The sequence below is a fragment of the Dromiciops gliroides genome, chromosome X (assembly GCF_019393635.1).
Source record: "Dromiciops gliroides isolate mDroGli1 chromosome X, mDroGli1.pri, whole genome shotgun sequence".
NCBI lineage: Eukaryota > Metazoa > Chordata > Mammalia > Microbiotheria > Microbiotheriidae > Dromiciops > Dromiciops gliroides.
The window spans coordinates 5,555,891-5,626,940 of NC_057867.1; the positions used below are offsets into that span (position 1 = coordinate 5,555,891).

General features: G+C 47.2%; 1 protein-coding gene across 4 annotated transcripts; it reads right to left on the reverse strand.

The window, feature by feature from the left end:
• Window positions 1-2,033: 2,033 nt before the first annotated feature.
• Window positions 2,034-47,807, reverse strand: DCX (doublecortin). Of its 4 annotated transcripts, none has more exons than XM_043974929.1 (7): window positions 47,732-47,807; window positions 45,877-46,261; window positions 35,271-35,611; window positions 18,597-18,699; window positions 17,475-17,597; window positions 8,359-8,453; window positions 2,034-4,600 (listed from the first exon to the last, which is right to left on the reverse strand). In XM_043974929.1, the coding sequence occupies exons 2-7, from the start codon at window positions 46,238-46,240 to the stop codon at window positions 4,544-4,546; spliced, it is 1,083 nt and encodes a 360-aa protein (XP_043830864.1). In that variant the 5' UTR covers window positions 46,241-46,261; window positions 47,732-47,807; the 3' UTR covers window positions 2,034-4,543. The 4 variants fall into 4 exon arrangements, with proteins under 4 accessions (XP_043830864.1, XP_043830863.1, XP_043830862.1 ...); XM_043974928.1 differs by having other exon boundaries at window positions 8,356-8,453; XM_043974927.1 differs by having other exon boundaries at window positions 17,460-17,597.
• Between the last annotated feature and the right edge of the window lie 23,243 nt (window positions 47,808-71,050).

Consider the following 71,050-nt stretch of genomic DNA (forward strand, 5'->3'; position numbering starts at 1 on the left):
GAAGGTAAGCATGTAGATGGAGGAGTGAATGACTGGGCACTGAAGACTCTAAAAGGGAGCAAGGTGCTCATTGTCAAAGCTTTGGTGACTTTGCCCAGATTTGATGGCCCTCCCAACTCCCTTGGCCCAAAGGTAGCACAGGATTGGCCGTAGAGATTGAGGCTGCCTAGACCCCTAAACCTCATTAGGTCAGATGGCTCCTCACAGCTATAGGCAGATGGACAGGGCATGGATTTAACTCCTTTCCCAGTGCCTTCTGGGAGCAGTCACTAAGGAGGCCAAGTGGGGTCTGAGAGAAGCAGCCAAGATTAGCCACCAAAGGAAGGGCTCCAGCTACTAATGGCCCCAACCAGTCTTGCAAAGAAAGATTTCAAAGCTCCCTAAAAGGTGTAGGGGCATCTCTTGGCTGTGGCTCTTCTGCCTTCTTCCTTTCCTGTTCTAAGAGCAAGGGTGCATTTGGATGGGAGATAACAGCTAGTCTGTCCAGGCCCCAGACTTGGGGCTATGAGAGTTGAGCACATACTTCTCCCAGAAGAGGGCCAGGCCTCATGCTCCTTTGGCCTCTTGTCCCCAAGGGCCACTTGGGGCTCCTTGGGCCCTCCCTTGCCTTCCTGATGGGCCCACTCTATCCCTCTACTTCCCCTGAATGGTTGTACTGTACTTCCTCAGCAGGGTTGGACCTTGCTCCCTCTGCTTGATGGCATTGGGGTTCCAAGATGCAACATCTCTCAGAAAGCCAGGGGAGGGAAAGCTAAGTGTATAGGAGAGGGCCCTGCTGGGATCCAGGACACCTCACTTCTGGCCCCAACCCTGCCACCCTTGTGGACAAAGGCCTTTTCATTCTCTATACCATGAGGGCATTGGATGAGATCATTTCACAAACCCCTAACAGCACTAATGTTCTCTAGCCCAAGGTCCCTTCTAGGCTAGCGCTGACATGTCATATATTATATTCTTTCATGTTACGCCATGGTATAGCCCAAGGTCCCTCTCAAGTTGGAGTTTCTACGTGCGTGCCCAAAGGTCATTCCAGCTGTAACATTCTGTGTCTACAGGGGCCCCAAAGGTCCCACAGAGCCACACGATAGCCTCTGCTTTGCTTTGCTAATGATGGCCTCAGAGAAGGCCCTTTCCCATCACCTTTCCATTCCCAGGCCCCCTATTTAACCTCACCTAGGAAATCATTCCTCTCCTCTCCATCTGCCCCTCTCCCCGTGCATTTCCTTTTTCTTTGACCCTATGTCTATTTCTGCAGGAAGTCAGAATGAGCAATGGCCATTATGTCATATACATGGGGAAGTGGGACAAGAGAGAGGCTAAGAGGAATGGAGGCAGCAGATGCTTTCTGAAGCCCTGGGTGTCTGCTGACTGTGAAGAAAATAGCACGAGGGACCTTAGAGATAAAGCAGATGAGGCCAGGACGGGCCCAGCCGACACAGAGGGCCCTCAAAGGGTTTTCAAACAGATACTCAGAAGTACAGTGTGGGGGGGTCACAGTGACAAGTTGTTTATAGCCTCAAACCTAAAAGAGAAATTCAAAAGAGGGGACAGTTGCACATGAGCACATTTATCCCCAAATCACGTGCAACTTCCCCTGCCTGGGCCCCAGTTTCCTTGACTGTAAATGAAGGAATTGGACTAGCTGACCTTTTATGTTCCTTCCAGATATTAAAAAATCCCATGTATTGCTGCATTCTATTAGCTAATATCTCATCTAGTATTTTTGCATCTCTATTAGAGGAATTGGCCTTCAGTTTTCAATTTCATTGTTATCTTTGGCAGATTTTAAGATGAAGGCCGTCTTGGCATCATAAAGGGTAGTATACCATCTTAATCTATAATTAGGAAGCATCTGAACAAAATGGGGATTATTTGTACTTGGGAAGCTGGAAAGAATTCAGCAGGCACACCGTCGGGGCTGAGGGAGCCTTGGAAACTCCTTGGGCAGCTGGGTCTAGCAGGGGCACAAGCTTAGGAGAAACAGGGGAGAGAAGGAATTCCTTAGGGACTGACTGATGATACTGGCCCAGGAACACCAGAAGAGAGTGGAGATCACAAAGGATGTGGGCCTGTCTCTGCCCCACAGAGGGCCTAAGGAGGCCTGGTCTTCCCTGATGGTAACAGCACAAGCGAAGCTTCTGTCTGCCTGGACACTGGATCATTGGCTCCATGGAGCTAGTTAAGGCAAGATGAGCCTGGGCCTGTGGTTTGAGAACTTTGGGCTCCATACTAGTAAAAAGAAATACCAGGATTCTGGTGGGAGCCCACCAGAGACTGAGAAGGAGATGACCAGCGGGCAGAAGCCCTGCATGTGAGGCCAGGGGGGTCTGGGGATGGGGCTACTGCTTTAGACCCTTGAGGGGTGACCCACCAAATGGAGAACAGGAGTATGAAAGTCTTCTTCCAAAGAAATTACAATGAGCTCCTAGGAGGAATGCAAGGGGAGTGGCCAGGGAATCCTTCAACTTCCCAGAAGAAAAGAGAGAAGGAGGAAGAAGGGAAGAGACCCTTGACCTTTATGCTACCAGAAGGTTCAACAGGAGAGTGGAGGGCGTGTCCATCATGCATTGTCTTGGCTCCAGCAGCAGGGCCAGTCTTGAGCTTGACTTGGGTAATTTTGAGTCAGGGGTTGGGGGTTCAAATCTTGACTCTGCTGCCTACTCCCTGGGTGATGTTGGACAAATTATTTCCTCCCTTTGGGCCTCAGGTCCCTCATCTTCAAATGAGAGGGTTGGATGAAATGAGTTCTAAGGTCTCCTTCAGCTCAGATGTGCTAAGATCCTAAGATCCAAGTCACACTTCTGCCATAGTGTCCCCTACCACAGCACCGTGTGTCCCATCTTGTGTCCACGTCAGTAGTCAGCAGCCCAGACTGAGGTGGCCTGCAGAGGACACTTGATGGTGACACAGTTACACACACACACACACACAGACACACACACACAGACACACACACACAACTGGCTTGCTCCAGGTATGGTGGAGGAATGACCCAGAGTCATTCAGTAGCCAAGCCAAGCCATGCCATGCCATGCCATTCAAACCTTCCCTATCCCTTCTAACACACAGGGAAATGGTGGTGGAGTCAGGTGTGACTTCAGATCTCAGTTGAGAAGGCCTCATGACTTCTCAGGGGAGCTCCAGCCTCAAAGCCCAAAGGCTGGGCCAAATCAGGCATCCAAGGTGAAGAGGAGCAATGTCTTCTCTGTTTGGGTGGCAATGGGAAGGACTGAGGATGCAGTGGGAATGGTAGGCCCCGCTGGCATTGGGTGTTCCAGCTCAATGGTTACAAAGCTCATTTGAAGGCTGATCCCACTGTGTGGGCCTTGGCTGTTCTTGGCATCTCCAGAAGGCAGTTTGGCAGTGACAGCATCATCGCTAAACTCTCATCCTTTTGTGGTTCGGAAGGTTGTTGTTGGTGGTGGGTTTTTTTTCATTTTCTGCACATTTTTTTTTAGACAAAAGAAAAAGGCCCAGCTTATAAAAAAAGGAGCAGGAAGAGTTTACTCCTGAAACACAGACATGAGGTTTTTGTTTTTGCTTGTTTACAAAAAGGAGATTGAGTTCTTGCTATAAAATGCGACTGAAAGATGTCAGCCCTGAAAACAAATTCTCACAGTGTTTTCAGTGTTGGTGGTTCGCAAAGGCATTCAACAGAAGACATGGAGATAGCCCGATACCATCACTGACAAGAGGATGAACATGGCCCTCAGGAATGGATGCTTCAAGTCCCTTGGCTCCAGCTGATCAGGTTGGCTCATGGATTCCTGCTTGGCTCAGTGGAGGAGGTGAAGGAGTTGACCCCACTCTCCAAAGCCTACCAGATATGGCTCTTGCTTTGGTGGGCTAGGCTAGGAATCCTTCTGGTGTGGTCACCTTCACTCAGTACGGTGCTCTCACCCTGCTAGGTGATGGCACTAGTACAAGTCACTGGCTTCCCTGCTCACCCTGCCTCCTTGGCATCCCAAATTGGTGTCAGATGTCAGGTTGGGGCTCTGTCAGAGGGGCAAGCTGAGAGATGACCAGCATCAGCTCCTACCCCTGGCAGCCTTCTTCAGACAAGGAGATCAGGGGCACTTTTTGCCCAGTTGAGGATTCACCAAGGATTTTTTGCTCCAGATTCCCTTTCCCCCCACCCCCTGCCCCCAGCCACATTTTCGGTGTGACTTGTATGAGCTACCCTCCTTGGAAGGCAATCTATAGCACTAGAATAAGACTAGCATGAACCCCGTGGGGGTTCAGGAATTTCACAGAAGGTCCATGGAACGGCACATATCACATCCCCATCAAATTACTCAACAAATGGTATCCATCTAACCTCCTTACTTGATAACTGTGGATTTGTGGCCCAGAGGAGGAATCACAGAAAACAAAAACCCATGTTAACTCTGCGTCCTTTTTCTTTTTTTTCTTTCTTTCTTTCTCTCTCTTTTTTTGAAACTTGAAAGCAATAATCGCCCTATTGGACACTCTAGCAGAAGTACCATACTGTATAGGAGGAAAGTGGAAAGTTGGCCTCTGGATGCGGGGCATCGTCTTCTCTTCACATCGAATCTCCCAGGGAGTCGGAGTCGTCCAAGGACAGAGGCAGGTACAGGTCCTGGAAGAAGAAAAGGAGCCAGTGTTAACTTGCCTTCACACCAGACATGTGAACCTAGGACAGGCCTAGGTCCCAGTGCTGGCTCTGCCACTTAACTCACCATGGGACCTTGGAGCCCATTCCCTTCTCGGCCGTAAAATGGGAAACTGGATTAGATGATGGCTAAGGCTTCTTCTAGCTCTGACACTGTGGGATTGTGGGATCCTATGGCCCTCCCTAGCCATCCTTGGTCTTCAGAGTTCCTTTCTGGAAAGTAAGGGGGCACTCCAGTTCCTCCCAGCACTAACACTCTATGATCACATTATACCAGAATCATAGAATCTCAGAGCTGCAGGAGACCTCAGAGGCACACCTAGAGCAAACTCTATGCATGCAGGAAGACGATGAGCCGGTGTCCAGCCTCTACTTGAAGAGTCCTTAGGGTGCACATGGGGGAGGAGGAGTCCATTGCTTCCCTAGGCAGCCCATCCCACCTTGGTTAGAAAGTACGTCCTGACATCAAAGCTTGGATTTTCTTCTGTGTAACTCATCTCCACTGGGAGATGAGGTCTTCTCTCTGGAGCCAAGTAGAGTAAGCGTGGATCCTCTTCCACATGTCAACCTTTGTATACTGGAAGAAAGCTATTATGTACAACTCAAAACTTCTACCCAAGTAAAACTTCCTCGGCCACATCTTCACGTCCTTTGCCATCTTGGTTGCTCTCCTCTGCAAGCATCCCAGACAAATAGAATATGTACAGGGAGGGGGATGCCCCCCCCAATTAGCAGTACTACCCCCTTTTTGGTATTAGCTTTCTCACACCCTTCTCCATGCTATGAGATAAGGACCTTCCTTATTGGTCTCTGTCCTAGACAGGTAGCTATAGAGGAGAACCAGGGAGAAAATGAGAACTTCAAGGCTGTTGATGCAAGATGGGTTGGGTCACTTTGGGACAACAGAAAGAGATCTAAAGTCCCTTACCCCTCCAGGGCCTCAGTTTCTTCCTCTGGGAAATAAAGGGATCGAATGAGATGGTTACTAAGGGCCCTTATCATTCTAATAACATGTAGAATATTGATGAATGGATAAATACTTGTTGACTGATAAGTGGCTATTTTCCTTCCTTGGTTCATCTAAGTAAAAAACAATGGGGGGGTAATTCTGTCAAGTTCCTGGGGGGGGGGAACGTTTGACACTTTTAGAAGAGCTTTCTGATGAAGGCAGAGTGTCCAGTAAGTGTGCCAGCATCACGTGCCCTTGAGTCTTGGCATTTTCCTCGGCCGTGTGTAGAACTACCCCTCCAATCTGTGTCCCATATTCTGGGGGATATGTAGAGACAACTCTAAGAATCACAGACCTTTTTAGTTTCTGTCAATGTCTCATTCCTCCTTAAGTGCCATTGTTTAAGGTGCTAATGGGTCTAGAGTAGGCTTTTGCAGCAAGCAAAGTGGCTCATGGAAGCCCATCCATCCCTTTCCTGTTTACTCATACAGGGATGGCTAGATAGGGTTCAACCACCCATCTTTGCCAGTCTGGACAGCTTCTGAGCAAAGCCAAGTTGGCCACTGAGCACAAGCAAGTACTCCATTCTCCAGGGCTGGCATGTCTGGAAGCTGAGCAGGCCCGTGGCTTTAGAGTGGCTGTGTGGGAGTATAAAGAAGGACACAATGACCCGTCAGCCTGCTTTCTGGAGTCCCCTGAACATCAGCTTTCTGTACAAAGGCATTCGGGCTTATGCTGCAGAGTGGCACCATATTGCTAGCCATGTAGTTTGAGGGATTCCTTTGTAGAATCCCGTTAGAGGGGGGATTCACATGGAAGCCCCCCAATTATGTTTCTTGACTGACCCAAAGGTTACATTTGAAAAGCTCAATCCAAGGCCCTGGCCAATGAATCTATGTGACAGAAATCGAAGGGGATCCTGATGGCCTCAAGCATATCTATACAGGGTAGCTAGGTGGTGCAGTGGATAGAGCACCAGCCCTGGAGTCAGGAGGACCTGAGTTCAAATCCGACCTCAGACACTTAACACTTACCAGCTGTGTGACCCTAGGCAAGTCACTTAACCCCAATTGCCTCACTAAAAAAAACCCAAAACAAACATATCTGTACTGAGCTCTTGCCAGCAATGTCCTCAGTCACTAGAAAGGCCCGCTCTGCAGTGTCTGTGGATCTGTTTAGGCTGCGGCCTGAGGATGCAGCACAGATGGATCCTAGTCTAGTCATGGTTTGGGAAGCTGAAGTTTGGGGACTTTCCACTTATCCTCCAACTCAGCGTTTTTGCCTGTCCATATCTTTCTGGATCCTTCCTCTGGGGCCACCATACTGGCTGTTTTCTAAGCCCATGTCATCTGAAAATTTTACATGTGCCATCTATGTCTTCATCTATCTCCCTGATAAAGGGACAGCTGCTACGGAATGTGCTACCACACACATCATACTGCCCAGGTCCCTGAGGTCACCTGTATGTGTCTTCAGGATGACAACAGGTCCCCAGATCGGATTTCTGGAAGCTGAATTGGGATTGGACTTGTTGCTGGATGAAGCAGGAAGCCTGGTCCAGTATGAGGAAGCCAGGGCAAACATCACCTCCACTTTCCTGCCCTGGACCAGGAAGACCTACGCTAAGGAGCTGATTGCTAGTTGGGTCCCCAAGGTGACCAGCAGAAGTCGTGGGGATGCCAGGACTTTGTCTTCTTTTTAAAAAATCGATTTCTTTACAACCGATTGGCGTCTTTTGTTTGGAGACTACTGACACTTCCCAACAAACACCCCAATAAAGCTCCCTAAAAAGGTAGATTTCTTCCAAAGCATTAAGCCAAAGCATCTGAGTACAACTGTGGTTGACAAGGCACTATCACTGTCTATTTGGGGAGTTTACCAGTTGTTCCCAGCAAGGAAGGATTTGCGCCAGCAGACATCACCCCTTGCTTCATTGTTATACTCATTCTACATATTGTTCTTTGGCCTTCACCTTCTTCACCCTACATCACTCCATACAAGGCTTCCCCTATTTCTCTGAATCTTTCATGGTGTTGCAAGATTCCATTCCATTTATCTGCCACAATTTGGTAAGCCATTGGCAAACTATGTGAGACACAGACTTTGTTCCCAGATTTCTGTGATCATAGACTGTGCTACTAAAAATCTCTGTGTACATGGGGGTCTTTGATTGCTTTCAATAACCTCTTTGGGATACGGTCCCCAGAGTGGGATCTCTAGGTCAAAGTTACAATGAACAGTTTTTTTCTTACATAATCATTCCTGATCATTTTCCAGAGTGGTTGGCACAATGCTCCGGTTTTTCTTCCCACAGCCCCTCTGACAACGAGTTTTCCCATTTTTTTCCTTTGCAACTTTGATGGCCACACGGTGAGACCTCAGGAATACTTCTGCTTGCCAACCTCTGTTTATTCACGCTTCTGAACACTTTTTTCCCTGATGGTTGTTGACGATTCCTGCTTCTTCACCTTCATTTTCTGCTTGCCTGAGACCACCCACCCCCGGCCAGAGCAGGCCTCTGGGCCAGGGGCCAACAGCTCCCTTCCTTTGGCTCATAATTGGAAAGCAACTGGTGGCCAGAGGCCCAAAGAACCAATCAGAGCAAGTGGGTGGCTGTGGTACCTGCTGGAATTCCTGGGCCTGGCCCAAAGGCTGTGGAGACAGATGAGGAGATTGTGCGGTATTGGTGTCGTTGAGATGGAATGGGAACAGCATTCCCACCTGGCCAGGTAAATAAAGCACAAGGGGGTTTAGTAAGGTATAAGAGACATAATACCTTGTGCTTCCGGAGGCTCCCAGGGCTGGTGGGGGTCGAAATGGGCGACTGCTTGGACTTGGGGGTGGACAGCTGGCTGCTAGACGTCCCGTTGGCTATCCCAAGAGAACAGAAAAGGCGGTCCAAAGTCAGTAGCGTTGCAAGTACCAGGGATTCTCTGTGCTTGCCACTGCCTCATCCCTCTCCCAAGGATACCCAGAAGTCAATCATACATAAGCCCTCCCTTCCCCAACAGGCAAGACTGGGCCTCTGCCCCACTGTCATTGTCTATGTGTCAGTTAACCAAGCCCCTTTCATTTCCCACCCAGATCATGGAAAGCAAATGTGAAGTGATGGGGAAAGGACTCCTGTGCTCATGAAAAGGGGAGAGCAGGAAGCAGCCTCTTGTTCTCCCTTTCTTAGGAGAAGGATGGGGCTGCCAGGGGAAGGGAGTATTCCCACTGGGAGGCCCCAGAGATGTTACCGACTGGCTGGGGCCTGGAACAATGGGGCCTCTCATTTGGGAGGTAGCGCAGTCTTTGGGGGAAATGATGGTCACAGCTTCCATGACTGCAGGAAGGGCTCTGTGGTCCAACAGTGTGGAGGCCTCCCTTCTCGTTTGAGCCTAGCTTCTGCCTTGCTGCGTGGCCTGGGGACTGGACACTGACCCTCTCTAAGCCTCCCTCCCTGGTTGTCAGCAGAAACTGGGATAATGAATGAAAAGGACCTTGTAACTGTGAAGGACTTTGCAAGTAAATGTAAGGGATCATTAATAATAACACGAAGCCAACATCAAAGAGTAAATTCTCAAATTATGAAATGATAAGCTTGCGAAAGACAGGGGCCTAGTAGAGGAGAGAGGATGAGATCAAAATTATGTAGGAACAGGCCAGAGGCCATCAGCCCCATTTTCCTGTCTTGTGCTGACCCTCGTCTCCCCCTGCTATACATCCTTCTTTCTGTCAACAGTCTTACCATCCTCCCAGCCTCTTGGCTTCCCAGCCTTGGCACCTCCCTTACCTGACACATTCAATTAGTTGTCATATCCTGCTAATTTCTCCATCCACATCTCTCAAATAGGGCCCCTTCTCTTCACTCCTAGAGCTGCCACCTTCATCAGGCCTTCTTCATTGTTTCTCAGCTCCATTATTGAACCAGTCTCCCAGTTGACCTTCCATCCTCAAGTCTCTCTACTCCAATCTATTATCTACATAGTCACCAAAGTGATTCTCCTAAAGCTCATGCCTGATCATGTCACTGTCCTACTCAGTAAACCCCAGTGGCTCCCTATTGCTGCCTTTAGAATCATATATAGTTTGGCATTTAAGGCTTTTTATAATCTGGCTCTATCCTACATTTCCATTCTACTTACATGATGCTTCCTCCTCCTCCTCCTCCTCCTCCTCCTCCCCTAATTGGCCTCTTGGCTGTTCCTCACACATGACCCTCTGTTTCCCCTTCCCATGCCTTTGCACTGTCTGTCCTCCATGCCTGGCATGCCATTCTTCCTCATCTCAGCTTCCTGGCTCTGCTGGCTTCTTTCAGGGCTCACTTTCTGAGCCAGGAGCCATCCTGCTTGCTCTCCTAGGAGCCACAGATTTCAAACCTAAAGGAACTTAGAGGGCATCTGGCCCAATCTGCTCATTTTACAGATGAGGAAATTGAGATCCAGAAAGGGGAAAGGGGAAAGGATTTGTTCTTGTGGCAAAGCTAGGATTCTAACCTAGGTCTTGGTTTTAAATTCAGCCCTCTTTTTGATTTTCCACTGGGATTTCTTTGTTTGGTTGGGGTTTTTTTGCGGGGCAATGATGGTTAAGTGACTTGCCCAGGGTCACACAGCTAGTAAGTGTCAAGTGTCTGAGGCCGTATTTGAACTCAGGTCCTCCTGAATTCAGAGCCGGTGCTTTATCCACTGCGCCACCTAGCTGCCCCTGGGCTTTCTTCACAACCTGGCCTTGAAGCTCTCAGAGGCACTGTAGGTTGCCACAGAGGATCTGAGTTTGAATTCTATTGCTGTCACTTATGATTTGTGACTTAGAAGAAGTTACTTAATCTCTCTGGGCTTCAGTTTCCTCCTTTGGAAAAGTCAGGCTTGGATTCGATTGCATCAAAGGTTCCTTCAAATTCTTAATCTATGGTCCTGTGAGCTTGAAGCAACTGCTTAGGAAAGCCTGCTAATGGCAGGGGAGACAATAGGGAAGAAAAGATGAGAGAAGAGGAGAGGAGAGAAGAAAGAAATGAAGAAGAGAGAAGAGTAGAGAAAGGAAGAGAGAAGAGGGGAAAAGAGAAGAAGAGAATAGGAGGGAAGAGAAGAGAAAGAGAGAGAAGAAAGAAGAGAAGAGAAGAGGAGGAGAGAAGATGAAAGAAGAAAAGAGAAGAAAGGAGAGGAGAGGAGAAGAGAAGAAAGATGAGAGAAAGGAAGAGAGAAGAGGGGAAAAGAGAAGAAGAGAAGAGAAGAGAAGAGAAGAGAAGAGGAGGGAAGAGAAGAGAAAGAGAGAGAAGAAAGAAGAGAAGAGGAGGAGAGAAGATGAGAGAAGAAAAGAGAAGAAAGGAGAGGAGAGGAGAGGAGAAGAAAGATGAGAGAAGAGAAGAGAGAAGAGGAAAGAAGAGAAGAAGAGAGGAGAGAAGGAAAGAGAAGAAAGAGGAGAGGAGAAGAGAAGAGGAGAGAAGAGGAAAGAAGAGAAGAAGAGAGAAGAGGAGAGGAGAGAAGGGAATGAGCAAAGAGCAGAAAGTCCAGGCCTCTTAGCTGCCTATGCCATCGGTGCCCTTGGCCTTTCCTGGGACACGGAATGTTTGCTCTGAATTGCATTGGCACATGGTGGCTGGGGGTGACCATTCTCCCACATGGCTGACTCCAGCTCCCATCTCCATGTTGCAGCAATGGCTCACAGAATGGAATCCCCTCCAGGGCTGCCAGCTGTTGGTGCAGATAGGTCCCCCTTCCTTGCTAGTCCCCACTTTGCAGGGCTGTGCCCCCTTCAGTACAGGGGTGTTCTCCACCTCCTCTGGCTGGGAGTGTTGGGCACTAGGCAAAGTCAGCCCTCTTTGCTAACCACCACACTTGACTTTCCAGTAATTTTGGCTTATCACTCTGGGCTGTCTGGCCTTTATCTGGAATCTCCTTCCCTAGTGGGGGCAGCTCTCATTCAGGGCCTGGTCACTTTCCAGCAAGCCCTCCTTTATTTGGAAATGACCCAGAACTGGATTTATGCCTGCAGATATGGACACTCTGATCCTCGGATTCCCTAGTAGGGGAAGGAGGCAAGAAGAAATAGCTTGTCCTCCAAAGTCAAGGATCCTCAGATCAGAAATTTAAAGCTGGAAGGGACATTAGAGGTCATGAAGTCCAGCCTTCTTAGAGGGGAAGTAACCTGTCCAAGGTCCTGAAGTTAATAAGGGTCAGAACCAGGATTTGGACCAATCCAGCAAGAATGTGTCATACCCCCTGTGCCACACTGATCCCCGGGGTGGATGGGATGGTTCCAGAATCTCTTTAAGCCTAGGTGAGAGGACTATTCCAAACAAAGATCCCTGGATGCCAGAGTAACCTGTCTGTCTTTCTTGGTGGCCTCACAGACTGGGAGTTGGTCCAGAGGAGACATCTTTAGGGTCATTGCATGTATCCCAGATGGGGAACTGTCTCTAGCTTTGAGGAGCCTCTTGAAGAGGCTGTGAGGCCACCAAATCTTGTAGCTATATGCATAGGCAGGCTCTCCAGTATACCCTCTTTCCTAATGCCATTGAGGATGGGCACTGACTCTGTTATCTGTGTTCCCTAAAGTGCCAACCTTTCAGCTTTATGGGGGAGGAGCTGTGTGCTTGTGATTGAGGGACAATTTAATGACTTTTTCCTTAGGAGTAATATATTAGGGACAGCTAGGTGGCGCAGTGGATAGAGCACCGGCCCTGGATTCAGGAGGACCTGAGTTCAAATCCGACCTCAGACACTTAACACTTACTAGCTGTGTGACTCTGGGCAAGTCACTTAACCCCAATTGCCTCACAGAAAAAAAGAAAAGAAAAGAAAGGAGTAATATATTACTTGGGGCTACTTGGAAACCCCCAGCGGGGTGTCAGCCTTCCTCTTACAATCACCTCCAAGCTTCCCAATCAAAAGTAGTGTGGAGAAGCAGGATTGCCCCATAGAAGCCCTGGTGTATGAGGGGAAAGACAAATGAGTGACTAAGACAGTTAAAGTTACTACTAAATCAGACCTTAGACAGGGTGGGGTGATGCCAAGGCTTCATGGAGGGAGGCGCAGAATCATGGGATGGGACAGAACTCAAAGCTGGAAGAGACTAATGGCAAGGTGAGGTGTAAGGCTCTGCCAATGCAAAAACCCTGGCAGCTTCTTTGTGCCCAGTACTGTGTGTGCTGTCTGAGGAACCACCTGGCTGAACACAGCCAGCACCTGGGAGTAAGGGGCCAGGAAACCAGTGCTCCTCTGTAGGAAATAAAAGCCAGTGGTTCCCAGAATGGAGCCCAAGACTCTAGGGCACCAGAAGGACTATCACCTCTCACTGTCTTGAGACCACTCCTCATTTAATGCATCCTAAACTCCTAATTGTCATTTTGGCCACCACCACATGCTGTTGACTCACATTAAACATGTGGGCTACTAAGATTCCCAGATCTTTCTTCAGCTGAAGCTCTGTCTAGCTATATCTTCCCCAACCAGCATTTTTTAGCTTTTTGTTTTTCCCTTTTAGATTTCACTTTCTTAGATTGAGCCCATCAAGATTTTTGTTGCTTTTATAGTTTTTGCAAATTTGGTAACTATGCCATCTATGTCTTTATCTGAGTCAGTGATAAAATTCAGCACAGGGTCAAGCACAGATCTGTGGGATACCACACTGGAGACCTCCTTACAAGCTCATATTGAGCTATCGTCTGAGCTTGGCAGCTTGGACAGTTCCATGCCATCTAACTGCTACTCTTCTCTACAAGAATTCCCCAAGGGATTTGGCCAAATGCCTTGCTAAAATCTAGGGAAACTATATTGACAGCATTCCTCTGATTTACCTGTTGGGTGACCATGGCAGAAAGGGAAAGGAGATGAGCCTAGCATGATCTGCTCTTCCTGAAGCCAGGAGAGCTCTTGGGGATCCCTGCTCCCTTTTCTGGGAGTCCACAAAGCAGCCCTTTAAAAGACAATCTAGGACTTTGCCAGGAGCCAAAGCCAAGTTCACTGGCCTGGAGCACATAGATGCTGCTTGCTTCTCAATAATGGAAGTCAACTCATTGGTCTTTCACTAGACCTGTCCCAGCCCTCCACAGTCTTCTAACATTTCAATTCAATTCAATTTGAGTCAATTTAACAAGTGCTTATTACATGCCTGTGATGTGCCAGGCACTGTGCCAGGTGTTTGGGATGCAAAGACAAAGACTCGCCTTGCTCACTGCCAGCTTTTTGTTAGAACCCTGGGGTGTAATCTGGAAATGTGAACTCCTTAAGGGCATCTAGATGAGACAGCATGGCCTAGTGGAGAGAGCCCTGGACTTGAGGCAGGAAGACATGGTTGTTCCACTACTGCACTGGATGTGTACTAGCTGTGTGACCCTGGGCAAATCCTGTGCTATTTCTGTTTTTTGTTTTTTGTTTTTTGCAGGGCAATGAGGGTTAAGTGACTTGCCCAGGGTCACACAGCTAGTAAGTGTCAAGTGTCTGAGGCCGGATTTGAACTCAGGTACTCCTGAATCCAGGGCCAGTCTTTACCACTGCGCCATCTAACTGCCCCCATCCTGTGCTATTTCTATGCCGCAGTTTCCTCCTCTGTAAAATGAAGGAGCTCGGGGGTCGAGTATAGAGTTCAAGGGCTCAGATAGGGGTTTAGTTTGCACAGAATGGAGATGCTGTGAGGGGGAGTCAGGTGGAATAAGTCTGGGACTGTGCTTTAGGAACGTGTATTTTCACAACCTTGCAAATGATGGATTGAAGAAGCAAGAGCCTAGAAGCTAGGAGACAATTTGGGACACTGCTGAGAGGTGATGAGTGAAATCCTTCCCAGTCACTGTTGAGTATAAGAGCACCTGCCATGGGAGTAGGGTCCACTACTCTGGTGGTGGCCAGGTGAAAGAAAAGGGAGCAGATGTAAGAATCAATAAGACTTTAAAAAAAAGAATCAATAAGACTGGGCAACTGATTGGCTATGTGTGTGGGGGTAGGGTAAGGGAGGTGTGGGAAGAGAGAGGGGGATGGGCAGCTGCAACACCTACTGGGAAGAATCAACAACTCAGAGAATTGCGTGGTTGGGCACACTACCTCAGCAGGAAAGTGAGGGAGGGGAGATGGGAGAGTAAGAGACCAAGTAGACTGGCGGGGAGAAAGATGCCATTCGGGTCTTCCCCACTCGAGAAGGGCTGTATAGTCACTCTGGACATCAGTCCTTCTCAAGCCCTGGCTCAGGCTGAGGGGGTGGGGTCTGAGCTGGTGGCACTGGGGTGGTGATGGGCAGATCGGCAGGCACTGTCTGCCTTTCTGAGTCTGCTTTGCTAATTGCCTCTGCTGCCTAGAAATGCTTTTGTCTCTTTCTCTCTCCAACCCTTCCATTAGGGAAGAGGGAGATGGTGGGCTGGAAGCGATCCCTTCCAGAGTTGATCATAGGCTTCTGGGGCCACACTCAACCATAGGTTGTCAGATTATGCCATTGTTGAAGGTAGTATTTTAATTGGAGATGGGTTCTCTGGAATGGGCTGAGGGTAGCTATTAATCCTTTGACTAAGGGAGGGAAATAAAGGACCTGCTACAAACACATTTTTGAGATTAGCCCAGCTCTGTTTTTCTTTCTTTCTTTCTTTCTTTCTTTCTTTCTTTCTTTCTTTCTTTCTTTCTTTCTTTCTTTCTTTCTTTCTTTCTTTCTTTCTTTCTTTCTTTCTTTCTTTCTTTCTCTCTCTCTCTTTCTTCCTTTCTTTCTTTCTTCCTTCCTTCCTTCCTTTCTTTCTTGGTGAGGCAATTGGGGTTAAGTGACTTGCACAGGGTCACACAGCTAGTAAGTGTCAAGTGTCTGAGGCCGGATTTGAACTCAGTTCTCCTGAATCCAGGGCCGCTGCTCTATCCACTGTGCCACCTAGCTGCCCCACAGGTTAACCCAGATCTGTTTTTAAGAGGATGAATTTCCCTGAGGAAAATGATTGGTGTCTCTCAGAGGATGGAGGAGGGACAGGATTTTGTGACTCGTTTTTCTGTCCTGTGCATTCTGGGTCAGGAAGCAACCTACCCACTCTGGTGATTTGGACCTACACTGAAACGTTTCTGGAAAGAGATGCATGGGAGGAACACTCCCCAACGTAAAGAGATTATTTTAGGAGACTCCCTTCCAAGCATAACATTCAAAAGGGCATTGACAATCATTTGGCCAAGATGACAAGATGAACCTATTTCTCTGGCCAGTCTGGAGAGAGAGGCCCTCAACAGGCTACTGACTGAGCGAAACCCACTCTGCATTCCGGCTCCTGATGCTGGGCTCTCTTCCCATTCCAGCTATAGCTCTCAGATTTCTCTTTTTACACCCACTTTCCTTGAGGGCTCAGCTCTTTTTGTAGCCAAATCTTCATCTCCAGCCCTGACCTCTCTTTTGGGTACCGGCCCTATATCTCTAACTGCTGTTTAAACATTTCCTCTATGGACAAAGTAAAACCACCCCCTTCTACTACTACTGTCTTACCATGCCCCTATCTCCTTTCCAGAAATCTAGGCTATATACCTTGGACTCATCTTGAATTCCTCCTTTTTCTCACTTCTCACCCACGTGGTTATTTATTACTTTATTCAATTTCTGCTTTCAAAACCCTTTTGTCTTTCTTTTCATTCCCACTGCCACCACTCTGGTCCAGGCATCATCACCCCTTGGTCTCATCCAGAACCCAGATAAGGGCAGCTAGGCTGGTGAAGGGCCTTGGGTCCATGCCATAGGAGGATGGGTTGAAGAAACTGGGGCTGCTTAGCCCAAATGAGGGGAGACCTGCTGGTGCTGGGGGAGAGGTAGGTGGGTAGGGCTATTTTATGTAGGGGCAATTAGCTTTATGCCGCTTGGTCCCAGAGGACAGAAGTAGGAACAATTCAATTCAACAACACTGACTAGAAGTTGCAGAGACAGATTTTTGTCTCAAAATCTCCTAACAATAGGGGCAGCTAGGTGGCGCAGTGGATAAAGCACTGGCGCTGGATTCAGGAGGACCTGAGTTCAAATCCGGCCTCAGACACTTGACACTTACTAGCTGTGTGACCCTGGGCAAGTCACTTAATCCTCATTGCCCTGCAAAAATATGCCCTAACAAGTAGAGGTGCCAAAAATAGAGGGAGTGCCTTCCCTTTTGCTTGAGGTCTTTGATCCCAGGCTGCATGACCTCTTCTTGGGGTGACTGTAGATAAGTTGATTTTCATTCAGGTTTGGGATGCACCAAGTGACTGCTTCCAACCCTTCCAGTTTGGAGAATCTATGCTTGGTACAGTGTGAAAGTTGCCTAGCGAACATCTAGCCCAACCCCCTAATTTTACAAATGAGGAAACCGAGGCCTAGAGAAGTTGACTGACTTGTCCAAGGTCACAGAGCCAGCCCATTGCAGAACTTGGCTCTTATTTCACACTGGTTCTATTGCTGGTCTTCACAAATTTTATCCAAGTGTGTGAGATTCAGTGATGATGTGCAAGGCATAGCTGAGAAAATGGCCCAATACCTTCCCATTGCCATATATAAACCTGTATACATGAAACTCTCAACAGAATTTGCATGCATGGGTTAGTTTTTGGTCTGCACAGTCAGGCAAAGCATTAGTTAAGTACATCTACTCCTTCATTCAACAAACACTGAATGCCTACTGAATACCCAGTCCTTTGGGGACTGTGGTGATGTTGGTGGTAGTTCTGATGGCAAGGAAAGGGCTGGATTTCCTGAGTGGGTGCATCAGAGGGCCCACTCTAGGGGAGTGGCTTGGAGCCATGTCTTCCTGTCTTGGGAACATTTAATATTGGGAATATTTACTGAATTTTGTCACAGGATTGTGTGGTTCGGTTGGTACCACAGAGACACATCTAGCATCCAGTGGCAATGCACCCTCAGGCATGCAAAAGGTAGCCCTCTGTGGGCAGAGTCAGCATGCACAGCAAAGGAAAAGTTACTTACCATCTTGGTCGTTACCTGAGTCAGCCGGAGACTTGCTTCTGCGCACAGGGCCGGGACTTTTTGCTGAGCTCTTTTGAGTCTTGGGAGATGACTTGGTGCCAGTGTTGGCAGGCGGGGCCCCCTTCATGACTCGACACTCTGGGGGGAAAGCACCCAAGTTACTGGCATCTATTGTGAAAGAGTCCAGGGTTAGGATGCCCCCCTGTTCCTCTGAGCCAAACACTGACTCCATCGCAGCCCCTTGCCCAGGCCTAGATGTGCTCAGGGACTTGGCCAACATCACAACTAGAAGGTGATTTCCAACTCTGTAGATGGGAGAGAGACCCTAGGGATGCTCCAAATTGGCACAATTGAATGGTTTGTTAACAGAATAACCCACAGGATTTGGAATGGTAAAGGCCCACAGGGACGCAGACCTGGGCTTAGTGGAGAGGGATGACTACAAGCAAAGCAGACTCCACAAGAAGCCCGGGCTAACAGACGATGGAGCCCCAGCAGAGCAACTTGCTGGGGATGCTGGGTGGGGCCTGAGAGCAGCACCAGCTGAGCTTGACCGCTGTGGTTCGGGTTCAAGCTTTCTGTCTTCCTTATGCTTCCCAAGAAGGCTTATTCAGATTCTTAGGGCTTAGGTTTCAGTTCCTGCTCTGTCACTTACCAACTGTGGGACCTTGGCCAAGTAATTTGCCCATTCCACTTCTAAATCTGTGCTCCTCAGATCCCTTCTAGGCTCATATCTAGGTTTGCTCTCCTTCCTTCCGGTTCCCTGTGAAGCCCTAAACCCCCCTTCTTGGCTGAAGTTAGGAAAGAGGAGACTGGTCCATAACTATCCTGGGAGAACTGGGCGTGGGCTAATCCTGGTGGTTAGTTATGGAGTGAGGGGAATGGCCGGGAAGGAAGGTTGCAGGTCCCAACACCTCAGGTTTGCACTGCTGATGGGAGTGAGTGGGTAGGGTGGGGAGAAGGGTAAGATGGATTTAGCCAGCAGTTTCATACCCATCCTCTCCCACAGTCCAGCATCCTTCCAAAGCCACTTTATGTCGCTCTGTCACCCAAGTGAGCCCACAGAAATCTCAAGTGCTAAAAGGGGAAACAAAGGCATGACAAGGACTCCAAGCCATAGGGGCCATCCGTGCTCACCATTCTCATCCAGGGAGAAGTCGTCCTGGGCATAGCGGAACTTTTCAGGACCACAGGCAATAAATACATCATCATCACCAAAGAAATCATGGAGGCAGGTCACCTGAAGAGAAATCAAGCCACATCTGTTGGTGGGACACCCGCTGGGGGCAGCTGGAAGGACCCCAATCTTCCCTGACCCCTTCACAGACAACTGTCAGGTCAGAAGGGACCTCAGAGGCCACTGAGTCCAACCACTCTGCCGAGCGGTCACCCAGACTGTGTCTGAGGACTTCCAGGGAGGGAGGGCCCTGCTTCCCAAGTCATTTCATCTGACTCTTGGGGTCAGGAAGCTTTTCCCCACAGTCACAGCCTAAATCTGTCTCTCTGTGCCCTCCTTCCACCATTCCTGACTCTGGCCCCTGGGGCCTCTTCCACAAGGCACCAAGCACGGCCCTTTCCCAAGCCTTCCCTTTTCTAGGTTAAGAATACCTGATTTCTCCATCTTCTCTTAGGGCAAGGACTTGAGGCCTCTCACAGTGTTGGTTGCCTTCCATATTATCAACCAACCAACCAACCAACCAACCAACAAGCACTTATTAAGCACCCCCCAAGTGCCTGGCACTGTGCTAGTTCTAGGGAAGTGAAGCCAAAGAATGAAAGAGTCCCTGCCCCCAAGGAGCCACTTTCTTTGGGCAGAAACATAGGAGTGAATATGAAATATATAAGAAGAAAATACAAAGAAATGTGAGCGAGGGAAGGATTAGCAGCTAACTTTGCTGTTCTATGTGTCGGACCCGGGCAAATTACTTGTCTCCGCTGAGCCTCAGTTTTCCTATTGGTCCAATGGAGATGTTAGTTCTCATAGCCCTACTAGCAGGGGTCTAAGAGGTCACTGAGTACACTGCCCTTCATTGATAGAGGGGGAAACTGAGTTCCAGAGGGGGCAGGGGTAGGTGTCAGAGCAGGGATTTGGACCCAGTTCTACCAATTCCATACTCAGAATGCTTCCCATCGTGCCATTGTGTCTCTACCCTGATTCTGGAGGTTGCATATAGGAAAGTAGGCTGCTCACTTCACTGACTTCCAGTACAGGAGTGCAGGTGGGAGAAGATCACACGAATACAGCTTCCTAGTATTCCCAAACTAACATAGTCAAGTTGTCCAGTTGATCTTTCCTCTACCACCTCTCCCCCTGAAGAGGCTCCCTCTTCCTAGGAATCCTTGACCCTTGCATAGCTAGTACTTTATGTTTTAGTTCAGCTAGTACTAAATATTTTAGTTTAGAAAACATTTCCCAGTCTATGAAGTCTATTCACATTCATTCCCTCCTAATTTTTCCTCCTCCTAACAGGCCCATGAGAGAGGTAGGGCAGGACAGGAACCACCAGCCTTATATTATCAAGGAGCAAGCTGAAGCCAAGAGAGTGGAAAGGAGGTGCCTAAGTAAGCAGAGGGACCAAGACTCAAAGGGTCTCTTGACTCCCCATCCAATGCCCTTTATTCTCTATCCTAACTTTAAGAACACCAGTCATCAGGGGCAGCTAGATGGCGCAGTGGATAAAGCACCAGCCCTGGAGTCAGGAGTACCTGAATTCAAATCCGACCTCAGACACTTAACACTTACTAGCTGTGTGACCCTGGGCAAGTCACTTAACTCCAATTGCCTCACTAAAAACAAACAAACAAACAAACAAAAAGAACACCAGTTATCACCACAATGACATGTCTAATCTAATTTGGGGTCGGCTGTGCTCTGGGGCTAGTGAAAAAATCTAGAGCACAAGCTGGACATGAGTCAACAGTGCAATATGGCAGCTAGAAAAAAGGCAATGGAGTCTTCCATTGCATTAAGAAAATCAAAGTGGCCAGGGCAGCGTTCATGTTGCTGCCAGCTTCCCGAGTCAGAGCACATCTGGACATGATGTTGTAGTCAGTTCTGGGGCCAACTTTGAGGAAGGACCCAGAGGAAAGTTATCAAGATGATGGCAAACAATCCCATCAAAGCACTGTTGAAGGACTTGTGAATGGTGATCCCAAGAGAAGAGAAGATTTGAGGAAGGGGCATGGTTCCTAGCTATAGGTCATTCACTGAAGGGCTAGCATATGGGAGAGGGGAGAGCCTTGTTCTGCTTGGGTCCCAAGGGCAGAGCTAGTAGCAGTAACGCGTGTATTTGTGTGTGTATGTGTGTTCAAGAACACCACCACTGTCTTCCCATACATGAAGGATTGTCCTGGGGTAGGGGGCGTAGACTGGTCTTTCTCCCCTCCCCTCCCCTCTTGGGTGCAAGGGGCAAGGGGCAAGGGGCAAGGGGCAAGGGGCAAGGGGAAGGGCAATGGGTTTTCCAGAAGTAGATTTGAGCTCGAGATGAGGGAGATTTCCTAACAATCAGAATTGAGCTGAATAGAATCGGCTGCCTCGGGAGAGAGTGAGTTGCCCATCACTGGCTGTCCTTGAGGAAGCTGGTCATCCCCCACTCCCATCTGGGATGTTATAGAGGGGATCCCTGTTGGGGTACACATTGGCCTACATGTGACCTCTCTGTACCCTGTTGGGGCAGGGGCACACTTTTGAACTCAGAGTCCTCTTCCTGCTCCATGATCAGGTAATATCACATGATCTAGCTTGGGCCAGAGGGAGTTTGTTTTCTGGTCTCTTTTGGCTGTCACATCTGCCACCCTAACTTACAGTTCTAGCACAAATGGGAGATAATATTTCTTTGGCCACATGTCAGCTAAATTATAAAGGGACTTTCTTCTAGCCTCCTGGCTTTGCTGTTGCCCACAGGCAAAGCCCCCTTTAAGATGAAAGAACAGCAATCCTACCCTCTTCCCAACTAATTAGTCTGCCATGGGCACTGGATTGGGCCATTTCTAAATGACTGACTTATTAGTCATTTGGAGTAGTAATCCCTGGGATTGGAGGATTTCAAGCTGGAAAATGAGGGCTAGCAAGCCAGAGCCTAGAGATTGGGACCTGGGTCCTTGGTCTCCCAGGCCAGCTTCAAGCTTGAAGACAGTTCTCCTGTTCTCCCTGAGTCTTCTCTTCTCTAGGCTATAGACCCATGACTCCTTCAACTGATTCTCACATGGCCTGGACTTCAAGCCCTTTAGCATCCTGGTTGTCCTCCCTGGACATTCTCCAAATGTGGTCTTCAGATCTGAGCCTAATACTCTGGATGTGGTCTGATAAGGCAGAGGACAGTGACATCGTCACCTGCCTAGCCCTGCAAGCTTTGCCCCTCCCTTTGGTCTGGTACTTAGGATCCTCTGTGGTTTGACCCAAGGGGTCTTCCCAACCTCATCTCCCACTATTTCTCTTTTCCAGAGTCTATGCTCCAGCTAAATGGGATGACAGGCACAACTGGCATTGGCTGACCGTTCAACCATCTATACCCCTAGATACCCTGGCCTCTGTCCTGCATGCCTAGTTGCCAGACCCCTGCCTCACACTGACCTGTGGGCAGTAATGGGGCTTCTAACCCTTAGGCTGACTGTCTCCAATCCCAAAGCCCTGCTTGACACAGGACTGAACCTTTCCTGGCCTTTCCCATGACCTAGCATGCTGGAGTCACTGTCTGCTAGGTTCTGTTATGCCCTGGATTCTTTGGCTCTCTGGCCAGCTGGCAAAGCCAGCTTTGACACCCCTCAGCCAGAGCCTTCTTGGAGCATCAGCATGAGTAAAGTCAGAAGGTCACTGGGTCGCTGCATTTGGAGGCAGAGCATCTGGTTGTGATTCCTAACTTTGCTACTTCCTACCTGGGGGACCTTGGATAATTCATATCCCCTTTCTGAGCCTCAGTTTTCTCTTCTATAAAGTGACAGGGTTGGAGCAGTCAGTCATCAAGTGCCTGCCATGTGCCAGGGGTACAAAGAAAGGCAAAAAAAAGTCCTTTCCATGTCTTTCCCCTCCCGCTCCAGTCCCACTCATATGGAGTCCAGCCCAGCCCTGGGCCATATACACAGGGGTGTATGGGGAGCATCGTGGAATTGACATGGGCAGTACTCCTGCCATGTGGATGGGAGAGGCTGAAAGTATCCCAGAGGCACAGCAGCTGCAGCGTGCACACAGACTGCCATTGTCCTTTGCCAGAAGTTGGGGGGGGGGGCTGATCACTTCCCCTTTCTTTATCCTCCCAGGAAAGACTGGCTAATGTGAGTGCTCATTTGCCATGGCGATGCTCCCTTCCACGCAGGCGCAAGCGGCATCCTGCGTCAGGGCCCGGCCCCCTCCCCTCCCTGCTCTGCGGCTGAGCCACTGCAGTCTTTCAGACAAAGAGCCTGATGGCGGCTATCTCAGTGACCTCATCAGTGGTTGAGGCAGCAGCCTGATTAGCATCTCCACAGAGCCCCAGGACTACACTACATTCAACCTCCCTCCTCCTTAGCCCCAAGCCCATTGAAAGAGGTCAATCTGCCCATCCCAGCATGAAGAGCCCCTCTGAGCTCTTGGGTAATTGTTAGTCCTTCACAAGGCAGGCCAGGGCAGACCTGGTTTACCTGGGCTTGGGCTTGGGGGGCAGGTACCTGGCAGCCAGATAGCCTTTTCCACATTGGAGTATAGTGCCAGCTGGCCAGAGTGGAAGAGCCACACATCCTCAGCAGGTCAGCGGGCTGGCCTGCCCTCCATGGATAGACTGGGCCAGCCCCCCATCAGAGGGAGCACTTGTTGCTTAATCATTTAATTCATGTATTTGGGACCCCCTTGGGGGTTTTCCTTGGCAAAGATACTGGAGGGATTTGCCATTTCCTTCCCCAGTTCATTTTATGGATGAGGAAACTGAGGCAAATAGGGTGAAGTGACTTGCCCAGGGTCACCCATCTCGTAAGTGTCTAAGACTAGAATTGAACTCAGGTCCTCCCAACTCCAGGGCTGGCACTCTACCCATTACACCACCTAGTTGTCCCAGAGGGAACAAAGCCCCACAGAATAGTCTGGCCATAACCATGTGTAAAGGCCCCCTTAAATACTGGGAGAGCTACTTTGAAGCCAAGTAGGCTCCACATTCTATAGAATCTATTTGCTCTTTTACTGCATCACTCTCTGCTATCAGGGCTATTGATAATTCTCATATGTAGCTTGTGCTCCTGTTGCCACCTGGGCTCCCTGCCCATTTAACCAATAGTCCCTGTCTTTATGCAGAGCTACTAGCAAAACAAACAAACGTTGGCTGAGCCTGGGATACTATTAACTTATCTGATGCCCAGACTGACTCAGATTGCTTTCTAAGGTCATTTTTGATCTGTCCCTCCTGAGGTGGAGCCCTGACTTGATTGAGGATGGCAGTGTCAGAAAGCAACCAGGAGGGCAGCTATAGGCTAGATGGAACTAGCCCCAGAAGTTAAAGAGCTCCTGGATACTCAGAAGACCAAACTCAAAAGAAAACGAATGCCTTGGTTTCAGGAATCCTCTCCTAGCCCTCCCCCAACCCAGTTACCCATCTAGTTGTCTTCTGAGGTAGGGGTCAGTCCCAGCTTGCTAGGTTCCCTGAGCCTGTCCTGCAGACAGCTGTATGGGAGAGAGCTACCTCAATGGCATGCCCTGAGGGTTACAGAGTCGAGTCCAGGATTCATCTCATATTTGGGGGTACTTAAAATGAAGGGCTTAGACTTGGTGCTCCACGTGGTTCTTTTCACCTTAAAGTCCTATGATTCTATCACATGATCTGGGAAAGTCATTCAGAAAGGCACTGGGCCACAGTCAACCTCACTTCAATGACCATATTGAATAATACCATCACGCTGTTTATCAGATTCATTAGCCTACCTGCCTGACTTCTTCCCAGTTCCCTATCTTTCTTCCTTTCCCCTTCCCCTGCCTGGTGAAAAACACCACAACCAAAGGGCTTCCTAGGTGGCAGGACCTGAACTTATTCTCTCCTTTGCTTTCCCTGACACTACCTTGATACGCTGGCCGAGTTCAGCACCATGGACAGTGCTGATGGGCGGCAAACTGGTCTTTTGAATCAGGCAGTGGAGGAAGAGGACCACTCCCTGTCCAGACAAAGAATCAACTGTTTCTAAAGTTCTGGCTCTAGGCAGACCCAGGGAATCATCCACCTTTTGGAAACTACAGAAATTTTAGGGGTGGGATTAGAAGCATATCCGGCTTTTAAGGAAGCCAGCCACAAGACTGAAGGAGGATGCTGGTTTGAAATCTAATCCCTCTATTGGATGGGAGAGGCAGTGTAGTGTAGTGGAAGAAGTCTCAGGCCCCAGATTCGAATCCCAGCTCTGCCACTGTGTGACCTTGAGCAAGTCCTTTGCCCTCTCTAGATTTCATTTTCTTCCTCTGTAAAATGAGGGGCCTGGAATAGATTATCTCTAATGAAGCCCCTTCTAGCCCTAAATCCAATGACTCGAGTCCTTTGATGGCTGTGCTTCTCCATACTTTTGTCCTCACTTGCAACACTTTGCTCCTGGCTGGATGCACTGCCTCCTACTGGTCCACTCTCTCTGATCACATTGTTAATGGGGGCCAGGGTGAGGGGGGGAGGATAGAGAGAAACCCTTTCCTTCTCCCAAGAATGTTTCCCTCTCAGGAACCTGGATCCTGCTCTGGAATCCACTAGGACTTGACAGGCTACTATATTTATACATAGGCCCAGAGGGGCATATGGTTGTGTCAATCAGTCACAAAATGTTATCTGTGTGGTATCATTTTTGCTTTTGTCCAATGGCCTAAAAAGCCTTAGGACTCTCAAATTAAGGGCTTATCCCTATATTTGTAGGAAGGCTCCTTCACACTTGGTGTTCTGTTGGCTGATGGATTCAAATGAGCCATCTGAAACTTCTGTGATCTCATTCGTTGGCAGGGAGTTCCCTACCCTTCCACATCAAATAGGGTTCTTTCAGTGGCGATGTATATCATTCAGTGATGTATAGAAGCAAGACACTTCATGGGAAAAGGCCTTTGAAGACAGCATTCTGCTCTAGAGACTCAAAAGCTCTTTAATAATCAACGAACCAGCACAGTGACATCTCCCATTTGCTTCAGTTTTCAGGAAATTGCAAAATGGTGGAAGAATCGGCCAGTTGCTGAATGTGGCTTGCAATAGCCTGTTTGGACCCTACTTATGCCTTCATGGAGGGTAGCCTTGATTCCTGTGTAGGTGACTCACTTAAAGGTTTGTTTGAGATGGGACCTGCCTTGGAGAATTGGATGACATCAGTTTCCACAGACCCACATTTAGACAGGGAGGTCAGGGCATCTCTGAGCCTGTTGGACATTAAGGGCTCACATCACAAGGCTTTAGGTTTGAGTATTAACCTTTCAGGGGCAGCTAGGTGGTGCGGTGGATAGAGTGCTGTCCCTGAATTCAAATCCAGCCTCAGACACTAACTGTGTGACCCTGGGCAAGTCACTTAACCCTTTTGGCCTCAGTTTCCTCATCTGTAAAATTGTTCTAGTATCTTTGCCAAGAAAACCCCAAATGGGATCACAAAGAGTTGGACATAACTGAAATGACTCAACACCAACAAATTGCCCTTTCAGGCAGTGAATGCAAGAAGTAGACCACCCCCTGGGACATTCTAAGCAGGGGCACTCTAGAAGGCTGGGATGAGCAGATCATTCCCAAGCTCGTTGTTTTCAATGTACCCCAGCAGAAAAAGGGAAGGGAGCACTCAAGAGGGGACAGCTCCTTTGCCTCTACCAGGCAGAGAACCCCCCAACTTGGTCTCAAAATTGCCCCAGAATGAAAGCAAGGTTTTCAAACTTCATCTAGGCAACAGTGGCTGACTTTGATTGTTTTTGTTCCAGCAAGTCCTATTTCTCCAAGAAGTTTGACTTGGATTTGGCGCCCTGTGATTAACCAAGACAAGAGCAAGACAAAGACAGCATCCGCCCAGCTGTTCCACACCGACAGGCCTGACCTTCCCAGCTGAGGGAGGGCTCTTTGTGCTAGGAAAGTGGTTGCCTAGCAACCAGGCCTTGCAGCTGCCAGCCTCTGAATGCTGAAAGCATGACTTATGGAAAGGAATAGCGCAGAAGAAAAGGGTGGGGGTGGGGCCTTGGCCATTCAGCTTTATTTTGGGACCAAAGGATAGGTCTGAATGCCCAGACCTTACCCCAATTCCTCATCCTTCCCATGGGGAGCCTCGTGCTAGAATGCATTGTGTGTTTGCATCCCTCCCTTCATTCCCACCACCCCTGCCACTCTCCAGAGCCTCATTGCAGTGGCTAATGCACAATCAACGAGGGAGGGGGGAATTTGATTAGTGGGTTGGGGGAAGGGGGTCTTGGACAATGCCAAGGAACAGCACACACATTCATTCACCAGACCTCCCTTTGGGTTCTGGAGGGGAACATCAGTTGTCTCATTGTATAGCTAAGGAAACCAAGGTATGGAATTAGAGTCTCAGGGTTGGCACCTGAACAAGAATCTCCACTTTAACTTAAAGATGTATGGTGACTGGGAACCCAGGATATCCTGAACAAGTCCATTCCACACTTAGAAAGCTCTGACTCTCAGGAAGGTTTTCCTTCTATCAAGCCTAAATTTACCTTTCTGAAGCTTCAGTTCAAGGGCAGATAGGTGGTACAGTGGATAGAGCACTGGGCCTGGAGTCAGGAAGACCTGAGTTCAAATCTAGCCTCAGACACTAGCTGTATGACCCTGGGCAAGTCAATTCACCCCATTTAACTCCATTTCCTCATCTGTAAAATGAGCTGGAGAAGGAAATGGCCAACCACTCCAGTATCTTTGCCAAGAAAACCAAGTTAGCCAGAATCACTGGTTAAGATAGGCAGCTGCGGGCAGCTAGATGGCGCAGTGGATAGAGCACCGGCCCTGGAGTCAAGAGGTCCTGAGTTCAAACCCGGCCTTAGACACTTAACACTTACTAGCTGTGTGACCCTAGGCAAGTCACTTAACCCCAATTGCCTCACAAAAAAGATAGGCAGCTGCCAAATGGCTCTCGGGACTGGACTCAAGAGGCAAGGCAATTCCTTGTACCAATACAGGTTGGCATCTTCTCTGTCACTTCTGCTCTTAGCTGCACTGAGATATGAAGTGGCTGCCTCAGAATGTCAGAGAAGGGACTCGAACCCAGATCTCCCTGTCCCTGACACCTGCTTTCTATCTACTCTGCCATATTACATCTCAAAATCATGACAATTTGGGAGCCTGTAAGTGCCCATGGTGCCATCTTCCAGAGAGGTAGCCCATGACTGGCCATGGATTCTCCTCAGCCTGTGCTTTCATACAAAGTGGGTGACCTTTCTCTCCAACAGAAAGGATGAGCATTCTCATCCGTGTTCCTGACTTGGAACTCCCTGTCCACCCCAGACCCCCCAGCCTCTGCAGTCTGGCAGGCTTCCTGTAGCTAAGGGAGACAATGTCTGTCTTATGATAGGCGGGTCTGTCTTAATTATCACAAAAATAGCTGCAGATGCAAACTTAACTTTGGACTTGTCAGCTAATTGCTAATCTAGATCTCTCCCTCCCCATCCTTTTCTTTATCCATCTCCCCACAATACCCACATGCACACTTCTTCTGGGACCCAGGAAGAAGAGGCTTGCCAGATCTTCCCAGTAATGAATCTGGCTTACTTCATGGTTTGGAGAAAACGTCACAAATCTACAAGCTAGTTCCAGTGTCTTGGCAAGGGGGACCCCAAGCCCTTTGCCCCTTCTACCTCATGGTAAGGATATAGCATGTTGTGGGGACAGCTGTTTGGCCATCATTTCTACAAGCCTGGCTCCCCTCAACTTGGAGCAGTTGGCATTGAGACCTAGAGGGGGTATCCCTTGTTCTCCAGATACTCAGAGGCTGGAGGTGGGGAGTGGGAATATTGGTGGCAGCCCTTTGGCAAACCCCAGAGAGCCTTTGTCACTACAAAGCTTGCAGTCTTTGGCAGAGGGCCTCAATAGAGGTAATTTCTTTCTATCAGAGTTGTTCAGCAAGGTCACTGGCTTCCTTGAAAGCTATGTAGTTTCTTTTTTTATTTTTAGGTGAGGCAATTGGGGTTAAGTGACTTGCCCAGGGTCACACAGCTAGTAAGTGTTAAGTGTCTGAGGCCAGATTTGAACTCAGGTCCTCCTGACTCCAAGGCCGGTGCTTTATCCACTGTACCACCTGGCTGCCCCCAGATAGGGAGTTTCTTATCTCTGGCGGTGTTCAAGGAGAGGTCACCTCTCAGGAGTACCACATCCTTCAGTGCTCACATCACAGGATCGTGGGGGAAAAGGCACCTTTAGAGGCCACTGAGTATAACCCCCTCATTTGACAGAGGAGGAAACTGGGGAAGAAAGAGGTGAAGTGACTTGCCCAGGGTCTTATAGGTAGTAAGCATTTGAGTCCGGATTTGAACTAAGGTTTTCCTGACTCCAAGCCCAGCACTCTATCCACTGTGTTACATAACTGGCTCAGATACCTTGTTCTCCATGAAGCCTTCCCTGATCTTGCCCCCAGTCAAAATGATCTCACCCCCCTCAAATTTCTCACAACCCTTTACCTCTTGCTCTCTTGTGCTCTTCTCTCATTATTCCCTGTAGCATAGTTATTTTTATTTATTTTCTCCCCATTATATTATAAACTTAAGAGTGAAGTACCTGTGTCTGAGCTTTGTAATCTGAGTGTTGGGTATGGTGCCTTGAATACAGTTGGCACTTAATGATTGTATATTGACTGACTGAGGGTTGTCCAGATGGCCTTGGTGTCCCTATCATCATGGGATCCTGACATTGAACCCTGAAGGAGGAGGGAGTTATTCTTAGAGTCAGATCATATTCCAGCCAAATGCCAGAAAGTTACACCCCTTTCCTCTCAATATTCCATAGCTTTCTTCTGACCTCTGTTAATGGCCAATTGGAGTTGCTCTGCCTATCTTCAGAGAGAGGGGGGGAGAAGAGAGAGACAGAGGAGAGAGAGGAGAGGAAAAAGAAAGAAATGAAAAAAGAGAAAGAAAGAGAGGAGGGGGAGAGGAGAGAGAAAGAGGAGAGAGAAATAGAGAAGCAAGGAAAGAGAAAGAAGAGAGAGGAGAGAGAAATAGAGAGAGAGGAAAGAGAAAGAGGAGAGAGAGGGGAGAGGAGAGAGAAATAGAGAAGAGAGGAAAGAGAAAGAAGAGAGAGGAAATAGAAGTAAAGAAGACAGGAAAGACAAAAAGGAGAGAGGAGAGAGAAATAGAGAAGAGAGGAAAGAGAAAGAGGAGAGAGAGGAGGAGAGAGAAACAAGAGAGAGAAAGAGAAGAGAGGGAAGGAGAAGAGAGAGAAAGAGAAGAGAAAGAAGAAGAAAAAGAGAAGAGAAATAAAGAAGAGAGAGAGGAGAGGAGAGGAGAGGAGAGAGAAACAAGAGAGAGAAAGAGAAGAGAGAGAAAGGGAGGAGAAAGAGGAAAAAAGAAGAGGGGAAAGAGAAAGAGGAAAGAGAGAGGAGAGGAGAGAGAGAGATTCATCCTGCCCACCCCAACCTGGCTGACTTTTTTTTTACTGTGTACCCTTCACCATGAGGGCAATCAGGCATTTATTTGCTGGTCTCACTGTTATCTTGTTCTCAGGACGACTAACTGAGCCACATCTCCCCGCGGGTGACCTCCAGGTGAAGGAACAACTGCTTCCTGCCAAGGGCGATTTCCCTCAGCAGACTCCCTTCTGATTGCTTTGGCCTCTCCAAGCACCTGGCTGCTTTGGTCAGGTTCTTGACTTCCTCCAGTTTCGTTCTGTTTCAGTTCACTCCTCATGGCCTGCAGCCATCAATATGCTTCTCTGCCACCTTTCAGAACTCACCAGGCAAACTGCTTGGTGCCCCTCACCGAACCTGGGCCCTTAAACCACGTTTCCAAATTATGAGCACAGGGTCCTTTTTGTCTCCAGCAGAAGAGACATACAACTAGGGAGGAAAGGCAATCTGTGTGCCTTTCTGTCATGGACCAACTCAATTCAATTTCACAAGCACTTATTGAGCACCTATGTGACTGGCACCGTGCTGGGCTCCATGGATATGAAGAAAAGAATGAAATGGACCCTGCCTTCAAGGAGCTTACATTCCACTGGGATAGCCAGGCATAGTCATCCACCCAGGGAGCCCCTACTTCTTAGAATAACAACATTCTCACCTTCATTTTAGGCCCCTAAGGCTGCCCCTTTCTTTCATAGTTCAGATTTTTTTTGGCGGAGAATGAGGGTTAAGTGACTTGCCCAGGGTCACACAGCTAGTAAGTGTCAAGTGTCTGAGGCCAGATTTTAACTCAGGTCCTCCTGAATCCAGGGCTGGTGCTTTATCCACTGTGCCACCTAGCTGTCCCTTCAGTTCAGATATATACATTTAATCAGGTCGGGTACAAATGGAAGAAACAAAAATGTAGCCTAGGGGGTGCCATGGACAAGGGGGCCTGGGGCTCTGGCTCCTCGTGCATCATCCCTCCATTTTAGCCCAGGCATAATGTCATAAAATGAGGGAGCCTGGTGTCATCAACAGTGGGGTATCTATATTTAGAGCTGGCAAGGACTGTGCAGATCACCTAGCACACTTCTACTCCCACTCCCATTTGACACTTCAGGAAACTGATGTGCAGACACTGCTCTCCATGTTGTGAGTGTTGACTCATCTCCCTCTTGAAGAAGATGAAGGAACTAGGAAGACCTGTCCATGGTCCAGGTGGTTAGGAAAAATGAAAAGCTCCCAAAGGAAACAGAAGGGTTCAATGGGAAAATAAGTGGTCTGAGGTGGAGGAGGGGAGACTGCCAGGGTGATGGAGTATGGAAGATTGTTACAAAGAGGCCAAAGAGGAGAGAAGATACCTATACAAGGAGAGCTTCAAAACAGATCTTAGGTTCTTCTTGAGGAGGAAGGAGCTGCTTATCCTCCCAAGAATGCTAGAATAGTGCCTCAGAAACTATTGGGGGAAAGATCACCATGAAAAGGGGAGAGGAAGAGGAAACGAGCAATAAAAGTTGGTGAGCCCCTCTCTGTTGACTTGAAAACAACAACCGAGAGGTCTGTTGTCTTCTTGAGGCATGGATGCAAGACATGACAAAGAAACTCTGAAGACTTAACAAGCTGGATGACAACTACCCACTTCAGGTGATCCATGTGGGTACAAATGACACTGACAGAAAGAAGCAAAAGAAGTATTACCAGTGATTATGACATTTTGAGCATGAAACTTGAGACATCAGGTTATAGGCTATGTTTTCTTTGCCCATCAGAGGCAAGGGATATCAAAAGATAAAAATTAATTTGGGAAGTGAACAGCTGGCTAAGAAGATAATATCTGAGAACTGGCTTTAGCTTTCTGAATTGTGGCTTTTAATAAAGGTTTGACAGATGCCTGGCCAGGGATAAAGTACACCTTTTGGAGGCTGGTAAGACTATGTTTTTCAGAGGTCTTGCAAGTCTAATCAAAGAGACTTTAAACTAAAAAGGATGAAAGAGAGAGATGCCTGCCTGAATATTTCCACAAAGTTAGATACTATAGAGAGTAGTCACAAAGAAAAAGACTAATAGTTCAGACACCCACAAATTCATAGGAGCAAAACCCCAAAACTGACCCTATGTCCCCAAGTGTTTATCCACAGATGTCTGAAGTTTATTCACCAAACAAAAGGAACTAGAGTTCCTAATGTAAGGGAGGATATTTTACCTCCTAGGGATCCCCTGAGACTTGTTGGAATGAGTTTATCTTCTTAATTTGTAATAGTACTCCACCCCCTTTTTCTTTTTGAAACTCATGTGAGGAAATCCAAGAACAAGAGGGTAGAGTATTTGGGTGAATGTCAAAGCAGGGATAAACAGAAGTGATAGTGCCATTGGAATATACTACAGACCACCAGGACAGAAAGAGGAAATCAATGAAGAAAGCAGAACATGATGCCAGAACAGACATATGATGTAGTAGCAAGTAGGGAGGTAGGACTTAAATTATCCAGACATCTGCTAGAATTCTCTTTATGCCAGAAGCAAAGTAACTCATACTTTTTGGACTTGCTTTAGGATAATTTTGTCCTTCAAAAAGTGGAGGAACCAACAAAGGGAAATTCTATTCTGGATCTGATCCTCACAAATAGAGAAGAGCTGGGGGCAGGGGTAGAAATGATAGGAACCCTAGGGAGGAGTGAACACCCTATCCTAGAATTTGTGATAGAAGAGAGAAAAACCCATACGTAATCTGACAGGCCCTTTCCTTTTGGAAAGCAAATTTCAAAGAATTCAGAGGAAAGATTGAATGGAATCTCATGGAGTAACATTTTTCAGGGGAAATCAGCCAGGAGGGATAGGAATGGTACAAAAATGGAATTCTGAACAAAGGGAAATAATTCTAATGAGGAAAAAAAAGGAGGATTCATTTGAAAGGACCAATGTGGGTGCTTAGGAAACTCACCGACAACCTTAGATTTAAAAAGAAATGTGCAGAAGTTAGAAAAAGAGCCAGGTAACAGAAGATGAATATAAAAGTATGACACAGTTTCTTGAAAATAGTGTCAAGAAAGCTAAAGCACAGAGTGAGCTGAGGCTGGTGAGGGATCAAAGCACAACAAAAAGGATTTTTTTAAAAGTTATATTGGGAGAGAAAGGAGGAAGAAGGAATGGACCCTATACCTGGAGTGGATGGGATGATGAAAATCGCCAAGCTATTAAATTATTCTTTTCCTTTCCTTCTTTTTTTGCAGGGCAATGAGGGTTAAGTGACTTGCCCAGGGTCACATAGCTATCAAGTGTCAAGTGTCTGAGGCCGCATTTGAACTCAGGTCCTTCTGAATCCAGAGCCGGTGCTTTATCCACTGCAGCGCCACCTAGCTGCTCTAAATTATTCTTTTCAAAGAAGAATGGCTTCCCTACACTGGAGAGGACAGAGCAAAACTGTCTAACAGAAACTTGATCTCCAGGATAAGTAAGGAGAGGGTATCAAGTCACTGGGCCCAGATGAACTCCCATCCTCAGGTACCTCTTTCAGTACCTTTTTCACTGACAGTTGTGGCTGCTGAGCCACAAGTGTGTGAAAGATCCTGGGATCCTCATACTATTCTTGTGGAAAAGAGGCAGAGATGTATCCCTAGACAATAATGTTGGGTTTAGAACTGGTGGGATGGCCTGACTTAGAGTAGTTGTTATTGGCTCACTGTGAATGGGCCAGCAGGTCTCTAGTGGAGTGCCCTAGGGATTTGTGCTTAGCTCTAGGTCGTTTCACATTTTTGGTCAATGACTTGGATAAAGGCATTGATGATAATACATTCATTGAGTAGGAGACTCAGGTGGGAGGAAGTGGTAACCCACTGGATGGTGGATTCGGGATCCACAGTGTTCTTGCCAGGTCAGAACTTTGGGCTGAGACTTTTTTTTGCTGGGCAATGAGGGTTAAGTGACTTGCCCAGGGTCACCCAGCTAGTGGGTGTCAAGTGTCTGAGGCAGGATTTGAACTCAGGTCCTCCTGAATCCAGGGTCGGTGCTTTATCCACTCCACCACCTAACTGCCCCTGAGCTGAAACTTAACAAAATTAAATCCAACAGTTTAAGTGTCAAGTCTCATATGTTGTGTGAGAAGGATCAGCCTCACAAGTATAAGAAGGGTGTGGCACGAACAGACAGCAGTTGTTTTGAAAAGGATCTGGGTGTTTTAGTGGACTACAAACTTCATATAAATCAGCAATGTGTGATGTGGTGGCCCAGAAATTAAATAAGAGCTTGAGGCATTCAGGGGGTGCCACAGTACCCAGAGTGCTGGGCCTAGAATCAGCAAGACTTGTGTTCAAATCCTGTCTCAAACATTTCTTAACTGTGTGATCCTGGACAAGTCATTTCACCTCGGTTTCCTCACCTGAAGTAAGAGCACTTACCTCGCAGAGTTGTTGGAAGGATCAGTGGAATGGGCTGCTTTTAGAAGTAGCGAGTGGACTCCCCCTTCTTGGAGGTCTTCAAACAGAGGCTGCTTGACTATTTGTGGGGTATACTAGAGTGGAGATTCCCCTCAGGTGTTGGTTGAGCTAGATGATTGCTGAGATCCTTCTTAATACCCCAATTCTATGATTCATGGAGAGGTGAAGTGACCTGCCCAGTGTCCCAAATGTAGTGAATGACAGAGTCAGGATTTGAATCCAGACCATTTGAGTCCAAATCTGTGTCAATGGCTGAGGATGGGTGTGGGAACTGGTGCAAGTGATTATTGCCCCTGCAGAGCCCAGGGTATAGGGGACCTAGACAAGATTGAGTGACACAGACCGACACCCATATATGCCCTGGGGTAGGATTCTCATAAACAGGGCACTGCTGGGCAAGTCACTTAGAGTCTCTGGGCCTCAGTCCTTCTTTGATGTGATGGATGGTACCAATACCTGCCAATCATGGTTGTAGGGAGCCTCAAAAGACAAGTTTTGTCTAAAGCATTTCCCAAAGGTTAAAGCTTGCTATGGACACCATTTTCACAACCAGCAGCAATGGTAGGGTCCATCTTGCAGTGGTGAATGTCTTATGTGTCTAATGAGCTAGAGTGCTGTATGAGATGATTGTCAAGGGTCTTTCCAGCTCTAAATCTGGGGTTCCTATGAGTGGGGTGAGGAAAACAAAGCTAAGGGAATTTGCTGCTAAGATCCTGACCAGAGCTCCCAGGCCCCTGGCTTAGCCTGCTCACTAGCCAGGCAGCCTCTCCCATCCATTGACCGGACACCTCATGGGCATGGGGTGGGGGAAGGTAGGTACTGTGGTTCCCTTAGGGCTCCTGACAAAGTAGGGGCCAGGGGGCTTCTGGGCCCAGTCACCTACCTGCTTCCCATCCAGCGTATACAGCTTTTTGACCACCCCAGTCTCCAGTTTGATGGCCTCAGTGATGTCTGTGAGGACTTGCTCGAAGGAGTGGGCCGTCTTCTTATTCAAGAGCACCCGCACAGCCTTGCGGGGCTTCACCCCACTGCGGATGATGGTCACCAGCTTGGGCCGAACAAAGTCCTTGTTCTCCCTAGCCTGGGCACTATGGCTGCTGGCCAGGGACTGGGGAGCTTTCAGATTGGCCGAAGTCTTCACGTTGACCGACCAGTTGGGGTTGGCATTCTTGGCATACTCCACCTTCTTGAAGAAATTGTCTGAGGAGCACACATAGCTTTCACCTAGAGGCAAAACCAGTAGGTCAGGCAAAGCCAGAGACTCCAACAAATGGGTGTGGGCTTGGAGGAGGACCTCGCAGAGCCCAAGCTGACTAACATAAAAGGCATCCCATAGCTCAGTTTGGCCCTAAGAGCAAGTCTGTTGGTGGAGATCTTAGCAGGTTACTGGTCAAAAGTCACCAGCCAAATGTGGTTTGAGGCAGGGATGGAGGGAATAAAGGGAGGATGAAGGGAGGGAGGAAAAGAAGCAGGGATAGAAGGGAGAGCAAAAAGATCAGGAGGGAAGGAAGGGATGGAGAGAAGAAGAAATGGGAGATGGAGAGAAGAGGGAGGAAGGGATGACGGGAGGGGAAAGAAGGAGGGAGGAAGAGAGGAAGGCACCCTGCCCAACACCACTAGAAGTAGAGACAGCTGGGAGAGTGGTGGGGGGAGCTCTAGGTCTGGAATCAGGAAGACCTCAGGTCAATCCGCCTGCAGACACTTGGGCAACCTGTAATTACCAAAGTTTCCCCAACTTTACAAAGGGGATGATAATAATAAGAGCACCCACCTTGCAGGGGTTTTGTGAGGATCCAATGAGCTCATACTTGTAAAGTGCTTAGCACAGTGCCTGGCACATAGTAGGCCCTCTATAAATGGTTATTCCCTTTCCCTTCATCCAGAGAAGTTGGGCTTTGGATATGTAGGGGTCATAAAAACCTCAAATAACAATGAATTCTTGTTTTTTTTTTAAGTGAGGCAATTGGGGTTAAGTGACTTGCCCAGGGTCACACAGCTAGTAAGTGTTAAGTGTCTGAGGCCGGATTTGAACTCAGGTACTCCTGACTCCAGGGCCGGTGCTCTATCCACTGCGCCATCTAGATGCCCCATAACAATGAATTCTTAACAGATATAAGAAGGCACGTCATGAGGTGCTTGCCCCATCTCAGTGGGCCTGGCCTGGCCTTCCTGGGGTATGGCATCATCCCCCAATGTGAGGCCTACTATGTGCAAGGTCCTGCACCAGGATCTGGGGCTACAAAGACAAAATGAAAGAGTCGCTCCCCTCCAGGGTGGTGCTAAGATCTCACCCCAAGGTCATGTGACTTATCCCACACAGACCAAGTCAGACTTTGCCATAAGAAATGCCCTGTGGAACATAACAATGGTAAGAGCAACCAGCATCTAGAGCCCTTGACTTATGCCCATTATCTCATTAGCTCAGCCCAGAGCTTTGTCCCTGAACAGCATGGCATCTGCAAAGACCAGAAATGGGCCTCTCCCTGTGTGTTAACACCAAACCATCTGGATTTAGCCTAAAGCCGTTGGCACAGATGCCAGCCCTTCAAACCCAAGGAGACAAGGCCATTCTGCTGGGGTACTCATCACTCTGCAATCCCACAGGGCCCTTTGTCTGTGACATGTTAGGAAGGAGGCAGAGGAGCTGGATTTGAATCCTGGACCTGTAACTGTATAATTAATGTAGGGGGAGTTTGGACCAAGGGAATGTCATCCTCTGATCCTATGACCCCTTATATTATTTCCTCAGTTCTGCTCCCTTTCATAGTCTCTGGGGCAAATATTGACTACACTTTGGGGAGCTCGCATGATACCTAGTGAGGTGGAGATGGAATGTTGCCCAAGTCTCACCGGGAGGGGCACCGGCTTATCTTCTTTGGGCCCGGGACCCTTGGTGCTGACCTGTACATAGGGAGAGCCCCCCCCACCCGGGTCTCAGCACCATAAACCCACTCCCAGAAACTATGAGGGTAGCGGCAGCAGCAGCTGCTGCAGATAGCGCCAACCACTTTTAGTGGGGCTGGGCAAAAGTAGGCAGGAGGCCAAGCTTGTCTTGGGCACTTGCCCCCACTTAGGCTGTTTCTCCTTCCACTCTTGGCCCAGCCCTTGGAAAGAATGTAACTCCCCTCCCCAGGGGAGTCTTTAGGAGGTGTTCGGCAGGAAGGAGGAATAACTGCCCACCTGAAGAGCCCTCCCTTGGTCTTGGCTCCGGTGGGGGGAGTGGCCATCTAATCTGGACCAAATGGGCCCCCCCCCCAGCTTGAGCTCCCTGTGCAGGCCTTAGGAAGAGCTACACCTTTCCACAGCTGTTTCCCATCCGGCCACAGCTGGCAGGGATTAGGTCCCTGGGGAGGAGGTTGTTAACCGGGAGAGAGGAAGCACAGTCATGAGGCAGCAAGAAGGAGGAGGGGCTGGGCAAGGGCCTTTCCCTCCAGGGGGCTGCCAAGTTGGCGAGTACCTGAAGGAGGGTATGGGGAGGACACATGGTGATTGCTTGTAGGCCCTGGGGATGCTTGATATGGACAAAGGTGTCTCTTGGGGAACTTTGGGAGGAGCGATCTCTTGGCAGGGACATGTTAGGAAGGAGGCAGAGGAGCTATAACTTCCCTCCTTCTATAACTTCTATAACTTCTATAACTTCTATAACTTCTATAACTTCCCTCCTTCTCGGAGGTTTTACCATTCCATTCCCCACCGCATGTATATGTACACATACATCTACCCCTTTATTAAATGGTCATCTCCATTATGCTTCCCAGGTATCTGTTGGTATTGCCCTGTCTCAGCAGATAGAAGCCACCCCAGAGTGTGATGGGCCTTAATTGTGGGGAACAAAGAAGTTGTAGGAGGAGATAGGAGTCAATGAGCCCAGGAGTAGTGGGGGCAGTCAGTGGCACTCTGGATACACAGGTCTGTAAATACGGCACATGTTCAAGAACCATCTAGAACCTACTCACTGGCTCTCATTTTCATCCCAAGTCAGACACAGTCCCCAGACCCAGTGCTGGAGTGATCCAACACACAGCAGAGGCTCCATGGTGAGGTCCTGTTGTCATCGTTACTGAGCCATTGGCTAGGGTTAGTAAAACAATGGACAACAGCATCACGACGAATGGCCAACTGGACTTCCAAAGGGCTTTCCCATCAGTTGCCTCCTAATCTCACAGTTGCCTTGGGCAGAAGGGAAGATGGGCTTGATGATTCTCATTTTGGAGGCAGAGAGCAGCCAGATGGCCTGGTTAGTGGCACTCCTGATTCTTTGGGTCTGAGGAACGTTTCGGCAGGGAGACTAGAGAAGAGAACACTGGTCAAATGGATGCTAGGGTTTCAAGTTAATTCAGTTGAACAACAAGAAGCATTTATTAAGCGCCTTCTATTTACAAGGCCTTTTGCTAGGTGCCGGGGCTACAAAGATGGAAAGCTTTCCAGAGTACCTGCCTACAAGGAGATTACAATCTAATAGGGTGGCCAGTAGACAAGTCTACAGAGAAGTACCATACAAGGTAGGCTGTGATGAAGGTAAAGCTGAGATCCAGACAGGGTACTTTATGAAAATTCAAGGAGGGACTTCCCCCTTTCATCTGGGGAGGGGGCCAGTCAGGAAAACCCTCAGGGAGGAGGCAGCTCCTAAGCTGAGCCAGGGAGGCAGAGAGGAATTCCAACAGGGAACAATGACAGTGGGTGAATGAGGGGGACAGTGAGTTGTCTAGTTTGGTTGGAATATAGAATGTGTGAAGGGAAATAAAAGAAGGGTGGAGCCAGCCTGTGGAGGGAAGACCTAGAATGCTAAGCTAAGTAGTCTGGCTTTTCCTGAAAAAGAAGAATGAATTACTGACATTTAATGAGTGTGTGGTCGGGGTGAGTGAAGGAGGGTGACATAGTCAGATTTGGACCTTAGGAGGACTATTTTGGCAGCTGAATGGAAGATGGAGCCGAGTGGAAAGAGACTAGAGGCAGGGGGACCAACCAGGAGGCTCCTATAATAGGAAAGGTATAAGGTGAGGGCCTGCCCCAGGGTGGTGACTGGGAGTGGGGAGGAGACAGATTTCAGACATGTCGGGCAGGGGTAGAATCATTTGGACTGGCAGCTGATTGGATGTAGGGGACAAGGAAAAGGAGAGCCAAAGATGACTGAGGGAGGTTTTGTTTCTGGGTTAATGTCAGGATAGTGGTGGTGACAGAAATAGGAAATTTGGAGGAGGGCCAGGTATCTGGGGAGATGAGTTTATATGGAACCCTTGAGTCTGAGCTGTAGGTGAGCTGTATAGGTGGAGATGTTCAGCAGGCAATTATAAATTCAGTGTAACTTGTATTTGGGGCCAGGGAGGGTAGTATAGGAAAGGCTAAGAGCTTTAATCAGTAGAATGAAAGATCCTTGAGGACAGGGACTATTTTGTGTTTGTATATCCCCCTCCACAGTGTTTGGCACATAGTAGGCACTTAATAAATGCTTCTTACTGAAGAGGCTGGTCCTGATGAAGACTGTGGCTCATTGAACAAGGTACAACCTGACCCAGATCAGAAGAGTGGATTAGAAGGGCCAGTGATGGGGGGCAGCTAGATGGCGCAGTGGTTAAAGCGCTGGCCCTGGATTCAGGAGTACCTGAGTTCAAATCCAGCCTCAGACACTTAACACTTACTAGCTGTGTGGCCCTGGGCAGGTCACTTAACCCCCATTGCCCCGAAAAAAAAAAAAAAAAAGGGCCAGTGCTGGGGGCAGCTAGGTGGCGCAGTGGATAAAGCACCAGCCCTGGATTCAGGAGGACCTGAGTTCAAATCCGGTCTCAGACACTTGACACTTACTAGCTGTGTGACCCTGGGCAAGTCACTTAACTCCCATTGCCCTGCAAAAAAAAGAAGGGCCAGTGCTTTGATGTTAGTATCTACTCGATAGATTTTAAAGAAGGGATCCAGTTGGAACAGAACCAGGAATGAATATCCAAAATCCAGCTTTCCAAATCTGACATATCGTATACATCAAAGCTCTGAAAAGCCTATAGACATTCAAACGTGCAGGCTGTAAGTATCCCTCCCCACCCTTCAGCTCACTCTTATTGGCCCTCACTGTTAGCATTTGCACGCCCCTACACAAGGTGTTGGGGCGCTCCTTGGGGCAGGGCAACTGCAGTATGGAACCTGTTATGTGAATTTCAGTGACCTTCAAAAGACCCAATGGAATGGAAGAGAAAGAACACAAATTGTTGTCTCTAACCCAAGCATACTAGTGGCCTCAGTTGGCTCTTTCCATGATAATAGAAGACTTGGGTATTAGGGTACCATTGGCCTCTGGCCATCCCATGTTTTAGCAGCTGAATGAGCCACACGTAGGTCTAAGGTGAGGAGCCAGAGCCAACAATGGCTATGGGTATTGGCAAATCATTGAGCAGACCCAATTCAATCCCAAGTAGATTCATTTGAGAACAAGGAGGTTCCACAGCAACTAGGAATGGGGGAGTAGAGAAGGGCTCCAGGCTACAACCCTTTCACACTGGCATCCATCATCGATGATCTCCCCTGAATTCTGCTTGCTCGCTCCTATCTCTCCACCACTCCAAGGGCCCAACTGGTTCCTGAGCAGGGCATTTTACAAAAGAGATGCTTCTGCCAACTAATGGAACTAACAGTTCTACCACTGCAGGCATGAGGAAATGCTGCCCAAGCCCCTGATGCCAAAGTTAATTCAGTGCTAGCCTTCCCACCAAAGGATTCTCCCAAAGACCTAGACTGGTACAAAGAGGAATGGAGTGGCTGGCTGCCAAAGTCCCAGAGACACAGAGTCACCCTGTTGGGCCAGTTGTATCCATCTCACCAAGTAAGTAGCTCTCATGGGCCAGGCTCACCACCATGATGACCAGAAAAGCCCTTCCCTTCACATGGTAACTGAGCTCAGACCTTTTTCTGCTGCTCTCCCAAGGGAAGTCAGGCCTTCTGCCTTAAGGCCTAGGTCTAAGAGTAACAGGGAGGTTCTGGGGGCACTCTGAATGTCAGCTAAATGAACTGCTTTCTATTTGAAGGGGCTGGGCTAGGCCCTGGAGGCTCCACTCTGTTTCCCCAGAGAAAATCAATTCTATTCTCCCCACTGGTTGGGAGTTTCCCTTTGAAACCTATATATGGATAAAGTTGAATCTGTCCTCTATAAAGGCATATTGATAAAGCAGAATCAGAAGAACTCTCTTCACAGCCAGTGCCCCACCCCAACAAATCTTTGAAATACAGAGCTCTGATCACATTAGCCTTTGGCTCAAAAACCCTGCAGTGGTTCCCACCTGCCTATTGAGTAAAGTCCATACTTCTTGGCCTGGCATTCAAGGCCCTCTATAATGGGGTTTTAATCAGCCTTTTCAGCCTTCTCTTCTACTTCTCCCTACCATTTATTTTACATTTGAGCCAAGCTGGACGACACTTGATTCCCTAATATTGTCTTGTCCATTAGCCATACGGTCCCCCATGCTTAGAATAGACCTCTTCTTGACCTTGTCCCCTGCTCTGCTTGTTGAAGGCCAAGGTTCAGCTCAGGAGCCTCCTCCTCCACGAAGCCTTCCCTGATTGCTCCCTCTTTGCACTGTGCTGTCCACTTCTCTTGTTCTGCCTCGCATTTATTTATTTAGGTTCCTATCTTAACTTCCCATTAGGGAATAAGCTTCTTGAGGGTAAGGACTATCATTTTCCACCTCTGGATCCCCAAGAAAGGACACAATACCCTGTACCTAGTAGGCACTTAAGTCCTCTCCTCTTGATTCTGTGGCCCCCTTGTCCTGTTTCCATTCTTCTCTTGCCAAGCCTCAGTGCTGGGTTCCTCTCACCAGTGGCCTTCTCTAGTCCTCTTAAAGTTACCGAAGGAGGCTGGAGGTAGTCCCACAAAATCCAACCTCACTTTGTCCTTGACTGCACAAAGACAGTCCTTTTATTTCTTTTTTTCCTTTTTTTTTTATCCTGAGTATTTCATTATTTTTCAGTTATGTGTAAAGCTAGTTTTCAACATTCGTTTTCATCCTTTTATTTCTTCCTAGCCAGTTTTCCATCTCCCACCCCACAGAAATTCTGGCAAGGCTTCTCTTCCTTCCTCAAGCCCCTATATCACCTCCTCCTCCCTCTCTTAGCTTAGGACCTCATCTCTTACTTTACAGAAAAAATTGAGGCTTTCTCCCATTCTCTCCATCTCCAAATCCCTTGACTTTGTTTCCCTATCTTTCTTCCTTTCCCCCAGGCTTTGACAAAAAGTTCCCATCTCCTTGCCAAGGCAAACTCCTATACAAGCCTTAGATCCCCATGCCCTCTCCTCCTCTCTAGCAGACTGTGTCCTCAATTATTTCTCCTCCAAATCTTCAACCTCTCCCTATCAACTGTTTCCTTTCGCAGAGCTTTCAAATATGCCCAAGTCTGCCCATTCCTTAAATATATCTTCAATATACTGGCATCCCCTTCACCTCTCACACTAGGTCATTCCTTCATTTCCCCATTAATCTGTTTGGGAACAAGTGTCTACACTTATTCTCTCATTTACTCTTCAACCTTCAGCAATCTGGTTTTCACTCAACTGACACTGTCCTTTCCAAAGTTACCAATGATTTCTTTTCTTTCTTTTTTTTTTTGTTCTGAGGCAATGAGGGTTAAGTGACTTACCCAGAGTCACACAGTTAGTAAGTGTCAAGTGTCTGAGGCCGGATTTGAACTCAGGTCCTCCTGAATCCAGGGCCAGTGCTTTATCCACTGTGCCACCTAGCTGCCCCCTCAATGATTTCTTAATTGGCAATCTATTCTCAGTCCTCATCTTTGACCCAGCAGCCTCCTACTTAACCGAAGCTCTTTGTCGGGTGTCCTTTTCTGCCTTGCCATCCGCATCTTGCTCCCTGACTGCAGGTGTTTCCATGGTTTCTGTTGTGTCCCTTCTTTTCTTCTCCCTCTACATTTTCTCTCTCGGTAACCTCATTGGCTGCCACCATTGCGCTATCACCTTTGTGCAGATGCCTCCCAGATACATCTCTTTGTCCCACCCCCTTCTCTCCCTTGAACTTCACCAAATGCCCATTAGACATTTTGAACCGGATGTCCCAGAGACATCTTAAACTCAGTCTCTCTCCAGCTGAACTCCTTGTCTTCCTGCCCTCTTCTACACCTTCCTGTTTTTGTCAAAGGCACAACCATCTTTCCAGTGTCTGAGGCTCATAATCTCAGCACCATCCCGGATCCCTTTCTCTCACCTCACATACCTAGTCAGCTTCCGAATCTTGCCTTTTCCACCTTCACAACATCTCTCACGTCCAACTCCTCTCCACTCATATAGCTGCCACCTTAGGTCCTCGCCACTTCTCGCCTGAATGATTGCAGCAGCCTCCTAAGTCTCCCCCTGTTCCACCCACCCTAATCACTATGACCAAAGTGATTTTCCTTAAGGGTTTCCTTAAGGTTAAAATATAAATTCTTCTCTTAAGCTCTTAAAGTCCTACACGACCCGGCCCTGAGGAGTCCCTGTCTTTCTTTAAGACACAGATCAAGCATCATCTTCTGAATCTCTTCCTGGTCCCCTCCCCCTGTCTCCCCCAAATGGTAGAGTCCTACCTCTCAAACCACCTTGTATTTTACTACTTCATATATATTTTCATTAATTCACTTTGTTTCTGTTCACTATATGCTCATAAATGTACTAGTTGTCTTTCCCATTAGGATTCTAGGTCTTTGTGAGTACAGCGGATTTCATTCTTTGTCTTGCAGATTCAGTGCACAGAACACTGTCTGGCACATAGTAGATGATTAATAGACACTCATTGATTGATTGTTGAATTGAATTGTTGCCTCAGATGGTCACAAAGAAAACTTTTGAACCAAGCAAGTTTTTTTATTCAAAGGTAAACCCAGTATTTCCCATTTTCTGTTGGGTGGGTGGGGCTGCCTGGGATATCTTAGCCAGCTAGAAATGCAAGCTGTCGAGAGCCCTCAAAATGTGCTCTTAGGCAAAGCCCCAAATTCCAACGGGAATTCAGCTGGTGGTGGTCAGGTGCATCAGTTCCTATCTTAGTCGGAACAGATTTAGTGAAATGCCAGGCATAGCCAGGGCTTTTAGTGGCATTTCTACAGACTGTATATAGCACATCAGCTTCAGGGACACACCCTGAGGGGGGTTTTTGTAAGCTATAAGTGAGCAGAGAGCCAGCCCACAGCCGGTTCATGGACTGACCCTGCACATATGCAGAGAGCTAAGACCAGAGGTGGAGGAAGAAGGAGATGAGTTACAACTGGGGAGTTAAAGAACACTTACAATGAGCCCAAGCTTTGCCCTAAACCAAAAAACCTTTTTTAGTACCAACGTTCTTCCAAAGATTCTATATGGTGGCTGTTACTAACCATAGAACACCCCCATGATCTCTAAAGACCCAGAATTATGGCTCACTCAAAAGGTAATAGAGAGACACATGATTGGGGGAAGGAGTTAATAGACTGCAACTTAGAACCAGTAATGAATGACACCCAAAAAGTCACACAAAAGGCATCCTCAAAGAGATGCATGGCTAGAAAGGGAGGTGGACAGGTCATGTGGCCAGAGTAAGAAATAATTGATAGACATGCTAAGTATGGGGCACCGGTACCCCCAGAATGCTAAGAGGCCCATAGGATCTAAGGGTCCAAGCATCTTAGATGAGTCTTGTATGGAGGATTCTGAGAGGGCCTGAACAAGAGTCCCACAGGATGAGAAGGTGTGGCTTGGGTCAGAAATGTACCATTGGAGGAAGGACCTACATCAACGAGAATGTCCTGAGGATGAGCAATGAATGACCCCTCTCCCGAGAGTGTGACCCTTTGAGAACTCATCCAAGGAATTGTTTCCATTGAGCTGGAACTCACAAAATGGCATCCCATTGGAATTAAAGGGGACCTGGGCACCCTAACACTTTTGCGGTTGACATGTATTATCCCCACCATCTACTCTTCCAAATAACCTTGGAATTCCAGAGCTGCAAAGGATCTTAGATGTCATTTAGGCCAAGCCATACCCGAAGTGGTCATCTTTGACATCCTCTACAAATGGTCGTCTAGTTTCCATTTGAAGTCCTCCCATGACAATACAATAGCCGGCTCTCTAGCTCCTGAGGCAGTCCATTGCTGGACAGCTCCAATGGTTAAGAACCCCAGTCTAGCTAGGTTGCAGGCATGAGTGGATACCATTGTTGCCTATGGCATTGATATACAGACAGACCTTCTGTTTGACCACCCACATTTCCCCATCTTCTTCTGAAGAAATAGAACCTCAAGCCCAAGGATCATTTCCCACTAAATACCATGACCCAAGCATCATGGTCTACTGGAAAGAATACTGGAGTCATAGGACCTCAGTTCCAAACTTGGCTCTGCTACTGAATGGCTGTGTGAACTTAAGTAAGTCCCTCCCCCTCTTTGGGCCTCAGTTTCCCCCTCTGTAAAATGGGGGAAATGGACTAGATGACCACAAAGTTCCCTTCCAGCTCTAGACCCAGGATCCTCTGATCTTTTGTTACCTTCCTCCAGCTCCTCCATGCTCCCAATCTTGCGGCCTCCATCAATGGTATAGATGTAACGCACTCCCTGAGGGAGGTTGATGTTGTCGGACAGGGAGCGGGTCAGGTCAGCCAGCAAGGCGTCGAAGCTTCGAAAGCGGTCAGTGGACACGGCGTACACGATGCCCTTGAAGTAGCGGTCTCCGTTTCGGTAGAAGCGGACCTTCTTGGCCTTCTTCTCATTGCTCAGAGCCTGCAAGGTCCGGGTCCGGTAGAAGCTGCAGTGGGCGCTGTGGGTAGGGCTGGGAAGCCCATTCAGCCGGGCCCCTCGCATGTTCCTGGATGCCTTGTCTCTTTCGTCAAAGTGTCCAAAATCCAGTTCCATATTGTGGTGGACCTCCGAGACCTGAGGAGGACAGAGTTGGGGGGGGGGGAAGAAATGGGAAGAAAAAGCCAAACGAGATGAGAGAAGAAAGACTGCAAGTGTGAGTCAGGCCAGGGCCCCAGCTCTAGCAGGAGATCTTGCCCTTCTTTGCTCTTCTCTCTTGCTCTTTCAGGAGCTCTTTGGGGAGGGCGATGTGTATCCCCTTGGACAGTGTTTCAAGGAGAGAGAATCTGCTCCCGGCCCCAACCTTCCCAGCAAGTGGCTCATATCAAGTTGAAATTCGAGGCAGATGTTCGGGCCCCACCCCCCACCAACAGCTGTAAAGTAATCCACACCCCCAGCTCAGTTTCCCTGGACAGAAGGGTCCCTTGTCTGGAGTGAAGGAAGCGGTCTCTCAGAGGGATGCCCTGCTTTTTCTCACCCCCCCAAATGCTATTCATGGCATGCTCCCCCAGGATGTGAGCAGATCTGCTTGGAAAAGGCACAGTCCTTGGAGAACAGGCTCGGCCTTTGTGCTGGTGGGCTGGGCACACCCTCTTCCCCCCCCCCCCCCGCCACCCCAGTCTGCCTGGCAATTGCCAAATCCCACTGACATTTCTAGGCAGTGGCTGCAAAGGGGATTTGGGGGACAGGTTGGGAACTCCGGGAGCAAAAGATTTTAGCCCTAGCTAAGGCTGAGGGGATTTCATTGGGAAGCATCATCGCCAGTGGCTGGGAGCCCCAGGAAGCAAGGCATGCACACCTTTCATTGTTCTGAGCACCAAGTAGTGAGCAGTGGCTGAGGGATGGAGATCTGGCTTCTGGACCCCCCCCTCCCCGCTTTGGGCAAAGCCAGGGTCAACCACCCCCCCCTACACACACACACCTCCCCAGCACCCCCTCCCCCCCAGGCCCTGGAAAAGGCTAGCCTCTTCACACCTCCTTGGAGGCCAGGAAAAAGGAAGGGGATAGAGAATGAAGATGGGCTGCTCATGGAGCCCTGGGGACTGGGGAGGGGGGAGGGGGTTGGCAGGTGGGGCCCCAATCATACCCATCCCCAATAAGCCAGGGAGATGGGAGGGGGTGCTTACCATTGCCTCCCCGCACCCCACAGCCCATTACAATGCAAAAGACCCCCCCATCCTTCCCACTCCTCAGGAACCTTCCTCCCCCCACACCTACTGCCCCCCACTCCCCCTTTCCCCCTTTACTCATCATCTTAAACTCACGTCCCACCTCCGCGCGCTACAAACAAAGAGACAGCCAACTCACTTTTTCCACAAGAAAATCCCAGGTAGAAGCTGGGGGTTGCAATCCTGACAGAATGAAAGGGGAGAGAGAGAGACACCCCCCGGGTGGATGGAGGGATAGGGGGACACAAAGGGACAAGCAGACAGGACAGAACAGACCAACAGACCAACGGCTTTTTGCCTCGTGTTTCCCCCCTCGGACATCTGTTACACGCTGCCGGGAAAGAAAGCAGCGCGCGCAGGGAGTCAGAGCAGCACTCACCAGGGCTGGGCTGTTGGGTGGAGATGCTGAGAGAAAGAAACCCTCTGCCTTTGTTGTCTGAGCTCCGAGCAAGGAATTCCTGCCAGGGTGGAGAGATGCCTTCTAGGTCCTAGTGCCTTGCCCAACTGCTCCCCAGGAACTGGGGCCCACTGATTCTCCCCTCCCCCCACCCTGCTTAATCACATCCTTTTTCCTTTATCCCTAGGGAAAGCTGGGGAGAGACCCACTCCCACCCAAGTTGTATTCATTAATTAATAGCTGGGAAGGCGTTGCTTTTTAAGCCTACGGGAATACTCAGGGATCACAAGGCTGGCCCCAAGGCTTGAGGGAGGTGGATGGATGAGGGGTGGGCATGAAACGAGAAATGATGTTGGCCACATGTAGACCTAATCTGCCTTTGGGTGGTAGGGTGGTGTCCCTCATCTCAATTCAGCCAAGCCAGGCCTCAGAAAATCTCTGTTCATAACCCTTGGGGGTCCCAGTCAAAGTGGTGATGCCTTTTTGCCCCTGTGGCTGACCACTGGTTTGTTTTGACAAAGGCCAGTGGAGTAGGAGAAGGGGCAGTAGGAAGGAGATGTGGGAAGACATAAGAGGAGTGAGTGACTGTCCTACTGGAAGGGTGGTCAAGAGAGGCATGTAAAGAGGCTGCCAACTTTGGGGTAGGGCTTGGTGCATGCCATCTGTGGTCTTTTACCACAAATTCCCATGCTGGCAACCACATTACTGTGGGGTGTACACTTGTGGTTACAGCTTAGGCAAGAAAGTATGGCAGAAAGAGCATTGAGCTAGGGGTGAGGGGACCTGGGTTTGAGCTTGGAGGACAAAGACAGCTTCCTGCTTTGTTTCTCCTAGCTAGATGAATGTGAGGAGTCACATTCCTGGCCCTCAAGACATTCCTGTTCCAATCACAGGAAAAATCCTGAAAGGAGACATCTACATCCCTTATTCCTGGTGACCAAGACTTTCCTGGAGAGTGGAGAGTAGAGAGTGGAAGTGGTCAGAAGAGCCAAGGGCCCAAGAGAAGCTGACCCCAGGGTGAACTTGAAGCCCTGAGTGCTGATGACAAAATGGCCCTAGTATAGCCTTCCAGGAAACAGGAAGGGCTTTCCCTTGTGAGAGAAATCAGAGCCCTGGTTGCAAAAAGCAGTAAGGGGGAGGGGTTTTAGGAAAGCCATAGGATCCTCGATTTCTAAAGATTATTTAGTTCAATCCTTTCATGTTACAGGAAAGGAAACAGAGGTCCAGAGACAAACCCAGAGGTCAAGCCAGGGCTGCCTAAGTCACCTTGGACAGCTAAGTGACTGCAAAATTGGATGGATAAATGAGGGAGCAAAAAACCAGAAAGACATTGGTGATTATTGTCACCGTTTTATGGAAATCAAGTAACTGACCCAAGATTGATCATAGAGCTAGTGTCAAAGGCAGGATTTGAACCCAAGTCTTCCTAATATCAAGTCTAGCTCTCCAGGCACTATGCCTCACTGTCTATACAACTCTTGTTCATTCCCTCTTAGAAATCTTGCCATAGCATCTAGTGAATGTGCTGAGGCTTTCCTTTGGGCCTTATGATGGTTTCTGGGCACCGGGGCAGACACTGGAGCTGTCCATCTGTTTCCCCTTGCTCTTTACTGCTTGAAGACTCTTCTTTCCCAGGCACATATTCCCTGGATGATATCATTTGCAACACTTCTTGCAAGCGAGTCCTTGGTAACATGCACAACCTGATCTGTCCCACCTGGTATGTTCCTCCATTGTCCCTTGGATCACCTACAATTGTGATTCTTTGGAACCTTTGACGTTCCAAGATGGGTGGCCATACAGAGGCATCAGAAGATTTTAGGTGTTAAAAAGAGTTTCTGGTGACAGGATTCAGCTTGGCATCATGAAAATATCTGCAGTTTCCCAAATGTAACTGAACCTGCTTACTACTTCCTGGGCACAATTCTGTCTATCAGCAGTGTATGTACAGTCAAGCAGTCAGCAAGCAATCATTAAACACTAACTGCTAAGTGCCAGAGATACAAGGACCGGAAAAAACAATCCCTGCCTTCAAGGAGCCCACAATAATGGACATGGACAGGAAATAGTGGAGGTTACCTTGGAAGGGAAGTTATTTATATATATAATATTATTAAGAAGCACTGGGAAAGTCTTCTTGTAGAAGGTCAGACTTTAGCTGCAAACTGAAGGAAACCAGGAGGCAAAGATGAGGAGGGAGAGAATTCTAGGAATGGGGCCCAGTGAATGAAAATGCTTGGAGTTAGGAAATGGAGTCTCTTGTGGAAGGAACAGCCAGGAGGCCAGTGTCACAGTAGAGGAGTTAAGAACACTGGGAAGGTAAGAAGGGGCCATGTGCTATGAAGGATTTTTAAAGCCCAACAGAGGATTTGTATTTGATCCTGGAGGTGATAGGGAGCTACTGGAGTTTATTGAGTGAGTTTGTGTGTGTGTGTGTGTGTGTGTGTGTGTGTGTGTGTGTGGTGATGGGTAATGTGATTGAACCCACACTTTAACTTTAGGAAAATCACTTCGCCGAATGGAGCTTGGACTGAAGTGAGAAGAAATTTGAGGCAGAGAGACCAACCATAGTCTAGGTTAGAGGGAATGACATCTAGGTTGTGAGCCTTGGTAACTGGGAGGATAATGATGCCTTCATGGGCACCCTAATAAGTTGTCCTCTTCCTCCCATTCTGCCAGAAGTCTCCACATGCTTGTGGTAGACACCCCCTAACTCACGGAGGGAGTTTGAGCCTGTCAGTTACCTTCAATTTGGTTTAGCCCATCTGCCAAGATGCATTTACTGAGGTGTGGCTCCTGCACATGCTACAGCTTCTTGGAGCTACAGATGACAGCTGGGTGGCCTGTTGGATGCCAAAGGTGGATGAGTTAGAGTGGTCATTTTGACACATAGGAGGAGAACTAGAGTGGAGAGAGTATTAAGGAGAAGAGGGTGATTGACAGCGTTAAAGGCAGCACAGCGGTCAGGATTGAGAAAAGGTAGACGACAAAAAAGGTAGACTTGACAAAGAAGACTATCGATGTCTTTAGAGAGAGCACTCTGAGTTGAATGATGAGGTAGGAAGTGAGAGTGCAGATGGGTTAGAAGAGGATGACAGGGGGGCAGCTAGGTGGCGCTGCAGTGGATAAAGCACCAGCCCTGGATTCAGGAGGACCTGAGTTCAAATCCGGCCTCAGACACTTGACACTTACTAGATGTGTGACCCTGGGCAAGTCACTTAACCCCCACTGCCCTGCCAAAAAAAAAAAGAAGAGGATGAGAGGAGAAGCAGTGGAGGAGAGCTGACTATCCAGCTGCATGTCATGTTCTGAAAAATACGCAGTCTTCATTCAGTTGGTTTCCCCATATGGTTTGACAGGTTCATCTCTTTTGAGTGGCCATGAATTTCACTGAAGAAGTCCTGGAGTCTTCTGGGCTTGTGGCAATCAGCATAATGTCATCTACAAACAGGACCATTGGGCAACCTTACCTTTTCCATTGGGACTTTGCACAGGCAGACAGAGAAGAATCCCTTTGGTGAGTATACATCTTCTTCCTTTGCGCATTGCCTGATATTGACAGACAACAGGCCAAAGTTACCTTTGTGGTGGTATCTATCAAGACATCTTGTCTGGGTTTAATGAATGCCTAGGAGATGCTTTGTTGGAACAGAACCCTTATGGTGGCATTTGGGTCTGCCGAATCGAATGATTTATAAATAATCAGCAAACAATAAGTGGGCCTTTGTGAACTCTCTATCTTCCTTGAAGTCAATTGTGTGACTGGAAAGAAGTGGCCTGCTGTAGAAAATCATTTGTGAAAACCAGCCTGTTCACTTCTCATATGGTCATGGTGGATATCTTTGGTGCATGTGTAAAGCATTCTCTTAAAAGTCCTCGGAAGATGAGAGTGGAGGCATATGGGTCAGTAGTTAGTCATGGCCTCCCAGTCACCTTTTCTTCTTTTGGTCAGTGATGCCATCTGTGTTTTTCCCATCCTTTGCCATCTCCTTTTTCAAATATCATAAATCGATCCCTCAACACTTTCAAAATTGTCTTGCCCCCAGCACAGATCCCTTCTGTGTGTACATGTTCTGGTCCATCTGGTCTTTCCTGACTTCATTTTCTTAGGCCTCTTTTCCATTTCATTAGCACACCAGGGACTGTGGTGTTAAAGTTCAAATGTAATGGCTGAAAATAAGTTGCTATTAAAATGCTGGCAAATTTGGTCCATTTTTCACCTGTTTGTTGCTCATTCACTTCCTTGTTTCATCTCTAAATGATCTTGGACTTCATTGGGTCTCATGCCAATCCTTCTGTAGAAGTTTTTTCCCCTTCATCACTTTTTTCTATTTTATGAAGTGACAGTACTTGTAATCTTCCACCATCCTCTTCCGTACCATTTTGTAATTGAGTTTATATTCTAAACTAGTGTTGCCCTTGGCTGCCATGTCTCTCCACTTGGCAAGGAGATCAAGTGTTTGTTGGATGAGGTGGTTTCTGGGCTCTTTTGCCCCCCTCATTGTGCCAAGTGCTTTATTTCAGTTAAACTTCCATAGGAAAGAGTGAAAGTCTATGTTGGCTTCTCTTTCTTGATCTAGTTTTTTTTAATATCAATAGTTTGTTTGAATAAGTCAGTTTGCAACTCATAACAGTGTCTTACAGTGTCATCTCCTCTTCATCCTTCTCGTTTGGGGTTGATTTTTTCTTTACTCTGATTGTACACAGACAGCTGATCTCCATTTTGGTAATCAGTTGTTTCTTGTCTGTAAAAGATATAGTCAAATTAATTTTTTTTGGGGGGGGGAGTGTAATGCTATGTTAAAACTCATTATATCCAGTGAATTGTGACTCTATTCTGGATGGAAGTATCCATGCTATACAGGTGGGAAAATTCTGAGTTGTCTACAAGCCTTCAGCCTATTTTGTTTCTTGGTCCTGGACTATGTTTTCCAATATATTTTACCATCCTTTCCTGTGCCTCCTGTTACACTCAAGTCACCAAGGATCAGGGCATATGCTGACTTGCTTTGGCAGATTGTATTGGATTCTTCCAAAGATCTTTCTCTCTTCATCCTATACAACAGACGATATTGACTGGATTACACATATCTTCATGGAGGCCATTTTGTTTATTCTCATGATGAGCCCAGAAAAGTAAGATACACAAATGTTTCTTGTTGCTTTTAAATACATGATAAAATCAACTCGGCCAGCTTCTTTACCCACCACTCCTAGGAAAACCTGTGAGAAAGGAGTCTGCTCCTTTGAGGGCGTGGTCTATTTCACAGTGTTATTTGTATGCCCAGCACTTAGCTGAATAATTAAACCTATGGTAGAAATAAAGTCACCAAATGAGAGTGTGGAGAGAAAGAAGCTTGAAAAATACCAGCAGCTGGGGGGGGGGATGTAGAAACGAAGAAGCAGGTAGGAAGAAAGCCAGGTGAAAGAAGGGTCATAAAACCCAGAGAGAAGATAAGAAAAACCCAGGAGGAGAAGGAGGTTAACAGTGTCAAACACTGCAGAGAGATTGGGAAGGATGAGCATCAGATTTGGCAGTTAATAAACCCTTAGAAACTTGGGAGAGGGCAGTTTCTTTTCTTTCCTTTTCTTCCTTCCTTTTCTTTCTTTCTCCGGGGCAATGAGTGTTAAGTGACTTGCCCAGGGTCACATAGCTAGTAAGAGTCAAGTGTCTGAGGCCGGGTTTGAACTCAGGTCCTCCTGGATCCAGGGCTGGTGCTTTATCCACTGCACCGCCTAGCTGCCCCCAGCAGTTTCAATTAAGTGAGATCAGAAGTTAAATGGTGATGTAATGGATAGAGCACTGGCCCTAGATTCAGGAGGACCTGAGTTCAAATCCGACCTCAGACACTTAACACTTACTAGCTGTGTGACCCTGGGCAAGTCACTTAACCCCAATTGCCTCACTAAAAAAAAAGAGACAATGAGTATAGACAACTCTTTCATGGAGTTTGGCTATGAAAGGATGGAGAGATAAAAGATGATATTTAGAGGAAATGGTAGGATCAGGTGAGGGTTTTTTCAGGGTTGGGGAGAATTGGATATGTTTGTAGGGAGCAGGGAAAGGAATGAGTATATACGAAGAGATTGAAAAAAAAATTTTTTATATTGAAAATTAGAGAGAGAGGATGATTATAGGGACAACCTCATTTCATCCTGTTTTCTTGAGCAGATTACCCACCTCCCCATCATTCCCACTCTCTCGTGAATTTAGGCTAAAAGTCCTAAATTTCTGGCTGCTTCCCTACTGCCTACAGCCTGCCTTCAGTAGATCTTTCCACCCTCACTATCATCCCATATCTCTCCTTCCCTTTGTGGCCAGACTCCCTGAGAAGGGCTTCTACAATCTGGGCCTCCACTCCTCTCCTCTCCCTCTCTTCTCAATCCCTCACGATCTGCCTTCCAACCTCATCATTCTACTGCAACAGTTCTCTCCAAAGTTACCTATGATCTCTTCATTGCTGCACCCAATGGCCTTTTCTCAATCCTCATCTTTCTTGATCACTCTTCAGCAACAAGGAACATGATGCTCCTTCCAGGAGAAGCTGATCACTTCAGATCTCATCACCATGTTGCTAACTTGGATATTAACCAGCTTCCCACCTCCCTCAGCCTCCTCTCCCCTCTGGAGCTTTCCTTTATAAAGGGGAGAACCTGGACTTTGCAACCCACTCCACCTTCTTTCTGCAGCTCTGCTTGCTGGGTATAGTCCCCATTTCCCCTGCCCCTTTTGTATGCTGTCTTCATCCATTAGATTGTAAATTCCTTGAGGGCAGGGACTGTCTTTCTTTTTCTTTTGTGTATCTCCAGTGCTTAGCACAGTGCCTGGCACCTAGTAGGTGCTTAATAAATGTTTATTGCATTGAACTGAATTGACCTTTCTGTAGCTTTTTTTTTTTTTTTTTTTTTTTTAGTGAGGCAATTGGGGTTAAGTGACTTGCCCAGGGTCACACAGCTAGTAAGTGTGTGTTAAGTGTCTGAGGCCGGATTTGAACTCAGGTCCTCCTGAATCCAGGGCCAGTGCTCTATCCACTGCGCCACCTAGCTGCCCCCTTTCTGTAGCTTTTGACACTGTTGATTACCATCTTCTTGATACTCTCCTCTCTAGGGTTTTGGGACACCACTCTCTCCTGGTTTCCTCCTACCCATCTGACCACTCCTTCTCAGCCTTCTTCACTGGATCTTCATCCAAGTTATGCCCACTAATTGGAGGTGGTTCTTTCCTGGGCCCTCTTCCCTTCTCCTTCTATACTATCCTGATAGGTGATATCATTAGCTCCCATGTACTTAATTATCATTGCCATATTGATGATTCTTAAATCTACTTATTCAGTCCTAACCTCTCCTCTTATATCCAGATGCCAAGGCCTGTCAAATTCACCTTTGTAATATCTCTCGAATACACCTCCTTCTCTCCTCTGACACCACCACCCCGGTGCAAGCCTTCAACCCCTCAAACTTGGGTCAATACAGTTGCTTGTTGGTTAACCTGCCTGCCACAAGTCTCTCTCTCCTCTAGTCCACCAAAGTCATCTTCCTAAAGGTCTGATCATATTACCTTTATGACCTCCAGGATCAAATACAAAATCCTCTGGTATTCAAAGCCCTTCATAGCTACCTCCACCTTTGCAGTCTTCTTTTTTTTTGGCGGGGCAATGAGGGTTAAGTGACTTGCCCAGGGTCACACAGCTGGTAAGTGTCAGTTGTCTGAGTCCGGATTTGAACTCAGGTCCTCCTGAATCCAGGGCCAGTGCTTTATCCACTGTGCCACCCAGCTGCCCCCTATCCTCTGCAGTCTTCTTACACCTTACCCCTCCACCCCAAATACTCCGATCCAGGGACACCAGCCTCCTTGCTTTCCATGAACAAGACCCTCCATCTCTTGCCTCCAGGCATTTTCTTTGGCTATTTCCGTACCTGGGATGCTCTTTCTTCTTATCTCTACCTCTTGACTTCCCTGGTTTCTTTCAAGTCCCAGCTAAAATTCCCATAATCTACAGGAAACCCATTCTATGCCTTCTTTTTTTGTTTTGTTTTGTTTTTTGTGAGGCAATTGGGGTTAAGTAACTTGCCCAGGGTCACACAGCTAGTAAGTGTTAAGTGTCTGAGGCCGGATTTGAACTCAGGACCTCCTGAATCCAGGGCCAGTGCTCTATCCACTGTGCCACCCAGCTGCCTCTCAACACCTTCTTAATTCAAGTGCCTTGCCTGTGTTGATTATTTCCCATTTATCCTGTATGCAGCTTGTTTGTACATATTTGTTTGTATATTGTCTCCTCTACTAGATTGTGAGCTCCTCGAGGGCAGAGACTGTTTATTGCTTTCCTTTGTATCCCCAATACTTGGCACAGTGCTTAGCACATAGTAGGCATTTAATAGTAGCCTTATTGACTGACTTCTACTGGAAAAGATGGGACAATATGAAATTGAGTATACACAGAAAGATCTTAGCTTTAGAAAGGAGAAGAGCTACTTCATTATCAACAACTGGAGTAAAGGAGAGAATGAGGGATTATGGCAAAGAGTTTTGAGATGTAGAGAAGGGAGAGGAGAGAGTTTAGAGCCGATGGTCTTGTTTTTCCCAGTGATGTGTGTAGTGAGATCCACGGGTTGTTGGGGGTGGGGGAGTGGGGATGGTATGGCATCGCACATGATAAATGGATCATTTTACCACAAATCTTTTTTTTTGTGTGAGGCAATTGGGGTTAAGTGACTTGCCCAGGGTCACACAGCTAGTAAGTGTCTGAGGTCGGATTTGAACTCAGGTACTCCTGAATCCAGGGCCGGTGCTTATCCACTGCGCCAACTAGATGCCCCTTACCACAAATCTTAAAGATTCATAACCCTCTTAAATTTTGCAATCCCCAATCTTAGTTTTAATACAGTTCTAATACAGTTCAGCAATACCATTCAGAGTCAGCATTAGATTGGATGGTGACCCGCTATATTTTTGTTATTCTCCCGAGGGAAGTAAAAACATTCCAATGAATTTTGCCTTAGGATATGACCCTGAACTTTGGGGTGCTTTAAACCCAAGGCCCATGAGGTCACAAGTGCATGTATGCTCGCACACACACTTTTTATTTTTACTGCTTCTCCTTAGATCAAGGGAGAGTTTTTCTTCTTGGGTTTATAAAACTGGTTCTCTAATTCATAGATCAAAAAAAATCAAGCCTACTCTTAATTCTCCTAAGAGTCTCTGAGATTCTCCTTGAATTTCTGTGGTCCCTTCAGAACATATATATATATATATATATTCAAATATATATATAAATATATATATGTATTTGAAAAATGTATCATTTAATTTGCACACTTAAAAATTCATATGTAGAAATGTATAAGACAGTACTGGAAAAGCTATCGCAGGAAGAACTGGCAGGGAGAAAGAAGAATGTTACCTTTTTGTCTGATCATTAGGTAAAGTTAGAGGAATAAACAAAAGCACAGTAAATTTTCTTTGAAATTTAAGGAACTTTTTCCAAGTACAAATTTTATGAATAGAAAAACAAATTCACCCATTTATTTGAATACTAAATAAATATCTACTTAATAAACTCCAACTGGATACCTCCAGCTGTCACTGGTATAGCACTTTTATTGATATGCAAAAATGACACATTCATGGGTCACATTAAAAGGATATACCCATAAAACCATTGTTAATCATTTACAATTTCTAAACTGTACTACAAGAGCAGATTGCATTTATGTTGGTAGACCCCCTACAATACCGCAGAATCCAGAAAAAAGAAGTAAAGATGGAAAAACAAGGCAGGGGGCATCAATCGTCAACCTAGCAGAATTATGATTTTTTTATAAGAAAAATAAACATGTACCCTTTCACCCTCCTAATAGCAACAATGGCCTCACATTTCAAGTAGAAACAGTTAAATTACTGCTCCTAAAATGGTCACGATTAGAGCCCTCTTCACCACCACCACCGCCACTGTTGAGGTGGAAAGGGACTTCAGTGAATAGAAAGAATTACTCAGGATTATAAAGTCTTCAGTAAGAAACCGAAGACCTTAGGGGCACAGATGGCATTACATCATGACTATTGATTGAAGGAAAGGGCTTCAGAAGCGAAAGGCAGATTGGGAATGTGAACAGCTGCTTAGGAAGATGGTGTCTGAGAATGGCATGTAAGTATTTTGGGATCAGGGCTCAAAATATAGAAATGATGGTCTCTTGGATAGAAATGGGATACATCTAAGAAGGGCTGGTCCGAATTGGACATGCCTGGAGTCTTGCAAATCGAATCAAAAGAGCTTTAAACTGAAATGGGAGGAGGAAGAAAACTGTCCAGATATTAGAGAATAGTTATATCATAGGAAGAAAATTACAGTAAGAGTAACCAGAAATTCACAGGAGACAAAATTCAAAAAAAGGAACCAGCAAATAAAACCCATGTTTTAGATGTCTATACAAAAATGCTTCAAACATGACTGAGACACATACATATATATATATATGTACATATATATATATGGTTTGTGTATACATATACATACATAATATGTGTGTATATATGTACACATACTTAGATATTTGTGGTTGTGGTGGTGGTTGTTGTTGGAGGGTGGTATAGTGGGTGATGAGAGCCAGCCTCAGAGCCAGGAAGACCTGAGTTCAAGGTCACTTAATTTCTTAACGCTCCAGACAACTTTCTAAGACTGGCAGAAAAGGTGCCTATCTGCAATGATACTGGAATCACCGGTTAAGTCCCTATCCTTAGCAAAGGAACTGATCTCAATGAGAGAAGGCAAATTTACCTCAGAGGTACCAGTGAAACTTGGTGGGATGGGACCTTTGACTAGAATATGTCTCTGGATGACTATCCATTTTTTTTTTTTGCAGGCAATGGGGGTTAAGTGACTTGCCCAGGGTCACACAGCTAGTAAGTGTCAAGTGTCTGAGGTCGGATTTGAACTCAGGTCCTCCTGAATCCAGGGCCGGTGTTTTATCCACTGCGCCACCTAGCTGCCCCCATGGATGACTATCCATTATGCAAAATGAATGGGCTAGAGAAAGGGGGAGGGGAATATCATTGTATGTTGAGAAGATATATAATGAAAGGAAATCAGAGTGGAGGAACATGGTGGAGAGTATTTGGGCAAAGATCAAGGGAAGCAAAAACAAGTGATATTGTCATTGAAGTACACTATGGTCCACCCAGACAAAAAGAGGACATAGACAAGGACTTTGGAAAACCACTCACAAGTCAGGTATAGATTTATGGGGAAATTCTGATTAGATGTCTGATAGAGATCTCTTTGGCAAAAGCAGAGCTGCTAATTAACTCTTCGCTTGCCTTAATGATAATTTCAGCCTCCAAAAGGTGGAGTGAATGAGAACTTCTATTCTCAACCTGATTCTCACCAAAAAAAAAAACATGTTGCAGGGGTATAAACTGTAGGAATGTCAGAGAGAAATGGTCACTTCATCTTAGAATTTGTGTTGAGGAGAGAAAAGGCCAGCATAATCTGACACATGCCCTAAATTTCAAGCAAATGGATTTCAAAGGGGTCAGAAAAAAAGGATAGGTAATACCTTATGGATGAAAATTATCCGGAGCAGGTCACCCAGGAGGGATGGGAAGCTCTCAAGAATAAAAATTCTGATAAGTAAGAAAAGGAGGAGTTGTCTGAAGAGTCCAAGGTACAGGGAACTCACTGACCAACTTAGAATTTTAGAAAGATATATATGGAAGGTCATGCAATGCTGAACTTAGTGTCAATAAGACCTGGGTTCAAGTCCTACATCTGACACTTAATAGATGTCTGACCATTCATCTCCCTGAGCCTCAGTTTCCTTATTTGTAAAATAAGGGAGTTGGCCTGGATGGATTCTACAGTCCCTTTCAGCTCGAAATATACTTTGGTCCTATGAGACCAGATGGACTGTCTATGTGCTCTATCACGTGATATCCACATGAAGGAAGGCCCCCAAGCACATTGGGTGAGTGTCCTTTGGAGGAAATGGACCAAATTTGATTGTGTGCATGTGTGTGTGTGTGTGTGTGTGTGTTAGGTCTGTTAGGAAGACATGGACAAGACAGGTTGAGAATAGTTGAATCACTGACAGTTGATCATTGCACAATGTGACTGTGACTGTGTACCATGGTTCTGCTCACTTTACTTTGCATGAGATCAAAATAGTCTTTCCAGGTTTTTCTGAAAGTATCCTGCTCATCATTTCTTATAGCACAGTAATATTCCATCACAATCAAATACCACAACTCAGTCAGCCATTCCCCAGTTGATGGACATTCCCTTACTTTCCAATTCTTTTTGTTGTTGTTTTTACTTTCCAATTCTTTTTGTTGTTGTTTTTACTTTTCAATTCTTTGCCATCACAAAAGGAGTTTCTATAAATATTTTTGTACACATAGGTCCTTTTCCTTTTTTTATCTCTTTGGAATACAGACCTAGCAGTGGTATGTATGCACAGTTTTATAGTCCTTTGGGCATAGTTCCAAATTGTTCTCTAGAATGGTTGGATTGGTTCACAACTCCACTAACATCATTAGTGTACTAATTTTTCCACATCCCCTCCAACATTTGTCATTTTCCTTTTTTATCCTATTAGCCAACCTGATAGGTGTGAATGGTACCTCTTAGTTGTTTAAATTTGTATTTCTCTAATCAGTATTGATTTAGAGCATTTTTCATGTGACTATAAAACCTTCGATTTCCTTTTCTAAAAACTGGTTGTTTATATATTTTGACCATTTATCAATTGGGGAATGACTTGTATTCTTATAAATTTGACTAAGTTCTTGGAGATTTATGGGTCCCAGTATTCTATCAAGAGAAGGGGGCTTTACTGGGTTGTACCATCTTGTCTCTTTAGAAATATGAAATTGGAGAGTTCTATAGCCATACCATCTAGAAAGAGAAGTGAGAAATTTCTGGATAGCACTAGTCTCTTGAGGCGAGAGAAGATTCTGGAATCCAGACTTGTAATAAGAGAATAGGGAGATCTTGGGTATGTAAAGTTGCTATCTAGCTATATTGTCTAAAAATCTAATGAGTGGTCGCCAATAAATTAGAAGCTTTAGCAAGAGTTTAGACTTTTTTGGCTTTTTCTTGTTTTGTGTGTGTGTGTGTGTGTGTGTGTGTGTGTGTGTGTGTGTGTTTGGGGTTTTTTTGCTGGGCAATGAGGGTTAAGTGACTTGCCCAGGGTCACATAGCTAGTAAGTGTCAAGTGTCTGAGGCCGGATTTGAACTCAGGTACTCCTGAATCCAGGGCCAGTGCTTTATCCACTGCACCACCTAGCTGCCCCCAAGAGTTTAGACTTTTAAGCATTTATTAAAGAGCATTAGGATCTAATGATCAGAGAGAAAGGTAAAAATCTAACTATTTCTAAGAGACCCCATCATCCAACCTGCGTTGGCAAGGTCAGGAACAAAAAGGCCCCAACACTTCCTTCCTCCTCCTAGAAGCCTCCTGTCTAAACCGGAAAACATCAAATGTCACTTCCTGATGCCAAGGAACTGGCCTTCCAAGCCACATGGCTTGCCCTTAGCTGCCTTCTCCTCATGGTGGAGCTTTCCTACAGTATCTCTCCAGCAGGGGGCGTCACTCCAATTATCACAGGTAGCACCAGCTTCTTGGGGAGAAGATCTTGCTCCTGGCCCTGTAGTTGACTGAGTCACAAGGTAGTGGTGGGAACAAAAGGCCTTACCTTTGTCCTCCATTATTAGCATGAGTTATTCAGACAGCAAGTTCAATGAAAAGGGGGTTACCTCACTTGCAAACCTCAATTTTGTTTTCCTTGCTGGTGGAGGGAATTGAAGCCCTTAGGATAACTGTTGGTGGTGGTCCTTATGGGTCCAGGGGCAGGATATATATAGATTGGAGTCATTGGAGAGAGAGGAGAAGGCTCTCGATTGTTTATGGGCTACTGGGGACATGTTTTCTGTGGGGTAAAAAGGAAGGCTATCCCATAAGCCCATAAGTCCTGAGTGCTTGCATGCTAACTGGGGACCTTTTTACCTAAGTTTTCGCTACACTACCCGTTGGGATCTACTGGAAAGGCTCCACTTCCCAGACCAGATCTCCCCTCCTGGCCACTACTCTCCTATATGTGTTGTCTCCCTTTATGAGAGTGTGAACCCCTCAAGAATAGGAATTGTTTCCCCTTTTTTCTATTTGTATCTCCAGGTTTTTTTCAGTCATTCATTCATTTGTTCTTTTTTTTTTGTGGTAAGGATAAACATGTTTTTCACTTTTATTTGCATATTACTGCCACATTTACTCTAGTGCCATAAGCTTTTGTTTGTTTCTTCAGTTTCTTTTGGGATATCTTTTTCTTTTGAGCAACCTCCTCTTCTGGTTTAGGAACAATTTGCTCCTTTTCAGTCAGTATCATCTCAATATGTATGGGCTGATTTGGCCATGAGCCCTGTAAGTACACCATCGCATTTTGGGGGCCTTGTTAACCTGGATATGTTCTTGTAGAGGTAACTGTTGATGCTGTGGGAACAGATGAAGGGAACAGGAAAGAGAAAAGTGGAGAAGAAGAGAGGAATGAAAAGAGAAAGAAAAGACGTTTTGGCAAGGGTGTCACTAAGAGCTCAGGGCTGCTTCTGCCCTATTGAAAAATTTGCTAGGGCCTTGAAAAGGGGGAACGAACCAGCTTCTGTGGTTGGTCTTTTCTAACTCAGATTTGGTATTTTAGAGTCTTACTGGGCTCTGACAGGTAGGATGTAGCTAGCTGCCCCAACTCCCCAACCACTACTTGTACCAAGAAAGCCATACAGGGAGGCAGGGGACCCGAGCGTGAGGCCGGGCTCTGCCCTGTGGGACCCCGAGCAAATTCCCTTCCCCCCCCCCGGGCCTTGGTTTCCTGAGTCTATAAAATGAGGAAGTTGGACTAGATGGTTTTGAAGGTTGCTTCTGGCTCGGACATTCTGTGACAACCCGCCCCCCCCCATACACACACATCCAACCCTGTTACAGACTGGAATGAGAAGCTAACAGTTCTGCCTCCCCCTGAAGGCAAAGGGAAGCCAAGAACAGCAACCCGGACCACTGAGGCCCAGCCCTGGCAAGGATCGCTTTGCTTCCAGGGACCTGAGCCAGCACCCCCAGGGCCGAATGTGGACTAACCCCACCAGACAGGATCTAGAGAGCTGCCAGATGCTGTGTGTGAAACAGGGCACTCCCTGTGTGAAGGGCTCCGGATCGGGAAGAGCACGGCCAGAATTTGCCCAGCGAGGACAGGAAGGGGCCCTGAGGATGGGAGTGGCAGCCCCTTCCTCCCTGTCTTTGCTTATATGGGCACTTTCCCCAAAGTCCAGGCCTCTGAACGGTTTGGATGGCTCGACCCCTGGGGTGACTAGGTTTTCTCAGCTGGACTAAACGTGGCCTGGCTCAGCAGGCAATGCGTCACAGGACTGAGAGCTGGAAGGGCCCTTGGAGGCCATCTGCTCCAAGCGAGGAAACTGCATCCCAAGGAGGTCAGGTGACTTGTCCAAGATCACACATGAAGCAAGTACCAGAGCTGGGCTTTGAACCTAGGTCACAGGATCATCGATTTAGCCCCGAAACGTACTTTACAGGTCGTTGGATCAATCACCACTTCCTGTTCTCTCTGCCCTTACAGCCTCTCTAGCACGCAGGCCCTCATCCCATACTCCCTCTTGCCTGGATAATTACAACGGCCTCTTCATTGGACTTGGCCGAACTGGAATTGACTTCCCAAGCCATCCTCCACACTGGTGCCAAAACCATCTTCCTGAACACAAGTGGGACTGTGTCACTCCTCTCTCTAAGAAGTGTCAGTGGCTCCCTCTTCTAGGATCAAATACAAATTCCTCCCTTTTTCATTTGAAGCCTTTCACAATCTGACTCCAGCCAAATGACCTTTCCTTCCTTCCTTCCTTCCTTCCTTCCTTCCTTCCTTCCTTCCTTCCTTCCTTCCTTCCTTCCTTCCTTCCTTCCTTCCTTCCTTCCTTCCTTCCTTCCTTCCCTCCCTCCCCTCCTTCCCTCTCTGCCTTCCTCCCTTCTCTCCCTCCTTCCCTTCCTCCCTTCTCTCCCTCCCCCTTCCTTCCTTCCTTCCTTCTTTCTTTCTCTCTTTCTTTCTTTCTTTCTTTCTTTCTTTCTTTCTTTCTTTCTTTCTTTCTTTCTATCTTTCTTTCTTTCCTTCTCTCTTTCTTTCTTTCTTTCTTTCTTTCTTTCTTTCTTTCTTTCTTTCTTTCTTTCTTTCTTTCTTTCTTTCTTTCTTTCCATCCCTCCCCCTTCCCATCATGCACTTTACATTCCAGCCAGACTGTCCTACTTACTTTTCCCTGGACATGCCATTCCATCTTTTATTTCCATGCCTTTGCAATGGCTGTGCCCATACCTAGAATGCCCTTCTTTCCCCCCATTCTTAGAATCCCTAGTTTCTTTTCTAGGGCATCTGGGCCTGACAAGCTGAATTGATCATCAAGGGCAGCTGCACTGTGGAGGGAGAAGACCAAGGAAAGCCCTGCTCTCTAGGCCCTCATCAGCTGCCCCCAACACAGTGCACGTTCCTTGGACCTAGTCAAAGGTAACAAAAGAATGAGGAGCTCAGAGAAGGCTTCCTGGAGTGGAGTGGGGTGGGGTGGTAGAGAGATGGGAGCTGGGCATAACAAGACGGAGAGGAGAGAGGAGGGCATAAGCCCAGGTCCAGAGGTGGTGGGCATGAATAGGAGGTAGGGGAGACCAGGAGGAGAGAGGCCAAGCTAGAGTGGACAACAGCGATGGAGTGGGAGGGAGAAAGTTGGAGAACCAGCCCAATCTGGGAAGCAAAGTTGGGGTTAGATGCAGCAGGACCTGGAGAGCTACTGGGAGCTCACATACCTTGAGCACTGATGGCCAAGAGAGAGCCTGGGGAGGAGCCAGTGGGCCTTTACTTGATTCTCTAGTAGTCTGGACACATTTGCTCTTCCCTAAGATTTGTGGTGGGGGACATGCCAGGGTACCCGGTTGTCAGCCCGATCAGGAGTATACCTCGGTCTGGAGAAGACATTTGGAAGTTATTGCCAGGACCGTGTGCTAGCAAGAGGATTGGAACTGGCCCGCATCTCTCACAGAGAGGGCCGCCATTCCCAGTCACTCACGCTCAGTGACTCCTCTCTTTGTGCATCCAATTCTTTTTCAGAAAGGTAGAGTGGACAGAACACTGAACTAGGAGTTAAGAGAAGCCTGGGGTCAAATCCTACCTTTGACCTTTACTAGCTGGATGCCAAGTAATTTTTCCTCTCTAAGCCTCAGTTTTGTTATCTAGAAAATGGGCTTATCTCATAGAGTTGTAGCAAGGCTCAAATGCAATCATGGATGTAAAAGGCTTCGTCTAGCTCTGAGAACTCTAGAAATGTCAGCTTTTATTATTAACAGAACCACTCGAGAGAGTCCCCTCCTGGACACGGCCTATTCCACCACATGTTCCATAGGTTTTGATCACTTGAGGACTTATAGCTCTTGGCTGCTAGGGCCTGACTAGTCCCCCCTTGGAAAGGGCCTTCTTTGAGAACCAGAGTGTAAACATACTGAGCATGCAGAAGTGAACCACTCACTTATTGATCACATTGTGGGGACCCTAGCTCCAAGCCGAGTGGATAATAAGAAGCTCTGAGAATGACTGCAGGGAAGGCTTGGCTTTACCAGCTCTGAGTTACACATTCATCCCAGAAGTGTGGTGAAGAGGGCATGAACAGACTTCAGGTTCAAGAGGGTAAGAAGTCTACCCAGAAGGGGTGAGACAGAATGCCCAGCACTGTGGTAGAGGCTGGAGGCAACTCTTGGGATATGCCTGTGGACAGTCAGGCCAAGCAGGGTCCCCTCCACTGGATTTGCTGGCATCCTTTGCTGGGCTGCCAAGGGGAGAGGAGTGAGACCCATTAAGCATATGGGGAGGCAAAGGGAGCAAAAGAGCTTTGGGGTTCTCTGGAAGAGGGAGGGAAGGAGCATCAAGAATGACAGAGAGACCCAGAAAGATCAAGGGAGAGGAGCAAGACAAGAAGCAGCCTCTTCCAGCCATTGCCTGCCAGCAGCCCTTGCCTTGAGAGAAAGCAGGGGCTGGGTTGGGGAGAAGGGAGATGTATGAAAGGGAAAGGGATGGATATAGGGAGAGAGAGATAGAGACACAGACACACACAGAGAGACAGAGAAAACAGGCACAGACAGAGAGATGGAGAGTAGGAGAGACAGAGGCAGAGAGAGAGAAAAATGCATTCTCAGCTCTTCTCTAAGCCAAAAGAAAGCCCCTCTCCTGCTAAGAAACAGAAAATAACCAAAAATAGCTAAAGAGAAATGCCCATGTTGTTTCTTTAGTTTCTTTTCTCGCTTCAAATCACTGGCTAAATCAACATATTCTGGTACTCCCTGCTTTCCCATGGTCCTGATATCATAGAAACATCCTTTGTTTTAGCTTATCTCCCCATTCTCAGCGGGCCTTGCAATATTTGTTTCTTTCCTCCATATACAAGGTAGCTAGTTGCCCAAAAGATCATTGCAGAGTTGCTGATGTCTTCTTCAAGGACCAGAGTAACACATTTTACCATCTAAAGAGACATCCTGTACTTCTGATGTGACAGAAGCTGACCTTGCATAGCTTTGCTGGGCCCAGCTTTTCTGGTTCCTGTTTTTAATGCTGAGTGCTTTGTGGCCGGGACTGTCAGTTCCTACAATATGTCTTCAGGCTCTTGGGAGGCTATAATGAGACCTATGACCACCCATGTTTGGGCTGTTCCTTTCCAGGGAAGGAAATAGTGTGATGTCCAGAAAAGTCCTGCTGCCACCTTCCTGAGGCCATTTCTCCAGTTCTTCCCATTGCCCCTCAGGGTAGACTGGAACACCCAGGTCTAGGCCCCAGCCTGTCTCTGAAAAGGGAAAGGAGCCAAACTTTAGCCTAATAATCCCACACTAGTGGAGGCCTTGCTGGAACACAACCCATCAACAAGTTAGCGCCTTGGTATGCCACGCTTTGATGCTGATGGGCTGCCACATTTCCTTGATTCTTACCAGACCTGATTTAAGTCGAGGGTCTTGCCCTCTACCGGGCCCCAGAGTGGGCTCAGCTCTGGAATATTGAAGGATATTGAACAACTCACTGAAGTAGTCACTGAAGGTTTTCTCCTTGATCAGATGGGGAGGGAATCAGATGAGCAAATGAATGAACAAAACTGTACCCCTGAACACTTGTGATTCTCGACAGAAGTAGAAAGTGGCTGTTTTTGTGGATGTAGGGCTTTGCCAACCCCCTTGCCTACATCATCTCCTCACAGCAGCTCTGGGACAGAGGTGACGCAAGCATTATTGCCTTCATTTTATAGACGAGGAAACTGAGGTTTGAACCCCGCCCCCCCCATCACACAGCTAGTAAGTGCTTGAGATAGAGCATGACCCCAGTATTTCAGGGCGCCACACTTTATGAGTTCTTGGGGTGGTCTAGGCCTGCGGTTTTCACAGGGTAGAGGCTTATTGGCTCATTATCAAGTTTGCAGAGTCTCAGACGTGGAGGGGCCCTCGGCAGCCCCCAGTCTAGCCTGAATTCACCCAAGAATCCCAAACCAATGCTCCAGTCCTTTCGTGAACACCTCTAGCCTGCCCCCTCCCATGGTAGCTCATTCCACTATTGGATGACTCATTGGTAAGAGGTTTGTAATCTTGAGTCCACAGGCTGCCCACCTCCTACTGCTCTTACTTCTATGCTCTGAGCACCCATAAGAGAGATCTACAGCTACTTGGAGACAAGCCTTACATCCCACCAATGTTTTCTCTTCTTCTCATAGGAAGCATTCTTTGTTCCTTCAGCCACACCTCATGGGTACTGGAGGATCTCTAACTTGTCAATATCCTTCCTGTCCAGGGACCTGGAGGGCAGAATCCATTCCCCACTTCTTGGGCAGCCCACACCCTTAGATGACCCACATTCCAGGACTATTTTCTGGGAAGCAAAAGCCCTACCCCATCTAATCACAGTGTCCATTTTAGGAGTCTCCTCTCTTCCCCTTCTCCACACTTGGATTTCTCCCTTTATAAGATAGAGGCCCTGTTTCTTGGCACCTTTTCTTCTAGACAGCTATGGAAGGCAACCAGGACCCAAATGGAGACTTCTTGCTGGGTAAGATGGGATTAATAGCAAGAACACTGCACCAGGAGCCCAGAGAGCTGGGTTCCAGACCTGGCCCTGCTCCTAATATCCAAGGTAAATTTAGACAAGTCCCTCCCCTGGTCAGTCTGGGTCTCAATTTCTCCTCCTATATAAGGTTAGGCCATATGTGTGTGTGTGTGTGTGTGTGTGTGTGTGTGTGTGTGTGTGTGTGTGTGTGTGTGTGTGTGTTAGGCCAGATGATCTGGGAAGACCAACTTGGATGGCTCTGACATCCTGTACTTGAGTCCCTCTGTTCTCCAAGTCTGTTTCCCCCTGCCCCTTGCTATATACAAGGCTTGAGCTCAATGATCTCGAGTCCCATCTGGCCCTAATATCCCATGAATCTCTTGGCCTCAGCTTGCCAACCTTTGCTGCACACAGAACACAAATGCAATGGGCTCTAAGGTCCAGCTGGTGCTGACGTCCTGTGAGTCTATACAGCAGAGGCAGCAAAAAAGAGCCTGCGAAGCAGTGTTGGACAAGGAATCAGGCACACCTTACTACCTGTGTGACCTTAGGAAAGTTCCTCCCCCTCTCTAGGCCTCAGTTTCCTCCCCTATAAAATGAGGGGAGGAAAGCCAGAAATACAGCTAAGGTCCCTTCCAGATTTCCATCCCATGAGCGCCAAAACTCTGCCTGAGAAAAGCTTTTGTTTGATTTGATTTGGGCTGGGCCACTGGCGCCATCTTGTGGTCTTATGGTACTGTGCACGTAAGAATCCTTTTCTTGTCTTTGTCAGTCACCGGGCATCAACTGAAATGGGTGCCGATTGTCCCTTCCTCCCATCTTTAACTGGCAAGGTCTCAGGAAGGTTTAGGAGCCGAATTAAGCCTCAGTTTGCTTCCAGGAAGCTGGAGGCATCCAGGCCTCCACTGCAGCTGCCTAAGAAAATCCAAAATTAATTCATCATCCTAGTCTCCACCTGCCTCTATCCCTGCATAGAAGGAGAAAGTGAAGTCTAGAGAGAGGAAAGGAGGAAAAATCTTAGAGGAAATCTTGCGTGCATGTGTGCGTGTGGGCGTGCGTGCGTGCGTGCGTGTACAGATAGTAGACATCACAAAATCCTGGGCTCTTACTCTTGGTGGAGACTTCAGGACCACCAAGTCTCGCCTATCCACGAGCAACACTGATCTGCTGGGCTATAGCATGGATTGCCAGAGCCCTTCCCAGCAGCCTCTCCACTTTATTTATTTATTTGTTTGTTTGTTTGTTTGTTTGTTTATCTATCTGTCTATCTATCTATCTATCTATCTAGATATTTATTTATTTAGGTGGGGCAATGAGGGTTAAGTGACTTGCCCAGGGTCACACAGCTAGTAAGTATCAAGTGTCTGAGGCCAGATTTGAACTCAGGTCCTCCTGAATCCAGGGCTGGTGCTTTATCCACTGTGCCACCTAGCTGCCCTCCTTAGGGTTTAGTTCTAAATTGCTTTCCAGAGTTGTTGGACAAGTTCACAACTGCACCAACAGTGCATTAGTATGTCCGTTTCCTCACAAACCTTCTAACAGTTATCATTGTTCTTTTTTGTCAACTTTGCTAATCTGATGGATATGAAATAGAAGCTCAAAGTTCTTTTCATTTGAATGTTTCTAATTATTAGTGATTTGAAGTATTTTTCATATGGCCATTGATAGTTTGGATATCTTCTTTTGAGAATTATCTTTTTATAGCCATTCATTAATTGGGGAATGGCTCTTAATCTTATAAATTTGAACCAATTCCTCAAATCACAGAAATGATATCTTTATCAGAGAAAATTATAATAAAGCTTTTCCCCTTAGGTAACTACTTCTCTTCTAAATTTAGCTGTATTGGTTTTGTTTGTGCAAAACTTTTCAACTTTATGCAATTAAATTGCCCATTTTATCTTCTCATTCCTTGCCTATCCCTTGTCTAGTTATAAAGTCTTCCCCTCCCTACAGTTGTGAAAGATATTTTTTTCTTGCCATGTTAATTTGTTTATGATATGACCTATCATATTTAGGTTATTTAGGTCATGTATCTAGTTGCGGCTGATCTTGAAATATGAAATTCTTTGTCTAAACCTGATTTCTGTCAGGTTTTCCAATAGCTCCTTTCAAATAATTATTTTCCCCAATAGCTGGAGTCTTTTGGTTTATCAAACGCTAGGTTACTAGCTTAGAGCAGTTAGGTGGTACAGTGGATAGAGTGCCGAACCTGGAGCCAGAAAGACGGGTCTTCTTGATTTTAAATCTAGCCTCAGACACTTACTAGCTGTGTGACACTGGGCAAGTGACTTAACCCTATTTGCCTCAGTTTCCTCATTTGTAAAATGATCTAGAGAAAGAAATAGCAAACTACTTCAAGATCTTTGCCAAGAAAACCCCAAATGGGGTCACGGAGACTCAGACATGACTGAAATGACTGAACAACAAAAGGTTCCTAGCTTAGTTTGCTCTCATATGTTGTGTACTTAAACTATTCCACTAATCAACTTCTCTAGTTTTTAATTGGTCCCAAATCACTTTTTTTGTTTGTTTTTTGCAGGGAAATGAGGGTTAAGTGACTTGCCCAGGGTCACACAGCTAGTTAAGTGTCAAGTGTCTGAGGCCGGATTTGAAGTCAGGTACTCCTGAATCCAGGGCCGGTGCTTTATCTACTACACCACCTAGCTGCCCCCCCCCCCAATCACTTTGATGATTATTATTTTGTAGTATGGTTTGAGATCTGATACAGATATTCCTTTCTTTCTCACTCTTTTTCTTCCTTAATTCCCTTGAGATACTTGACCCTTTGTTCCTCCAGATGAATTTTATTATTATTTTTTACATAACTCTTTTTTTTGGTGAGGCAATTGGGGTTAAAAGTGACTTGCCCAGGGTCACACAGCTAGTAAGTGTCAAGTGTCTGAGACCGGATTTGAACTCAGGTCCTCCTGACTCCAGGGCTGGTGCTCTACCCACTGTGCCACCTAGCTTCCCCTCATTATTATTTTTTGCTAGCTATATAAAGTGACCCTTTGGTATTTTGTTTGTTATAATTGAATAAGTAATTAAGGTAGTATTGTCATTTTTAACATTGTAGACATTTAACACGGTCTACCCATAAGCAATTAGTATTCCTCCAATGATTTAAGCCTGCCTTTATTTGAGAGTATTATATAATAATATTCCTATAGATCCTATACTGTGCTATGGCAGGTAAGTTC

Bases quoted from the DNA above. Each gene is read 5' to 3' on its own strand.
- DCX (XM_043974925.1), bottom strand. From the start codon at position 46,240: ATGGAACTGGATTTTGGACACTTTGACGAAAGAGACAAGGCATCCAGG. The intron at 35,612-45,876 runs GTAACAAAAGAT...TTTTGCCTCTAG, and splicing joins CATGGAGGAGCTGGAGGAAG to GTGAAAGCTATGTGTGCTCC. The intron at 18,700-35,270 runs GTAGGTGACTGG...ATTTCTCTTCAG, and splicing joins ATACGCTGGATGGGAAGCAG to GTGACCTGCCTCCATGATTT.